We start from the raw sequence: 70271 nt of genomic DNA on the forward strand, positions 1-70271 counted from the left end.
ATAATAATTTATGAGATTTGTATAGCGTTTATAGCTCGTTCTTAATTGTAATATTTAAGCTATTTTGTGCTTCGAATTACTCTTATTTTTGTTGTGATTTTTGTAACAAGGAAAGTCGTCTCTTAGTGTCGTATCACCAACGAGATACAGAGAGTCTTCATCAAGACTTGGAGGTCTTGAGTTTAGAACATACTCTTGGTTGGGGTTGGATCGTAGGAAAGATTTTCTTAGGCGATTGGTAAGGTCAAACCAAGGTAGAGGTTCTGGGAATTCAAGAAGGTAGTGTTCAAGGTCTTGTAATTGGAAGTGTGTATGTAAGATACATTGGCTTCAATTTTTAGTGAAGTCCCAGATCGGAAGGGGGACTGGATGTAGCTTTGCAGTGGACCGTAAAACGAACTAGTATAAAAACTTTGTTGCAGGTTGTTTCTTATCTCTTTACTGTTTTAAGTTGTTTTTAATTGCCTATTGTAGCTGAAAATTTTTAATATAGTATCTCTGCCATATAAAGATCATTTATGTTCAAATATATCTGCTATATCATTTTTGTATAATCTATAAGTGACTGTGTAATTGAGCCATTCAGCAACTGTCTATTTAGTGCGATTTAATCGATTAAGGCAGTCCTTTAATCGATTAACTGGGTGATTTTATAGAATAGGACTTTGGTGCGAATAGCGGCAAATGGGAACTGCGACACCTATTCAACCTTCCCCCTCGTTCTAGGTGTATTCTATCACTAATACCTAACACATATCTCAACTATTCCATGAGGATAGACCTTGGTGACTATGAACGGACCTGACCATCTAGAACTTTAGAACCTACTAGGTATGACCTAAATTTTTCGAAGGCAAACACAACATCTAGTAGCTCCTTCTTTGTGGTGGCATAGTTGGCTTGAGCTCCATCAAGTGTTTTGCTTGCATAGTAGATGACATGCATCTTCTTGTCCTTCTTTTGGCCCAACACTGCTCACATTGTATAGTCACTAGCATCACACATCACTTCAAAGGGAAGATTCCAGTCTGGTGATTGCAATATTGGTGCAGTGACCAATGCCTCCTTTAACCTACAAAACGATTCTAGAAAAGCAGCACTAAAATCAAATGCAGTATCTTCCATTAAAAGGTTAGAAAGAGGTTTCGCAATTTTTGAAAAATATTTTATGAATTTGCAGTAAAATCCCTCATGTCCTAGGAAACTCCTAACACCTTTTATGTTAATTGGTGGTGGCATATTTTGATTACTACAATTTTTGCTATGTCCACCTCTTTCCATTTTCCTGAAATTAAATGTCGAAACAAAATATTCTCGCGCATCATCAAGTTACATTTTCCCAATTTAATACAAGATTCACTTCCTCACATCTATGCAATATTTTTGTCAAATTTGCTAAACAGTCATCAAATGAAAGTCTATAAACAGAAAAATCATCCATAAAACTTTCATTATGTTTTCTATAAAATCAGAAAATATTGCAGTCATGCATCTTTGAAAAGTGGTTGTGGCATTACATAGCCCAACAGGCATTCTCCTATAGGTAAAGGTGTCATAAGGACATATGAAAGTAGTTTTCTGTTGGTCTTCAAGGTGAATGGGGATTTGATGAAATCTCGAGTACCCATCTAAATAGCAAAAATATTCATGTGTAGTAAGCCTTTTAAACATTTGATCAATGAATGGGGGAGGGAAGTGATCTTTCCTAGTGATTGTGTTTAATTTTCTATAATCAATTCACATTCTCCAACTTGTGATTGTTCTAGTTGGTATTAATTCATTTTTCAGAACAGTCAATCCTCCCTTTTTAGGAACCACATAAACTGGGCTCACCCATTCACTATCAGATATAAGATATATTACTCTAACATCTAAAAGTTTCTGCACTTCTTTCCTAACCACTTCTTTCATATTAGGATTTAGTCTCCTCTGGTTTTCAATTGAAGTTTTATGGTTAGGTTCCATGAAAATTCTATGCATGCAAAAGAATTTTATGCCCTTTATATCATCAAATAAGAAATGATGACTAGGACAAAGAAGACTTGGAGGATTGTAGATTCAACAAGTGAAGACAAAGGGAAGATCAATGTGACATGCAAGATATAACCCGTTTTCAAGATCCTGTTTGTAAAGGGATGATTAAAACTGTTGTTAAGAAAATGTATGAAATTCACGCCAAGAAAGTGAATACTATGACCAGGAGCAACCAAGGAAGCTTCAACAATGTAAAACCATGGAAATATGGTCAAGATTTCTGACCAGAAAAATAATCAAGTGATTGAGAAAATCCAATCAGATCAGGGTCGAGATTCTGAACCATCACATTGTTATCAAATCAAATTATCCAGCTTAAGGGGAACTATTGGAAAACAAAGCTACCATGGAAATAAGACAACAACAATAATAGTTAATCGATTAAATGTATAATTAATTGATTAACTTGTTAAGTGTTAATCGATTAACACTATAGTTAATCTATTAACTAGTTAAAAAATCAAGTGAGTCATTGGCTGAACAATTCTGTAATTGGCAGGTTTTACACATTTAACACATGTTGAAATTGTTTTATAACATATATTTATTAGTTAGTTAGTTAGTCTTTTTCATGTCTTGATCAATAATAAGAAATATCCATGATATTCATCTTTAACCTTTTACAATACTAACATTTCGGCCATGTTTCAACTGTTGTAGATATGTTGCGCCTCATCTGATGTTTTTAAACAAACAGGATCCCACTTTTTTGCCCCCTCGCATTACAGTGCTGGAAAACTCGATAGAGGGATCGAGCTGAAGAACATTGAAAGTTTTAGAATAGCAATAAAATAATTTACTGAGCCACTTTTGTTAAGTAAAACTAACATTTCCGAAGTTTTTTTCTCAACCAGAAATTTTTTAACTCAGTCGTTACACATACATAACTTAAAGTAATAAATATGAAACATAATACCTCACAGAAGTGTCCATCCTCTCTCCCATAAACGGAATGAAGACTTTGTGATGGATTCTTCAAATCTGAACCATGCATCGTCCCATTTTGATGGCTGAGAAATGGAAGATCAATGAGACTGATTCCATGCTGCAGATGAGTGATATCAGTTATAAAGTCAGCGTGTGCACCTATCAAATTTACAATGCAATCAAGCTACCAGTATCTCAAAACAATGTTAAACATGCAATTCTCTAATGTCAACATCCAACAGGAATGCATGGACAAATAATAACACAATGTATTAATCAAGAAATACTAATTAGCATATGTCAGATTAATTACCCTAGAAGAATCAGACTCAACTCTAGTATGTAGAAGTGCTGTAAAAGAACAAAGAAAAAGTTTTAAACAATGACACTTATATCCTTTTATTTATAGTAATAAGATATTTTTACCCTTAAAACTATAAGAAAAAACAACACTTTCATCTCCCATGCTAGAAGTACTCTAGAGGATTCTGACCCAATTAAGATCAAGCATTAAAAGACTGAGTTTCCAATACAAATATGTGGAACATAAATACTATAAAGTCAATTATCCCCACATACCAACCCTACTCAATAATTGTTTGGCAAATCTTTGGGGTACCACAACCTCGAAAAAAATAATGAGGGTACCATAACTTTTTGAAAGCTTAATTCAAAACTCTCAACACACAAAATGGAACATGCAGAATGATGAAAAAAAGACCAAATCTCAAAGCCCATACTTAATCTTTGAAACTATGCAACAATGAAATAAGCATAATAAAAGATAAAAACATCAACAACATATATTACTATATAAATTTCCAATGGTGGACCTACAACATGAGGAATTATTGTAAGGTCTTGGACCAATCCCAACACATTTACCTGGTTGGTTTATAATTATATATATTAGCATATTAACGATAATAATTTATGGTAGGTTATAGAATGTGAGTCACTATCTTATTAATAGATTATGATAAGGGTCTATTGTAAAAACTTAAAAGATAAAGTATTAAAAAAATTCTATAGGTAATGTAATTTGGTTTAAAGATGACAAAATGGGAATTGAGAAAAAAAATATATACACCGATATAATATGAGTTTTATATAGTATTATTTCAATATTCATGTTTACTCATCACTGATTCTTCAAAAAAAGTAATATAAATAAATAGTGTATGATATACTAAGTTTGTATAAATATTATACTCGTATGAAAATTACATTTGTTTAGTTAAATATATGTGTCTTAATCATATTTTGAATTTATATTTTAGTATAGATAAACTCAATTAAAATATAATAATGAATGATGTGGATATGTTGGGACTTAGTAATAAACCACTTAATAACTCTCTTACAACTCATTAAATTGGTGAATGAAAACATAAATTTCAACTAAAGACATTAAATTCAAGAACAGCAACAAACACATATAAAGTGAATTATTATAAAAGATAAAATATAAAATCAATGATGATAGCTGGCAATGGCGGCGGTGGAGGTGAGTGGTGAGAGTTGTCAGGAAAGTTTATTTTCAGCGGCGCGTGTGAAACATTAAGGAATGAATAGGTGAGATTCAACTATTTCTATGGTCAACTTATATCATTAGTTATACTAATATTAATATCATCATATTATTCTATCCTTATTAATAATTTATATTTGTATTTAAATTCTTAACATTACTATTTTTTTATTTCAATTTATTTTTGTAAAATTAAATTTATCATTATTAATATGTTTTATTAAAATAAAAGCATTGAATGTTGTATTTATTTTTTATTTTTATAAATATGAGTAGTAATAATTTATGAAAATATCATCATAAATTAATTTAAAATAATTTGACCATTAACATACAAACATTATATAGTTTCAAAGATGGTTTCATTATTTTTAGCCTATACAATGAATTTTGAATAAAAACATTGATAGGTGTTAAAACACAACCACCCTTTAATATTCGAGTTAGGATCCTCTTCAGAGAGGCAGATGCTACACAATAACACACAAAATGTCACATGTAATAATACTTTTATCTCTTTGTTTATTATAAAATTGCATTTTTATCATTGAAAATATGAGTAAAAATAATCATTTGTCTCTTCATTAATAGAGATAATTCTTGTTCTTAATATTGATATTTAAAGCTGAAAAATAGTTTCAAAATTAAACACATCAAAATTGGTTTAAGGTATTTTTTTTTAAACATTTAACTATTTAAGTGAAAGAAATAAGAACATGTCAAATTTTATAAGTACCTTTGCGATATCTTATTGGTTGAGATTCTATCATATTCTATATGTACTCACCATAAGTATTAAATAAATTCAAAATTCAATTAAACTATAGTTAGTAAACTAAATAATGTGTTATGTGATATTATTATTTTTAAATATATAGCAATACTTTATATAAGCAAAAAATATTAAATAAATCATAGATCTTTAAAAAAACTCATACATTGCATTGACTACGAACTAGATTGTACCCACAAAAAAAGTACCAACTAGATTGTTACAATTTCCTCACTTAAAAGAACAAGTCAACATCGAATATCAATAAATGGTTATGCTTTCCTCATTTTCCATATTTTTTTTCTTGGTGATTTCTTTGGTTTCCATCTAGATGGAATAATGTATGCATCTTTTTTGTATAATCAATGATATTTATTCATTCTATAACTAAAGAATTAATCCATTTTAAAATATGCGATTATATATCACAATAAGTATCGTTTTTAAGAAATCAAATATTTGACATTTGACATATTTGGAAATCCGGTGGAACCTTATATCACCTCACCAATTTATCCAATTTCTTAAATCAATCCAATTTGGTTTTATATTTTTACTATTAGTTCACTTTATCTCAAATTTAATTCAATTTAAATAACAACTGTTAAAGATAATTAATTAATCGAAGTCAATAAATATTTAAGTTTTATTACTTGATAATTGGACAATACACTTGCAATTTTAGAATATCAAATTGTTTGATGTTTCGTGTAGATTTACTGAAAATAAAACGAAAATATTTAACCAATTGAGACGAGTCCATATCACATTGAAAATAAGTTACAACATGGCAATTTGAAAGCATATCTTGGACAAGACTAAATTGATCTCAGAATAATACTATGATGTACGACACTGTGAAAGTAAAATAAAGAGTGGGCTCGTTGAAAATTAGACATGGACAAAAATTAGAGGAAGATATTTTAATAATATTTGCAAATAGATAAGACTAAATTTGACGAGGATGGGGTGATATAAAGATAATCTAATTGGATTTAATCTCATTGGATAAGATAAGTCATGTTTCTTTTTATTTTATATTTACTTTTTTCTACCTTCTCATTGGATAAGATAAGTCATGTTTCTTTTTTTTACCCTCTCAAGTTTTTGTGAAGGATCACCGTGCCCTAATTCAGGAAGATCTATTCCATCAGCATCGACATTTTCTGATTTAACTCAAATTCAGTCTCAATTTTAATCTCTGCGACCTGATTATGGTTTTGCTGCTTCAAATGGTGGTTATCGTGGCCATCGTGGTGGTCGTATACGCGGAGGAAAGGGATCTCACCGTGGTTCGTCGTTATACTGTGATTTCTGTAACGCTTTGGTCATGACGTGGCAATATGCTATTATGCGCCCTATGGTTACAGTTCACTAACCTACGCTCCTCGAAATGTTGGACCTGCTCCACGTTCATCAACCTTCACACAAACTGGGTCGGGCCATCACTCATCATTTAATTTTTCTCATGGACCTTCTCAGGCCCACTTTCCTTCATACACTGATCACTTCTATTTTCCTCCTTCGCATTGACCTCCAACTGCAGCACACTACACTCTTGGGCCTCACACATCTCAGTTTGGGCCTCTTTCCTATCAATCTCTTCTTGGACCAGGTCCTCATTCATCCGTTCCATATGATGTTAATGCTTCTCGAGGACTTCAATACTCTTCTCCTTCCTACACACCTCATACCATGACAGCAAATGTTGAAGCTCCCAAACCCTCTACCTGGTATTCAGATTCGGGAGCTACGAATCATCTCACTTCAAATGCGGGTCTAATTCATACTTCTACTGAACGCTTTGGTCCAGATCACATATTCATGAGTAATGGTCATGGTATACCGATTCACTCCACATGGACTTCACAATTTACTTCCCCTACTTCTTCTGTCTCTTTTTCTTTACATAATCTCTTACATGTTCCTCAAATTACAAAAAACTTTCTTAGTGTGTCGCAATTTACCAAAGATAATCACTGTTATTTTGAGTTTCATGCTGACAAGTGTGTTGTGAAATCTCAGGTTTCTAATGAGCTTCTTCTTCAAGGTTCTATAACCAAAGATTGCTTGTATGTGTTTCATGGTTTTGTTCCCAGCTATGTCTTTCATTCTAGTTGCTCTCTTGTTTTCGATTTAAATAAATCAGTTGATACCATGAATAAATCTGTTGATCATTGTAATAGGGCTCCTTCTATGTTTAGGTCTTTTCATTTTTGGCATTGTAGACTTGGTCATCCTCATGAGGTTATTGTCTATAATGTCTTGAAACATTGTAATATTCCCTATTGCAATAAAGATTTTACTGACTTTTGCAATGCATGTTGTATGGGCAAAGCTCACAAATTAAACGCTCCCTTGTCTTCCACTATTTACAATAAACCTTTTGAACTTGTGTTTGTTGACTTATGGGGACCTGCACCTCAGTACTCATATTCAGGTTTTAGGTACTACTTTACTATAGTTGATGCCCACTCTAGATTCACTTGGATGTTTCTTATGAAACAGAAGTCTGATACCTTGTCTCTATTTCGAATGTTTATGCAATTAGTCAAAACTCAATTTGGTACAACCATTAAGGCTATACAAAGTGACTTTGGTGGTGAATTTTGACCACTCACCACCTATCTTTAGTCCTTAGGTATACAACATAGATTGTCTTGTCCTCACACACATCATCAACATGATACTGTGGAAAGGAAGCATATGCATATAGTTGAGACAAGATTAACACTTTTATCTCATGCTAAACTTCCCATTGACTATTGGGAGTTTGCCTTCACTGTTGTTGTGTATTTGATTAATAGAAACCCTACACCCACTTTGCAACATTAATCTCCTTACCATAAACTGTTTGGCACTGTTCCTAATTACAAATTCCTTAAAATCTTTGGGTGCTCTTGTTTCCCTCTTCTTAGATCCTACAATAAACATAAACTTGAACCTAGGAGTACTGAGTGTGTTTTCTTGGGCTACTCTCCTAATCACAAGGGTTATAAATGTTTGTCCCAAGATGGTAGACTTTATATTTCAAAGGATGTTGTTTTTAATGAACATTCCTTTCCCTTTCATGGTAATTCTCTTTGTCCAAAATGGTCTTCCTGTTTTGTCTTCCTCCCTCAATTCCACCATTTCTTCTCCTCTTACATCAATTTTTTTTCCTCCTACCTCTGCTTCATCTACTGATATCCCTACAAATTCAATCCCATTGTCTACTTCAACGTCTTCTCCTTCGTTACCTAGTCTTGTAACCTATCCTATACTTGTGTTTGACTCCAGGCATACATCTTCTTCCACTGGTTTGTTACTTGATCACTTGCTATCTTCATCCACTCATCCCATGCAGATAAGGTCTAAGTCTGGAATTTTAAAAACCATTGTTCCCAGGGTTCTACTCACTCAATGTGAACCTGTTAGTGTCAAATCTGCTCTTGCCGACCCTATTTGGAAGCAAGCTATGCAAGAAGAGTACAATGCTCTTCTTTCTTTGGGAACTTGGTCTTTTGTCCCTTTACCTCATGACAAACATGTCATTGGCTGTAAATGGGTTTTTCGGATCAAAGAAAATCCCGATGGATCTATTTACAAGTACAAAGCAAGGTTAGATGCCAAGGGGTTTCATCCAAAATTTGGCATTGACTACATTGATACTTTCTCACATGTAGTCAAACCCATCACCATCCGTATCCTATTGACACTTGCTATTACTTATCAATGGCATATTGAGCAACTTGATATCAATAATGCCTTCTTAAATGGAGTACTCAATGAAGAGGTTTACATGCAACAACCTTCTGGTTTTCAACATAGTGACAAATCTTTAGTGTTCAAACTTCACAAAGCTATCTACGGTCTCAAGCAAGCTCCAAGACAATGGTTTGTGAAGCTCAAGTCTACTCTTCTCACTCTCGGGTTTGTGGTCAGCAAATGTGACAATTCTCTCTTTATGCATACCTCCTCTTCTACTCAACTTTGTGTTCTTGTGTATGTTGATGACATCATTGTCACTGACTCTTCTTCTTCTCAAGTTCACAAGGTCATCCAAGATCTTAGCTCTTCCTTTACTCTTAAACAACTTGGAAAACTAGACTACTTTCTTGGCATTAAGATCAAGCACCTCACTGATGGTTCTATTCTCATGTCTTAGTCAAAATACATCAGAGATCTCCTTGATAGAGCAAATATGGGTACTGTTAAACCTGTGATAGCCCATATGACAAACAATTGTAGACTTACTAAAGAAGGGAATGATTTCTATGTTGATCCCACTTTTTATAGGTCTATTGTTGGTGCTATTCAGTATGCAACAATCACTAGGCCGGATATCACTTATAGTGTTAATAAAGTTTGTCAATTTCTTAGCCAACCTCTCAAGTCTCATTGGGCTGCTGTGAAAAGAATCCTTACTGTCTCTTGTGGCCTCTTTCTTCAGAAGGCTGCTGTCTCAGCTCCCCTTTCTATCACAGCCTTTTATGATGCTGACTAGGCTTCTAATGTAGATGATAGGAAGTCAATTTCAGGAGTCTGCATCTATCTTGGTCCTAATCTGATTACCTGGTGGTCCAAAAAGCAGAACACAATCTCCAGGTCAAGCACAAAAGCTGAATATAGAAGTCTAGCCTTGGCTGCTCAAGAACTGATGTGGGTTGAGTCTCTTTTGCAAGAGATCAAATTTTCATACTCAACACCTACCATTCTATGTGACAATTTGAGTATTGTTGCTATGTCTCATAATCTTGTGCTTCATAGCAGAACCAAGCACATTGAGCTTAATCTATACTTTGTTTGTGACAAAATTCAAAACAAGACTTTGCTTGTTGCTCATGTGCCTTATGGTCTTCAAACTGCTGATGTTCTTACAAAGCCTCTTTCTACTGATAAATTCTCTAACTTCAGAAAGCAACTTCAAGTTAGAGATTACTCTAGTATAGTCAAGAATAACAAAAATCTGTTTTCATCTTCTTCCTCCTTCTCTCTATCTCTAAACCGTTTTCTTATAGCCTTTATTTGGAAAGATAGAGTTAGAGAAGAGAGAAAATAGGAAGATCGAAGTTCGAGAGAAATGAGAAATCTCTCTCATTTGATTGAGAGGGGAGAAATAAGAGAGAGGGGAAAAAATGGGTAGACTCACAAAAGTTCTTTATCTCCATTTATGAGGAAAAAGTGAGAAGAGAAAGAGAAACTTTACTCGAACAAGGATCTATTGTCTCAAATGATGTCCCAATGGGAGCATATTTGTTGTTAAACTTTTTGTACCACTATATGATAAGTGAAAAATTATTTAAGTTAAAATTGTAATTATTAATTATCTCTTTGTCAATCATGCCTCTTAACAGATAGAGTGACACAAAATAGTGGGATTGCAGATGTGGTCTCATCCCAAATCATATCAGTTGAAAATGTTAATTAAAATTTTAATAAAATTTAAAATTATAACATTTATTTTTAATTAATAATAAAACAACGTTTTTCTGTGTGTTTTCTTTATTTCAGAAACATTTTTGTAATTTGAACCACAACATCATTACTTTATTCTCATTTTTTCTATACAACCAAATAAAACAGAGAGAAAAAATTATTTATTTCTATTCATTTTCTCTCATCCTTCTACATTACAAAAATCTATCATGTGTCTTACTTTTTTCTTTCTCATATATTTCTCTTTTCTTAATGTGCCTCCCAAAAGCTTGTAGCAACTGGCTTTTCATGTGGGGATATTATTTGGAAGTCATATGGTACAAATAGCTTATAATAACAACTCTAACAGAACAAATCTAATTAAATGTGTTTATATATCACTTTCAAATTTGATTTTAGGATAATAACAGTCTAATAAATCTGTTTACATATGACATTCAGATTTGATTTTAGAATGATAACAACCTAATCAATATGTTCATATATCACATTTACATTTGATTTTAGGATAATAACAACCTAATCAAACTGTTTATATATCACCTTCAAATTTGAATTTATGATAATAATAACAAACTTTGTTAACACGGATTTGGTTTGTTATTACCACATTAAATAATATTAATATTAATGATAACGATCTTTAAAATAAATCACAAAAGTGGGGAAAATTACTTTTGAGTAATGATAAATATTTTTACTAATACAAATTACTATATATTCTAATTAATTTTCCACTCAATATCCTTTTCTCCCCTTTTAGTGATTAATATATGAGAATATGTTGATTATTTTATCACTTTTTCAAAATAATAATTATAAATAAGTGACAAAAAAACATGTATTACTGAGATGATAATAATTAAAATCATATTTACCACCTTTTGAGTTGAGTTGCAATATCATATGTAGGATGTACTTCCCTATCTTAAAATATACAGATAAGTAAATAATGAAAATAGTTGATAATCATTTAAACCTTATAACACAAGGCTCTAAGAATTGAAAAGTGGTTCCCATCATTATTGTGCATTCACCTTCCTTAAGTTGAAATGCAATAGACATAGGGTTTTAATTTAATCCCTTAAGGTGAGGATGATGGATTATGATTAATTATTGCTTATTTTTCCACAAATCTTAAAATAAAATAAATCAAACAAACAAAATATTTTCTACCTCAAACTGCGCAATTTTAATTATTTATTTCTTATGAAAACATGTGTTGCATCATATAATATTACCATACATAAAAATAAATAAATTATACTATTATTCGGTTTAACCGTATTTTCATTCTCCATATTTTTAAAGTTTTTTTACATCCATTTTTTCAAATATGTAATTTTTTGAATATTTAAATTTAAAATTAAGTTACTCTTAATGTTAATAATTTCTTAGAACTTAATTCTAGTTGTCTTTCCAATATTACACATGGTACCCGTTATTAGTAGAGAATTTAAATAATCTAAATCTAATATATTATTAAACCGGAACAATATATATAAACCCGCTTAAACCCTAAACCCTCCACAACCACTTCTTCTTCTTCAACCTTCGCACTTGCCGTCACCGTAGACCCAGAACTGAAGAACTGATTCTAATTGCCAACGAAACAATCACACTCTCAATCTTCTCAATTATATTTTTGTTTTTTCTCTTTTGTGTTTCGGTTTTTGTTGGTGCAGGTTGAAGCAGGGGAAATTTTATCTTTTACCTTCTAAATTAATTTTTGTTATTTCGTTTTCTTATATTATTATATATTACCCTTTTGAGTGTTCATTACAGTTTAGGGTTTCAGCTTCAAATGGCGATTGATGGTAGTTTCAGTGTTCAGTCTTCGCTTCGGAGATTCTTTGATCGATGTCCGAAGCTTCAATTTTGTCCAGAGTTTAGTTCGATCACCGAGACGGTATAGCTTTTACCTCCAATTGCAGTTTCTGAATGCAATAACTCACATGTTTCAAGTGACTAAAAGTTGTTCAATTGATTTTAATCAATTTTGTCCAAACAAAACATAAGGCTGCAATTGCAATTGATGGGTGCAATTTTAATCCTTTAATTGAAATTATGTTCAATTTTGAAAAATCTAAACAGAACCTAAAAGATAAGTGCTTATGCTGTTTACTATATCCTCTTAGTAAAAGAGTCTATTTTTTGAGTACATTTTATTTTTAAGTTAATTTAAATTTAATTTTTTGGTTTGTGCAGGAATACTTGCTTACTGAAGATGAAGTAGTTAATATGTTAGTGGGGGTGTTTCTGCACCCCAATTATACAATTCCATTGATGGGGTGTTTCCGTCCCATTGCTCAAAATTTTGTAGATAAAGCTATTGCGTTGCTTCGTCTTGTACCGAATTTGAGGTCTAATACTAAGGATGCCACTCTGGAAGATGATTTCGACAGAGTTTTGGAGGAAGTTGTGAATGTCATAGAGTTTTACAGTCGTCAGGGAAGGGGTCTAGATCTTCATGAGCTTGCTTGCCTGGCATTTTGTCGTGCTATTGACATGGCTCCTTTTCTGCTAAGGTTAGTGTCTTCCTTGTAAATTATAGAAGTAGGAGTCCATTTTTAAATTACTCTTTCTCCACCTTAGTATATTTGCCTTTTATTATTTCTTTCTTCATTTTCTTTCAAAAACATTAATTTCTTACGTTGTATGAATCACTGAGTTTTTCTTACAAAATATAGGTCGTTATGTGTGTGTTAGAGATATTATGTTTTGTTAGGTTGAAGGTTATGGGGAAAGGCATGTCCTGATAGCTTTTCGATTGATTTCTTTCAAATTTTTTGATATATGGTCCAGCCTGACCTCGTAGGGTGTTTGACAAATTTTTGATATATTTTGAGTTTCAACGAAATATACTTTTATATCGGTAGTCCCCCTTAAAGGATACGACAATTATGAGAACACTAAATCATTGAATAAAGCATAACTTAAATTGAATATAACCAAACTAAAAAGTATAGCTCGAAATAAATGATATCACTCAAATCTGATAACAATATAATTGAGATGGTGGCGACTAGGAGAATGGTGATTCATGTTGAGATGATGTCATGGTTGAAACTAAGATTAGACTGGGTTAAAGAAGAAGAATGACATGATAGGAAAGACTCATGGCTGAAGTCACTTGGAAAAACTTACTTGGAAGTCAAAAGCTCCAGCAAAGGTTAACATTTTTGCCTTTACCACTGTTGTTAACAGGGTTAACACCAATTACATGTTCTAGAAGCACAAACCTGTCTCAGCTTCGTCTCCTAATATGTGGTTCGGATACTGAAGGCAGGCCTCATCTTTTTACAGTGGTAGATGCAAAAATTACTTGGGAATAAATTGTTTGAGTTTTGAAGAGTCATGGGTCTGCCCTACGGGCTTGCATATTTATCTCCTTACTAAAATTTAGAGGTTTAGGCACATGAGAAGATGCCAAAATTAAATGGTAGTGCTCTGTTTTTGTTGTTCATTGGATTTTGGTTGGAAAGGAACTTTTAGAATATATGAAAGAGTCCCATAATATCTTAAATTATATTATAGAAAATATTTAGAGGGTACTTATCTTTTATGTTATAGAAAATTATATGGTAGTGCTCTGTTTTTATTGTTCATTGGAGTTTCATATTATAGAAAATATTTAGAAAGCATATCAGAAGATGTCTTAGGGTTGAAATTATGTTATATTATCTTTTATGATTTGTTTCCTTATTTAATCAGGAGTCTAATAATAGTATAAATAGGGGGTTAGTATTATATGTTTTGTATCACATTATTATCATTCACAATATTATCAATACATTTCACTATTTTGAACATTTGTTTTACTCCCTCCATATGTAAACCCTATAATTTTAACAGAAACAATAGAATTTGAATGACTCCTTTTCCTCTCTAGATTTCCCCCGGGATACTGTTACCCATCTGGTATCACTCTGGTGTTCTACCATATCTGGGTTATTCAGTGGTGTATCTTTGGTAGATATGCATAGGGATTGAAATGCTTTCTTGCATGGCTATGTCACTTAGTTTTTAGGTGTTTTTTTCTTTTTAACTCTGTGAGGATGTCTTGTCCTCTTGTTTACTCTACTTTCCTCTTATTTCAATGATATTTCTTTTACTGTAAAGTAACATATGTGTGTATAAAGGTAGTGTAAAGCTAGCCTCTGTGTTCATTTGTGTTAATTCTTCCATTCTGTTAAAAAATATAAAGTAAACTGTATCTTTTCTTTCATCATTTTCCCATTTTAGCATTATGAAGAGAACTTCTTGTTTAAAAGACAAATAAAGGGGGGAATAATCTTGTTATACCAATTTTTTGGCATAAGAAAAATATTGATTACTATCAGCAACTGAAATTTGGAAAATAACTTTCCTTGTATATTTGGATTCTCTGGATGTTCTTGATTTTTGAATAATTTCGAAGTTTTGAGGTATTTTGTTTTCATCTATCATTTGATCTATGATCCTTTTCATAATGAATGATGCTTGTTGCTAATTGGCAATTTGTAGCAATATGCCATTTTTTGTAGTTTTTGTTATAGCTATATTTGATTTTTATTTCCTATTTGGTGCAGTTCTGTATTGATCTATTTTGATTTTGCTCCTCCTCCATTTGAGAGATTTTCAACGAAACAAGTTGCGGTCAGTACAATTTTTTCATTGCTTTTTTTGGCACTAGTTTCTCCTTATCTCACCATAAACTAATTTTGAGGTAAGCTTTTGAATTTTACCAAGTAAAGACCTTTTTCTTTTTTCAGGTTGAGACCCGTGAACTGCTGGTTGCCCGAATATCATACCGGTTCCTTCTATTGGATGCTGAAGTTTTTTCCAAGCTTTGGGATTGGTCTTGTTTTCTTGACCTTGTAAAAGAGCCACTAAAACCAGACCTGATATGGTGTGGGGTACAGATAGTAAGAGTTGTGCTCAAATTAGGTTATAGAGCCACTGAAAGCTTGAATGTTGGGGCCGAGGAAGCATTTGCATGTCTATTGCAGTCAGTATTGTTTACTTATTTTCAGCTGCATCTTGTACTTGATAAATGTTTTTTATATTGTAAGAATTACTTAAAAACGTAGTTTTTGTTAAATTACAATCTTCAACTTGCTATATTCAGTTGGGAGGAGTTCTGTCGGGACACATCAGTAGAGAAAGCTGGTTGGTATATCGAGCCAATAGCAGGCAATGGGTCTGCTTCTCCAGATAGAAGCATAGATTTTGGTCCAGAAAACTGTTTGAAATCTTTTGGCTTTAGTAATCAGGGTGTGAGCTCACCAAGGCTTCATGAGTTACATTCACCTCATAGGAATCACCGGCCTGCCACAAGGTATATTTATTTTAATATGAGCTAAAATACTAGTGTTTTTTTCCTGCTATTTATTATATTGTTGTGTATGGCTTTTAATCTTGAATATTATTCACTTGCTTGCAATTTTAATACTTGAGCTTTCTCAAACACTCTTTTTATGCTTTCACTTGTAATCTTAGAATATTCAGAATTGCGTGAGAGAGTGCTCTCAGCCTATATGAATGTATACTATAAGATTTACAAGTGAAATCTGATTAAAATATCTAATTCCCAAGTTTTGGGGATAAGAAATTAGGATAATAGATAGCTCCCAAATTGTTGGAATACGAGACATTATCTATAACTAGTGTACTTACCCATGTTACACATGCCTCCATTATTTTCACATGTTTAAAAAGATTGTAAATAATCTGCTCAGCGTAGAAGTAAAAAAAAGGAGAGTGATGACAGAGAAAATTGAAATATAAATTGATAATCTGAGTTTTCCTTGTCACTTGTATATTCATACAATACTGTTGACAGTAGCTATAACAGCGGGCAGTGCTAATTCGTTAACCATCTGCTAACAACTTCATGGAGAAGTATTCTAAGCAAATTGAGAATCAGTCTAAGACCCCGAGTTTGTGTAAACAATGCCGAGACTATGGGTTTTGTGAGGTCAGCCACTTGGTCATGACCAGGAACATGGCACACTGAGAGAATTGTTTCCAACCCTTTCTCTAACAAAAAACAAATGTAGTTCATTATGCTTTGTTCTAGAGTGGAGATCTGCTTTGTGTGTGAGGCCACAATGGCTAATTTGTCACAGAACTGCACTCTGGATATGTAGTTGTGAGCAGCAACTGGATATTTTCTTTTGCTCAGCAGTAGCAATGTACACAGTTTCTGTACTAGAGCGTGCAAATAGCACAATATTAGTAACAAAAACATTTAATGGTTATATTTGAATGTGAAAACTTTGGCTAGAATTGGAAGCATGAAAATTTACCATGTTGTAAATCTGTGGATATATTTATTATAATATTGGATAACTAACACTTATGGTTTGTTTCTTTCTTGATGTTCTAGCAGGTAACTCTTACTGATGTCCATATTTCATTTGAATTACCACTTAATTTTTGGCATTTTCTGTAATTTCAGGGATAATATATCAATAGGTAATACGTTTGTATTGACCTCAGCTATGAAGCAAACTTACAAGAGAGTTCTGCTGGCAGTTAGTCACAAGTGGCCTGTTCTTTTGTATGGCCCATCTGGTTCTGGAAAATCAGCTCTCATTGCCAAGCTGGCCGAGGATAGTGGAAACAGAGGCATGTCTTAATATTTAGCCTCATCTTGTTGCATACTATTTTTTATATTTGCTCTCGTGTATAAATTGATTGAGCTTGTTGAGTTGCAAGATCACATCTGTCAGTTTTTTTTTTAGTGCAAGATTTTATTAAGATGTTTCATTGATGATGGTAAATCTCACTTTATCATTTATAGACATATTACGGCTTGATTGGTTCAAATGTGCTAACTTTTAAAATTCATATTCAAAATAAAATTCCATGAAAACTAAAAAACCGTTAATAGAAGAGAGCGTATGGAAGTAAGCATGTTTGATGCTTTCTTAGGCTTTGCTTCTTCTATGCACATAGATATATGCCTATTTGATTTACAAGTTTTTGAAATCTTCTTCTGTTTTTTAATTTAATATTTGTTGCATTTTTACTGAATTAATGCTCATATTATGACAAGAAAATTTCACATTAAGAATTTTTTATGCTCTCATTCCTTGTGCAGTGTTATCAATCCAGATGGATGATCAAATTGATGGTAGAACATTAGTTGGATCTTATGTCTGTACTGAGAGGCCTGGAGAGTTTAGATGGCAGCCTGGCTCACTTACCCAGGTTTGTTTTGATTGCTGATACCAAATTCAATCTACATGCAGATGCAAATGTTTTGATATCTGTGCCTGGATAACTTCCCAAGTAAGTCACTTATTTTTTTTACTATCATTATTACAGGCTGTCCAGAATGGTTTTTGGATTGTTTTTGAGGACATCGACAAAGCACCATCTGATGTACACTCAATTTTAGTGCCTTTATTGGAAGGGGCTGGTTCATTTGTGACAGGACACGGGGAGGTGAATTCTTCGCACTCTTTTGTTGAATTAAGAAATTGTACTAGTCTGCTGGGTTGTATTCTAAACATGTCCTCAAAAAGTTCATTTTGTTGTGCATTGCTCCTGTTACTCTTATTTTATTTATACCTATTCAATTAACCTAACTGATGGATGTTTGACTCATTTATTGCTTATGATCTGTGCTGTGGTAACAACTGTGTTTACTGACAACATCAATGCTTAGATCTTCTATTTACATTATTGTATCCTTTGTTAAAAGAATACATTAGTGGAAAATGAAGGAGAAGCATTAGACAAAGTGGGTAAAAATGTAAAAAAAAACAGCCCAATCTCTGTGTATTAGTTAAGAAATTCGCTTGAAACAACCATGTCTAGAGCTCCAAAGACAAGCAAAAATGTCAATCGTATCCCTTTACTAATCTGAGGCTAAAGTGAACTTTACATACTAGTGTGCCTCTGCAACCAAATATACTAAAGGATAAACCACACACTACCATAAAATGATTGCCTCCGTATTCCTACCAGACAGGTTCTTCTGTCTCTATCCTTATTTTCGATGGACTTCAAGATACAATTTAAACAGTTATGTAGTATCAACAGCACTTTGGGAATGTAGTAACCAGACTGATGTCCTCATGAAAAGTTTGAAAAAATTCCAAGCATGAAGGCATCCTTCAGCTTCTTTCTCTGTTCTTTATTGACATTGGGTTTGAGGGCGGCTTTGTCAAACATTTATAAGACTTAAAGTTAGAAATTTAGGTCTTTACCTTTATACATGGCAGTATGAGATCATATTGATGATGCTTGTACTCAATATATTTACTATGAATAACATTTCTCTGATTTGCATGTTTGCACCAGTCATTCTCCCGGTATTTGTTATATACAGCTAATGTTTGTAATTCATAGCTATGTGTTTGTAAATTATGTGATAGCAATTTTCTAATGGAATTATTTGTTTATAGTTCCTAAAAAACATTGGGTTTGTCGTTTCATGTTGGACTAGTTTCCCATGATACATCTCATAAGGCTTTCACAAGATAATGAGGCTAAACCTAAAGTAATTGGCTAGAGTGCCTGTATTTCAATTATGCTTCTTTGCCGTTATTTATGTATTATTTATGTAATTGTGGGCATATGATCATGTTTGTGACCTCTCAGTGGTGCTTTATTAATGGTTGTTTTCATGGAGTATCAATTTCCATTATGTGAAGAGATTTGATAGCATCATTGCATCGAGTCTGTTGGTTTCCATGTTTATTTTCGTATTTTTGTCTTGGAGATGTTTTGTCCTATCCTTCTAGCTGTATTTATCAATCAACTTCTATTTTTACTAAATTTACCTGGGGGACAAAAGACATTATTTGAAGATAAAGAAAGCAATTAGGTTACATATTTAAGCCTTAGACATCTTGCCCTAACTCTAAAGAAATAAATGTAAATAAATTGTGCCAATAGAGAAAGATGGATAATATCGTCGAGGTAAGGCATGTCGATTCCTCTACATTTTAGTTGATGGCATCCACTGGAAATAACTATTGTCCAGACAAGACACCAGAGGTCAAGAATATGAGCCAACCCACCAAATTGGGTAGACTAGGAAACTTCTAGCATGATGTTATGTTGATCTATTCCAACTGATGTATACATGGCACAAATTTTGATGAATGGTTTAATTCTTCCATTACTTAAATTTAAAAAAGCCAAAAAATCATAAGATTTATGCTCTCTAAGTCTGTCAAAGATCATAAGATTTACGTCTTCGGGAAAGTGGTGCATGCCTTAACACAGTGTTAGATGATTTCCTTTTATCAAAATTTCCCTGTTCCTCCGTACTTGGCTAATTCTTGGGGCTTTACATAATTTCCAGGTTATAAGGGTGGCAGAAAGTTTTAGAGTCTTCTCTACTATTTCTGTTTCTAAGTTTGACTCATCTCAGACGACAGGTTTTTACCTTGTACTCTTGTAATTTTTTATCAATTTTTTTGTTCTAATTGATATATTTTATGGACTTTTTGATAAGTAATAGTCATGATTTATGGTTCATGATGTTCAGAATAAAAATTCATTTTTCTTTTTTTCAAAGTATAAACTGGATGTTGACTTTTGTTGTACTGGAAGGTCGAGATTCACTTAGCGTCCTTTGGAGAAGAGTGAGGATTAGGCCTCCAGATGATGAAGACTTGCTAAATATACTAAAAGTTAGGTTTCCCAATCTGGAGGTTCTTGTTGACAACCTGAAAGGTATTAATTTAATATTTTCTTTTATTTTTTCTATTGATTTGATATTTTCTCTATTTTATGAGAGCATTATTGTGTGTTCGATCCATGTAGCCGACCTGTTCTAGTGAGACTAAAGCTTGGTTGTTGTCTCATATATTTTCTTAATATGTAGTTTCATGTGTAGAGAGGCATAATTTGTAACTCTTTTCTAATATTGAATATTGTGAATTCTCATCACACCATTAGAGAGCGAGAGACAAGTGTGTATGAGTTCTATACTTGTAGCTGTCAGTATAAGTGTACTACATTGAACTGCAAATGTACAGCTGAGCTGACACTTCTAACTAACTCTTGCTCTTATATAGTAAGCTGGCCTAGTTCTCTGATATCATGTGATATTTTGTTTGATACATAAGCATTCTTTAGGATTTATTCTTTTTCTATAAAATATTATATCTTTATTATTATTTGGCAGACACTTTTGTAAGTGTAAACTCTGTTTACACACTTCAAATTGTGGGTGTTCACTCTAGAAGTCCTGCTTCTGTTGAGTGTCTCAATAGGTTCTCATTAAGGTATGTAAAGTAATTATATTCGGCATGTGCTTGTTTTATCCCTTTTCTTTAATTGATGATGTTACTTTTTATTCTCCTTGGCAGGGATCTCCTTAAATGGTGTAATAGGATAACTGGTTTAGGGTTTTGTTTTAATGGTGGTATATCAGAATACCATCGTTATGTTATTAAAGAGGTCTGATTTTTTCTTTTTCTCTCTTTTTTTCAATTTGTCATCTATTTGGTAAAATTACTTACTATGTGAATTTTGTCTTTTATATCAGGCTATTGATATATTTGCAACCTTTTCAACTTCATTTGAAAACCGGTTGTCCATAATTGAACATATTGCAACATGGTGGCAAGTACCAGTTTCTGCTACTGAGAACTTGTATCCCCGTGACAAACCTATAATTCAGGTTTTATCTAGTGATTTTTGGTATGAACCTTTTTTTTATCATTTGGCAACACCAGCTTCTCATTTCTGGTGGTAAATTGCAGGATTCTGTCACAGATTTGAGAATAGGCCGAGTTTCACTGCCGTACACTAGAAAATCTGTTAGTGTAGTCCATTGACAATTTATACTTAATTCAATATGATACATTTTTTTGGAGAGGTCTTATGTTTCCTTTGCAACGTTTTTATGTTTCTTTTGCAGTCACATGAAAGTAGAAGACCTTTTGTTGAGATCCGTTGTTCTCTGCATGTATTGGAGCGCATAGCATGCTCTGTCAAGTATAATGAGCCTGTACTCTTGGTTGGAGAAACGGGTACTGGAAAAACAACACTTGTTCAAAATTTGGCTTTAAGACTTGGCCAGAAGCTTACTGTTTTGGTATGTTACATATTCATTCCTCGACCATCATGTTACTTGAAATTGTATTACATGAATCTACGAGTGACACATGATTGTGTTTTCTCCAGAACTTAAGTCAGCAAAGTGATGTTGCTGATTTACTTGGGGGGTATAAGCCTATGGACGCACAGTTTGTGTATTTCCCTCTTTATAAGGAATTTGAGGATCTCTTTTCCAAGACATATTCTAAAAAGGTATGTTGCTATTTTTATTTTTTTTTATTTTGTGTGCTTGCTGTTAATGGTTGTAACTGTTTGATGTTGTTCAGGGAAATGAAGTATTTCTTACACATCTGCAAAAGTTTTTAATCGACAAGAATTGGGAAATGCTACTTAGAGGTTTTCAGAAAGGAGTTGAGAAGTCACTTGAGCTTATAAGAACAGGACCTTCCAAAAAACGTAGAAAGCCACTAGAAGAAGAAAAAATTCAAGCTTGGGAGAGATTCTCTATAAAACTAGAAAGTGTATGTCAAAGTAATCCATCTTCTGGTATGATGTTTTCTTTTGTAGAAGGAAGTTTCGTAACTGCTCTCAGAAATGGTGAGTGGATTTTGCTTGATGAGGTCAACTTGGCTCCTCCGGAGACCTTGCAGAGAATTATTGGTGTTCTAGAAGGGGAAGATGGGGCCCTGTGTTTAGCTGAAAGAGGTGATATTGATTATATACGCCGTCATCCAAACTTCCGCATATTTGCTTGCATGAATCCGGCAACAGATGCCGGGAAGCGGGATTTGCCCTTTTCTTTGAGGAGTAGATTTACTGAGTATTATGTTGATGATGTTCTAGATGATGATGATTTAAGTCTGTTTATTAGCCAGTTCATTAATAATGGCCATAGGGATCAACAGTTGGTGAACAACATTGTGCGTTTCTATAAGGCATCCAAAAAGGAATCCGAGGAGAGGTTGCAGGATGGTGCTAATCAGAAACCTCAATATAGCTTAAGGTCCCTTTATCGTGCTCTAGAATACACAAGAAAAGCTGAGAGAAAATTTGGATTTAAAAAGGCATTATATGATGGTTTTAGTATGTTTTTCCTCACGTTGTTAGATGGACCCAGTACTAAAATAATGAAGCAAATGATACTGTCTTTCTTGTTAGGAGGTCATATGCCTCAGCATGAACCTTTTGATAGATATTTAACCTTCAAATCTGATGATAATTCAGGATGTTATGTACTAACTAGAAGTGTGAAGGAACAACTAGGGAATTTGGCTCGTGCCGTTCTAATAAAGAGATACCCTGTCCTCTTACAGGGACCCACATCCAGTGGGAAAACTAGCCTTGTTCAGTATCTTGCTGCAATAACTGGTCATGTGTTTGTAAGAATCAATAATCATGAACACACTGATTTGCAAGAGTATCTAGGTTCTTACACAACTGATGGTAGTGGAAAGCTTGTTTTTAATGAAGGTGTTTTGGTTAAAGCTGTAAGAAATGGTTACTGGATTGTACTGGATGAGCTTAACTTGGCCCCATCTGATGTTCTGGAGGCATTGAACAGATTACTTGATGATAACCGAGAGCTTTTTGTTCCTGAACTTCAAATAACTATTCAAGCACATCCAGACTTTATGCTTTTTGCTACTCAAAATCCACCTACTTTTTATGGTGGGCGTAAGATGTTGTCTAGGGCATTCCGCAATCGTTTTGTGGAGATTCATGTTGGTGAAATTCCCAATGATGAGCTGAGTGAGATATTGACGAATCGATGTGAAATCCCTGAAAGTTATGCTAAAAAAACGGTTGATGTCATGAAGGACCTTCAGCTGCACAGACAGAGTAGCAGAGCATTTGATGGTAAACATGGATTTATAACTCCTCGAGATTTGTTTCGTTGGGCTGATCGTTACAGGAGATTTGGGAAGTCATATGAAGATTTGGCCAAAGATGGCTACTATCTTTTGGCAGAAAGGCTAAGAGATGTGGATGAGAAGTCTGTAGTTCAAGAAGTACTGGAGAAACATCTTCGAGTCAAACTAAATGTAAAAGGATTGTATGATCAGGTATGGTCCTTTCTTTTCAATGTTTCCTGCTCGTATATAGTTAGCCAGTACATAGTGGTTTACTGTTGTGCTACACCCATATTTTCGTATTCTTTTATGGCTTTTGGAGTTTTTATCTGATCCTAAGTACAAAACTTGAATCTTAAAGAAAAATAGTGAATGTAATCAGGTCATTTTTGAATGCCTTGAACTGACACTGCCAACTTATTCTGAAAAACTTTTATTGGTATAAAATGATAATTAGTTGAAGCTGTTTCCAGCCAATTGCTGTGAAATTTCTGTAAAATATCCCCTTTGATTATTTCCTCTCTCTTTCTTTCCTTCCACCTAAGCAGATTCTCGTCTTGTTGACAATGAGTTGAAATTCTGAACTATTGTGCCCATTTATGATAATATCTGTTCTTTGAAAATGCTTCATTATTTGGGGTGATTTAGGTTGTTACTTGTAGAATACTTGAAAGAATTGAAGAAGGTTGAACATTGAATATATATTTTCATGATGAACTTTTAATCCTTTTTCAGATATTATTTGGAGGGAACAGTTCTTCCAATTTGACTGTTGGTTTAGGAGGTTCAAATAGTCGTCAGAGGTATGGGCTTATCATTGCTTTTTCCTCCACTTCGAAATCATAGGTTCACTATCTCCTACTGATGATTTTGTGATATGCAGCGTAATGCTGACAAAAAGTATGCAGAGGTTATTCTTCCTTCTGGAGCGCTGCTTTAAATTACGGGAGCCTGTACTGCTTGTTGGTGAAACTGGTGGAGGGAAGACTACTGTCTGTCAGTTATTAAGTGAATATTTGCAGTTGAAGTTACATATATTGAATTGTCACCAGTATACAGAAACATCTGATTTTATTGGGGTTGGTTATATTATGCTGTTTCTTTTAATTAGTCTTGAAAGTGCTGTTAAGATAAATTTATATCACCATTGTTGTCTGAAGTGTTAACTAGAAAACATGTTCCAGGGGTTTCGTCCTGTTCGAGAGAGATCTAGACTGATTTCTAGCTATAAAGAGATAATTGAGCAGTTGAAGCAACTAAAGGCTTTTACACACTTTCCTGAAGACTTTGTGAGTGCTATATTTCTTTTATTGTTCTTTTTGTATGATACTGAAATTTTTAAGCTAACAATTATGGAAATATTTAGAGACCTAATTATGCTCTATTCAGAGGATTCATCTTTCTAATCTGATGTTCTTCCCTTCTCTTCTTTGCCCTCATTCTGGAACCTTGTTATCCACATAACAAATACTGATTAGTCATTTTCTGCTACAGTCTGTTTCTTCAGACATAGATGAAGCTTCTTCAACTCTTGATCTGCTGAATGGGTTGTTAAGGAAATACAAAGGTCAAGTTTGTAGTGCTGATGTCAGCAAAGAAGATATTCATGCCTTTGAGATGTTGAAATCGAATCTTGATGACTTGCATCAGAAGTGGCAGAGCATATTTGTTTGGCAGGATGGTCCCCTAGTAAAAGCAATGACAGATGGTGATCTCTTTCTCGTTGATGAGATATCCTTAGCTGATGATAGTGTACTTGAGAGATTGAATAGTGTGTTGGAACCAGAAAGAAAGCTAGTAAGTTATCTTCTGTTAACATATTTATTATGAAGTACTGCCTAGGTCTGTTGTTGATTTTGCTTTATAAACCATTGTATGTCTGTCATGGATGAAGGGTGCACTTGGGTAAATAGCTTCATAAGTGCTTATTCAGTATGTTTTTTTGAAATAAGCTTTAAAATGCTTATTTTCATTACCTTCTGTGAGCAACTTTTTGAAATAAGCTAAAAAGAGCTGATAGGAAGGCTATGAGGCTATTATCACGATCTTATCTTCATAAGATGTTCTCGTAAACTCAAATAAGCTTTCAAATGCCCATAATTCCACCAAAATCATAAATATACTCTCCCAAAAGCTTAGACTGTTGCGTGAAGTCAAGTCAATGGTTTTAGTATATGTTAAAAATGCCCCTCAAGCAAGAGCCCTTTTGTAGATTCCATTTTATTGGTAAACATCATCCAATACTTCCTTAACCCTATTTTAATGGAATGGATTGGTGGATGAGTATTCATTTCATCTGTTAAAAATAATCCCTCCAAAGAAAAATTCCTTAGTGTTTGGCATTCTAGAATGTTGAGCAGCCAAGAAGTAAAATGTAAGAATTTAAAACTCCAAACTCAGGGAAAAAACAGCAGCCGAATGGAAATTATAACATGAAAATTTAAAAACACAAGAGAAAGCATATCATAAATTTGAATTTTTAAAACTGTTCTGCTGGATCTAATGGCGTTATATTGAGTTCTTAACGAGTTCACCGATATCAACCATATCGCTTGAGCTGCAGCACGAGAGAATAGTGCGGTTTGAGGGAATGCCAAGGAAACTGCTGTGCGTAAATGAGATAAATGAGAGTTTGGGAGGTGTTGTTGTGGCATATCTCAAGTGCGTAATTGCATCCTACGAAGCAACAACAATGATTTTTATAGCATTAGGCGAACCACTCACACTGTCACACAAGAACCCTTGGGCTTGAAGGGTAGACAACACACAAGCTCACCTTAGCATGTGCTGCTGTTGAACTTTTATTTAGAAGAATGGGGGTGACAAGGTTGGCTCTAGACCACTTGGTCATATACTCATAGTCTCATACGAACTTTGATATTAGTTAATGGAGGGTGGCAAGGTTCACTTATCAGTTTTTCTTCCTATCAGTTAATAATCATTATGTGTGTTTTTTTCCTTTTCCTTTTCCTTTTCATACAGTTCGAATATAATTAGTGTACCAGGAATAGATGTTGGCAGCTCCTTGTCATTGCCTGCCCAATTGAGGTATTGGTAGAATAAAAAAGGGCAAGCACAAGCCTTCCATCTTTGCGGGACATATTTATTGAGGGGTCAGGGTGCTATTTATTGAGCTGGGGTAAGATAAGATGTAGGAAGAGAGTTTATAGAAAATGTGAAGGATAAGATATCCCCCTTAAGTCACAGAAAAGAAACCCAAGATACAGTAGATGAAATAGAAAGTATTAAATAGAGAGGGTTTTCATTTTGCTTGCACATGCTCAAGTGAAAGTCCCATAAAAAACAATATGTTGAACTTGAAGAAAACAGTTGTCAACATGAGAAATAACACAAGTAATTGCTTATGTTTGTTGCATTTAGTTATTGCTGATGGCAGCTTAGGTAACTATATGCTGCATTATTGCAAGTCAGCATTTCCAATCACTATTTTCAATTTCTTGGTGTTTGTTTCTGTGATTGTAGTCTTTAGCTGAAAAAGGGGGGTCTGATCTCGAGACCATTACTGCACATTCAAATTTCTTTGTTCTTGCAACAATGAACCCTGGTGGAGATTATGGAAAGAAGGAGCTATCTCCAGCACTCCGCAATCGATTCACTGAGATATGGGTTCCCCCTGTTAGCGATCTAGATGAGCTTCAAGGCATTGCTCTGAAAAGGTACCTTTTAACTTCCACAATTAGAGGATATTCGAGTGGACACAATACATATGCTGCTACTGATTGTACAGTAGTTACAGTGATCCAATCTGGTATATGTATTTTGTCTACTCTAAAAAGGATACATGTTTGGATATATTTAATTTATGCTTTATTTAATATTTTGCTTCTTCAGAATTTCAGAGTTTAAAGTTGGAGAAAACTTAGACCCAACTTATCAAGAAAGGCTATCACTCGTCGTCAATGCTATGATAAGTTTTTGGGAGGTATGTTATCTGGAGACACACTATTAAATTCATTAATTGTAAACTTGTTGCATGTTGCATTTTCACAATTAAGCTATTACATATGGTGCCACATTTTACAATTACTTCATTTTTGGTATGGAATGCATCTGTCTTACATTGAGTAGTGGAGGACCCACAAATTTTAAGCTGTGGGGACAACAACACATAAATCTGTACCATATTAAGAATATAACATATAACATATTATTATTAGAATGTGTCAGTGAACCCATTTATACATCATAATTGTTGCTGAGAAGATGATGGCTCTTCAGTGGAGTAGTTGCTAAGATAAAGGAGTAGCAAATAGTGCTGATGTAGTGTGAATTTCAATAAAAGGGTTTGATATCTTGTTTTAATGTCGTGGGAGGATTTCTTGTCCTTCCATGTTCTTATCTTCTTTATCTTAATATTTGTATATAAAAGAAAATGTTTATGTAGTTTTAAAGTTCATGATTCACATTTTGGTAGCTTGTTATTATACTGCAATGCCTCTATTCAACTGTCATGCTATTAGACTCTGTGTTGATTAATTCTTCAGTTGGATTTATCTTACAATATTGTTAATTTTGTATTCATTATTCTTTGCTTTCCAGTGGTTCAACCAGTTACATCAAGGGAGAATGCTTACTGTAAGAGATCTCATTTCTTGGCTTGCATTTTTTGATGTGACGGCAGAAAGCTTAGGATCAGAATATGCACTTCTTCATGGAATATTTCTTGTTTTGCTTGACGGGTTAAGTCTAGGTACATTTTGTTATTGATTTTTCCTTTATTCAACGTTCTCTTTTATACTGAAGTTACTGATAAATATTTTATCCACATAAGATTTTTTTGCATCTCATATTAATCTCCTAATATTTATCTATCCATTTAATTCAAATTACTTCTGGTTGTTATAATGAGATATTGATGCTGATTTATGAATGGTGTTTATCAGGCTGCCTTTTTCAACATGTTGAAAAACTGTTTCTTTTAGTGTCTATTTTGCACGAAGTATAGTAGTGATTTTGAGCTCAATTCTTTTATGCATCTTTGGTTTCATGATGTACTTTTAAAAAAAAATAGTGTAATATTGTCATTAGGGTAGTGGAAGAGATGTCAGTGCCTCAGTGTTGGTTGTTAGGGTTGAACTTAGGTGGCCAGAGCTGTTATGTCCAATTTCGTAGGTTCATTTATTCACAACAACTTTAAATAACTTCTTCTAAACCGAAGTCGCTGGGGTACAAATGAATGAACAAGTGAGTAGCTGTTTCCAAGCTTTAATCTCATAATATCTGGAGAAAAATGTTATAGAAAAATAAAGTTTGACTAAAGAATAAACATCAGTATCATTGAGGAATAAAGTTTGCGTACTACTAACTGTTTAGATGCGCACACCCCACAAGTTGTGTAGACATGAATTAGATTTTATTATGCTTCAAAGTGTGTCGAATTGAGTGATTATGCTTTATTTTCCTCTTGTTTTCTCTCTTTAGTGACAATTGCTCAACTCTTGATAGGAACTGGAATATCCAAAAGGGAGGCTGAAGAGCTGAGGGAGAGATGCTTATCCTTTCTTCTTCAAAAGATGAGTGTATGTTTGACCCATTGTTATTAAACTCATGCGATATCTCTCCTGCATTTCCATGCATACTAGTTATTTCATTGTATCTGTGCTCTTAAAAGAGTTAGAAATATATGATCTAAGTGCTGTAGTAACAGATGATGTTTTCTTAATTTATCGTTATTTGAAAACAATTTATAATTATTCACGTTGATATATATATACACCTAATTGTTATTTTCTCTAGGAGTTCAAAATTCAAAATGCCTTCTCTCTTTCTACTTTGAGGATGACATTTTCTTTGTGTGTGTCGGCACATGTCTTATGAGTCTATTGTTTTTGTTGTTTCTCCTGTGGGACAATGATATGCCCACATCTTTAGTGCTGTTATAGGACAATGTTGTTTCTCTTGATCTTGTTCGATTCTTTTTAGAATCGAGTCTATTGTTTTTGTTGTTTCTCCTGTGGGACAATGATATGCCCACATCTTTAGTGCTATTATAGGACAATGTTGTTTCTCTTGATCTTGTTCGATTCTTTTTAGAATCGAGTCTGCATGTTTGTTATGTAGTGGAATTGGAGAGCTCATTTGCGTTTGTATAAAAAAGCAATGGGCAAGTTTTACTTCTGACCTTTTGTTCCATGTAGTTGGGGATCATCTTAATGTCTCTAATCATTTTAATTCCCTGAAATTAGTTGTTAATGTTGACTGGATTATTGCTACAGGTTGACGTATGTATTAGAGAATAGAGTTAGATAGTTTTCCTTTCTGCTATAGCAATTGACATATTTGTCACATGCAAATTGTTAATTGTCATATGCAGAAGAGGGTAGCTAGTTTGTTAAGATCAGTAATTGATTAATGAAGTTACTAGTTTGTTAAGATCATCTTAACTGATTAATGAAGAACAAGACCAGACTGTATTTGTTTGGATTCTCAACTCAATTTCTGATTTCTTACACACAAGAGTTATTGGTTGTACATCATCTTGCCAATTGTGGGCTGAACTTCACCCTTTTTGCAATGCCCACACCAAAGCTAGAAGCAAGCAGCGCCGAGCTTAACTTCGTACAATCTCATAAGGCAACAACAATATTTCAGAATATTTTTCAAAAATCAAAGCTATTACTAATTCACCTGTATCCATAGGAACCCCTATACCAATTGCTGAACACACAAACTACATTCTTGATGGATTAGGTGAAGAATTTCAATCTGTCATCACAACAATTGAAAGCCAAATTGACCCACCCTCTATCAATGAGCTTGAACAATTTCTATTGACCTTTGAATCAAGACTCATCAAGAACAAGCACAAAGTTGTCTCTGATGCTTTGTCAGCCAACATGGCCACCATTCCAAACTCACATCCATCTAGTGAATCTGTCCCTAATCCAAGAACTTTCAACCCCAATTATCCACCAACAACATCCCCTCCCACCCACAAATATGACTCACTTCTTCCTTCCTTTAATGATGGATCAAGAGGGGGGACGTTCCAATAGGAGAAATGACAGAATCAGTAGGGGTGGCAGACCTTCTAGTCCGTGGGGAAGCAACTTCTTCTGCACCCACTGCAACAGACCTGGCCATGATCTAGCATGGTGCTACTTTGCTCCATACAACATACCCAACCCTTATCTAGCTTACCCCTATCCATATCCTCCCTCCCATTTTAACAACTCACAACCCAACCCCAGTTGTTCTAGAGGATCAAGACCTGACCACAAATTTCCAAACCAAACAACTCATACACTGGCCAAAATTATTCCATTCCCTCTACATCATATTATCCCTACTATCCATCTTCTATGCCTAACCACATACCCCCTTTCCCACCTTATGCCTTTAATGGCCCTCAACATCAATATCCATCAGGCTACCCACCATATGCAGAATCAGATTCAAAGCACTCTCTATGGTTTCCAGACTCAGGTACTACCAACCATGTCACCTCTGATCCTACTCTAGTTCACTCCACTGCTGAACAGTTTGGTCCAGAACATCTATATATGGGTAATGGCACAAAAGAACCCTATATTGCAGTGGAACTATCACATTTTCTTCTCCCTTGAACCCTCACATCTCTCTATATGTACATAATCTTCTTCTTGTGCCCACTATTACTTTGAGTTTCACCCTAATGAGTGTTTTGTAAAACCTGAGGGTTCTAACACCATTTTTCTTAAAGGGTCAATCACATCAGAGGGTCTTTATGCTTTCCAGAGTCTCTTCCCACAAAAGTCAGCTTGCTATGCTTCTATTCCCAACTCAGATGGCTAGTTCAAATCAACAACCTTAGATAGTCTTACATCTAGAAATTTTTCTACTCAATTTTTGTGGCATTGTAGATTAGGACCCACCCACATAACTGCCGTAAACAATATCCTGTCTCTTTGTAAAATTTCTTACTCAAATATAAATGCTTGTTTTCTGTAATGCATGTTGTTATGGCAATTCGCATAGACTTCATTCTCCTAATTCCATTACTTTGTTATTATAATTCATTTGATTTGCTTTATCTAGATTTATGAGGACCTACACCCGTTCTTTATGAATATGGTTTTAAATACTATTTGTCTATAGTTGATCCCAAAACCAGTCTGAAACCCTAACTATTTTTAACACTTCACCAAACTGGTTCAAACTCAGTTTAACAAAACCATCAAAGTTGTTCAAACTGCTGGGGGTGAGTTTAGACCTTTTACATCCTACCTCTCTGCATTAGGCATTTCACACAGATTATCATGCCTCATACACATCATCAGCAAGGAACAATAGAGAGAAAGCATAGACTCAACGTTGAAACGAGGTTAACCCTATTGGCCCATGCTGGATTACCCCTAATCTTTTGGGAATATGCCTTCATTACAACTATGTTTCTTATTAATAGACTTCCCTCTGCCACCCTTAACAATAAATCTCCTTATTACCTCCTGTATGGAACAAACTCCAATTATACATCTCCAAGAGTCTTTGGACGTACCTGCTTTCCCCTACTAGGCCCTACAATACACACAAAATTGACTATAAGTCCACTGAATGCATCTTTTTAGGGTACTCATCTATGCATAAGGGGTATAAGTGCCTACCCAAGGATGACATGATATACATTTCTAAAGATATCAAATTAAATGAACGTGTCTCCCCTTTCAAAAACTCTACCAAATCATCCTCTCCTATTACCTCCGAAAACTATAATCTTGCATCATCTTCCCTGAACAAGTTACCTAACCACAACTACACCTCACATCAACCATGCACCTACAAACCCTTGTTCCGTAGAAACAACAACTTCGCACCATCACATAAATCTTGCTCAAAGTACAACTTCCCTTTCTTCTATTTATGACCCTGCAACCCTCATTAATGACCCTGCCACATCCCTTTCCTCTGATTCACCCACAACTACTATATCTCCTTTATCATCCATTGCACACAATCCTTCCTCCTCATCTACTTTAACCCTTGCACCCCTACCTTCCCATCCTATGACAACTAGGTCCAAAGCTTGCATAAATAAATCCATCTTATCCAGTTTTGCAAGCCTCTTTCTTGTTCATACTGAACCCTCTACTGCCAAAGAGGCTTTTCTTAGTCCAGTATGGAAAAGAGATATGCAAGAAGAGTATGATGCTATGCTAAAATTGGGAACTTGGTCCCTGGTTCCCTTTCCCCCATACAAGAAGGCTATTGGCTGCAAATGGGGATTCAGGATTAAGGAAAATCATGATGGGTCAATCAAGAAGTATAAAGCCAGGCTTGTTGCCAAAGGCTTCCATCAGCAACCAGGAATTGATTATAATGAGACTTTCTCACCTGTAGTCAAACTTGTTACTATTAGAATACTTCTCACCCTAGCTGTTACTTATGGTTGGACAATTCAGCAGCTTGATATAAATGGAGTTTTGCATGAAGAGGTTTACATGACTCAGCCTATTGGTTTTCAAAGTGGTGATAAAACCAATGTCTGCAAGTTAAACAAGGCTTTATATGGTCTCAAATAAATTCCTAGACAATGGTTTGAGAAATTTAAAAGTACACTACTTTAGTTAGGTTTTCAGAACAACAAATGTGATAATTCACTTTTCATTTCTCTCACTAGTACCTATCAACTGTTTGTTTTAGTTTATGTGGATGACATAATCGTAACTGGGTCATCAAATTCTTAAATTTCTGCTCTTGTTAACAAACTGAGCATTGCCTTTGCTCTTGAAGATCTATGAAATCTAGACTATTTTCTGGGAATTGAGGTTAAGCATCTTCAAGATGACTCTGTTTCTCACTCAAACCAAGTACATCAAAGATCTTCTCAGGAAAGCTAATATGGATTCTGCAAAATCTAGCATCACTCCTATGGCAACCACTTGCAGGCTGTCCAAGACTGAGTTAAAACTCTTTGACAATCCTACTCTGTACAGATCAGTAGTCAGAGCACTTCAATATGTTACAATCACTAGACCTGACTTAGCTTATAGTGTCAACAAGATGTGTCAGTTTATGAGTAATCCTCTTGATCAATACTGAGTTGCTGTCAAAAGGATCTTAAGATATCTACTAGGAACTCTCCATCTTAGCATATATCTCAAAGTTGTTGTTTCTGCTCCCTCTCTTCCTATCACTCTAACAGCTCTATGTGATGCAGATTGGGCCATTGATCTTAATGACAGAAAGTTTATATTAGAGGCTTCCTTATTTGTCGGGCCTAATCTAGTCACTTGGTGGCCAAAGAAGCAGTAAACAATATCTAGATCCAGCACTGAGGCTGAATACAGAAGCCTTGCTCTTGCTGCTCAAGAAATGATCTGGGTTGAGTCTTTACTTTCAAAACTCAAGATCCTACATCAAATTCCTCTTATTCTAAGTACCGTGTCTATGTCTCACAATCTTGTTCACAATAGAACAAAACACATAGAACTTGATCTCTTTTTTGTAAGAGATAGAATTCAAGCCAAGACTCTTCAAGTGAAACACATCCTTTCTGAATTTCAGACAGCTGATGTGCTTACCAAGCCTTTGGCTAATGCTAGGTTTCTAACTCTAAGAAAGCAACTTAAAGTAGTTGACTTAGCTTCCTTAGTCAACTACCCTCAGTTTCAGGGGGTATATTAGAGAATAGTTAGATAGTTTTCCTTTCTGCTATAGCAATTGACGTATTTGTCCCATGCAAATTGTTAATTGTCACATGCAGAAAAGGGTAGTTAGTTTGTTAAGATCAGTATCTGATTAATGCAGTTACTGGTTTGTTAGTTTGTTTGTTTTCTAGAGTTCTTTCTATTTGCTTTCCCTCTATTTAAAGGAATAAGCTTGTTTATTGTAAAGAGTGGTTTTCAATTCAATAAAATCAAAAACACATTTCATTTCTAGTTTTCTATTTCACTTCTGCCCTTTTGTGCCATGTAGTTAGGGATCATCTTAATGTCTCTAATCATTTTAATTCCTTGAAATTAGTTGTTTATGTTGACTGGATTATTGCTACAGGTTGACATATGTAATGTGTCATATTCAAAACTTTCAAGAATGGGGAACTACGGCTGGGGTGAATTTGGCACAACTGTGGATGAGTCACATATTGCTGATTCACAATGCAGTGATTTATTTGGCATCAATCCATTCTATATCCAGAAAGGTAATAGTGTGATGTAGCTTTTAGAATATCTACAACATATTTAGAGGGAGGGAATGATGCATAATAGATTATCCTATGTTATTTATATTTATTTCACACTTAGGTATAATAGACCAACGAGAGAACCTTATCTTATCCAGTTGGCTCATTAAAATTTGGACTTCAACATGAAGGGACTTACTCTACTGTCCTGTCACTCTTATCCTGTAGACAGGATGAGCTTTATTTAGTTATTTGTTCCCTTGTTTAATTACCATTAGGAGTTTAATATTTGACTCCCAGTTCCAGTAGGGTTAGTGTTTTGTCTTCTATATATCAAATCAATATTCTTATAAGCTTATAAACTCTTTGTAGGTTTTAGTTGTTCTTGTAGTTGGACTGTTTGAGAGGAATTCTTTTCTTCCTATCATTTTTTTGTTATAATATTTATTCCTATGAAATAATGGCAGGTAAATTGTCTTCTTTGGATTGTTATGCCTGAATGTTTTTTATGCCTATAGGTTTTGATTGTTGTGAGGATAACGGGTTCGAATTCAAGGCACCAACTACCCGCAGAAATGCCTTGAGAGTTTTGCGGGCTATGCAGCTTTCCAAACCTGGTATGTATCTTCATTTGCATTAGATTTTCCTTCAATTCTTTCTTTAACTTACTGTTTAATTATTATCTTTTAATTGACTGCTTGTTTGCAGTTTTACTGGAAGGTAGTCCGGGTGTAGGGAAAACAAGTTTAATTGTCGCCTTGGGAAAATATTCTGGGCATAGAGTGGTGCGGATAAACTTATCTGAGCAGGTCAGTAATTTGTTGCCTTGTAGTGCTTAATTGTAATTACTTCAATAACTTTGCAACTCTGTTTTTGTCATGGTTAGGTTTGTACTGTGTATCTGTATTCTTATATATGCCTTTTTTGTGCAGACTGATATGATGGATCTGTTGGGGTCTGATTTACCAGTGGAAGGTGATGAGGGAATGAATTTTTCTTGGTCGGATGGCATACTATTGCAGGTTGAATTGTCTTACAATGAAACTTATCAGATTGATCTCAGTTTTTGATATGTATTTAACTTCAAACTTTTTTGATTCTGAAGGCCTTGAGAGAAGGCAGTTGGGTTTTATTGGATGAGCTTAATCTTGCTCCACAATCTGTTCTTGAGGTATTTCCCTGATCCATTTATTCTATTTAATCCTCCTAAATTTCTTTTCCTCAACTCATTTTTTATGAGCTGTGATGCATTCTTTCTACCTTTATTATTGGTTCTTTCTATGCTTCTTTGTTGAAAAAATGGTGAGGTGCTTTGCCATTGTACAGTATGAGTTGTAATACAGTTCTTTTAATCAGGGTTTAAATGCAATTTTGGACCACCGAGCTGAGGTGTTTATACCAGAGCTGGGGAATACTTATAAATGTCCACCATCATTTAGAGTTTTTGCCTGTCAGAATCCGTCATGTCAAGGTGGTGGTAGGAAAGGCCTTCCAAGATCGTTCCTTAATCGGTTTACCAAGGTATGCCAGCTGTATGTTGGTTTTGTATTTACTCTTTAGCCTCTAAGAAGTTGAAAGTGATCTTTTTTTAACAAGCAATGCAGAAAAATCGGAAGTCCAAATTCTCTGGTGGGTTACTAGAGTGTAATTAAAAAGGTTTTGAGTAAAAAAACAACTCTAATTAAGTTTCTCCTTCCAGATTGTATTGTTAGCCTTGAAATGAACTTCTTTTCAGTCATTATGTCGTGATTTCAAGTACTTTTATGCTCCCCCACCCTAAATTTTATTCACTAGTCAATGTTTTATTTTGCTCTGAATATGCTAATGTGTTTTTCACTTGTTGATTACAGGTATATGTGGATGAGTTAGTTCAGGAAGATTATCTCTCCATTTGTGAATCAAAATTTTCATCCATCCCAAGGCCTTTACTCTCAAAGTTAATTTTATTCAATACACGAATGCATGAAGATACCATGTTGAATCATAAGTTTGCTAAGGATGGCTTTCCTTGGGAGTTCAATCTGCGTGATATATTTCGGTCTTGTGAGATAATTGAAGGTGCTACTATTTCCTATTCCTTTCACTGCCAGTTTGTTGCTTCTGGTGTTCCTTGTTTTTCTTGTTGTATTTCTGATACATTCTTTCCCTAGTCCTGATATTGCATTATATTTAATTTAGGTTCACCCAAGAACTTGGGTTCATGTTCCTTCTTGAACTTTGTCTACATTCAAAGAATGCGTACAGCTTCTGACCGCAAGGAAGTCTTACGGCTCTTCAAGGAGATATTTGAGGTGGTGCCATTTATAAATCCTTATCCTCGTGTTCAGCTCAACTCACATAATTTGGTTGTGGGGAATGTTACTATTAAGAGAAATTGTGTCCAATTATCTACTGCTCCTAGCCGTGAGCTCCTGATACTGCCTGAAATTTGTCAAAGTTTGGAAGCTGCTGCTCAGTGTGTAGAACGTCAATGGTTATGCATCTTGGTTGGCCCGTCCTGCTCTGGAAAAACTTCACTGATAAGATTACTTGCCAACCTCACGGGCAACATACTAAATGAAATAAATCTTTCATCTGCGAGCGATATTTCGGAATTACTTGGATGTTTTGAACAATATGATGCCCTACGACATTTACGCTCTGTTATTGCTCAGCTTGAGCGCTACATTAATGAGTACTGCAGTTTACAACTGGAGGCTTCAAATGAAGCAATTATTTGGGAAAGAGATTTATATACAAGATGGATTGCTCTCTTGTCTGCCATGAAGTTTGACAGCTTGGCAGCATCTGCTTCAAATTATTTTGAAAACTGGAAGAACGTTGTTTGTTCTCTTAGTTTGTTAGTTGATGTCATTGAACAGTTGAAGTTGAGTATAGAAAGGAGTTCTTGTCCCATATCTTATTCTGTGCACGAACTTGATTTAGCCCTGAAGACAGTTTTGAAGTTGAAGGCAGATGATCCAAAAAATATGGTTTCAAAAAAATTTGAATGGGTTACAGGACTGCTGATAAAGGCTATAGAGCAAGGGGAATGGATTGTCTTGGAGAATGCAAATCTCTGTAACCCCACGGTATGTCAGAACTATTCCAATAGTATGTGATGCTTATATTAGATAATATATAGGTATTTCATTCTTCTAAAGCTTACCTTGCCTGAGAACAATCATATTTGTTGTCATTGCTTCAATTTGAATTTATCTTCAGTGTAAAAACTGATTACTCTCTCAACGTATGTGTATATTGGAATTTTGTTTTTTGCTCATTATCTTTGACATCAATCCAGCATTTTTTTCCAAAATTTATATGTTCTAAAAATTCATATAAATATTACCCCCTAAGAAGCTAAATTATAAACCATTTAATCAATTTGTATCTTTTTCACTTTTTTGCTTGTTTTATCTGTAGGTTCTTGATAGAATTAACTCCTTGGTGGAACCTCATGGATCAATTACGGTTAATGAACGTGGAATTGTTGATGGACACCCATTGGTTCTTCATCCACACCGTAATTTCCGCATGTTTCTCACAGTTAATCCACACCATGGTGAAGTTTCTCGAGCAATGCGTAATAGGGGAGTTGAAATATTTATGATGTCACCATGTTGGGCATTAGATGACATAGATGGATACAATTGTGAGGATGCTGAACTGAAAGATGTGAAGAGATTTCTTGTTTTATCTGGTATACCGGTTGCTCAATTGGTTGACTCAATGGCCATAGCCCATATCTATGCTAAGAAAAAAGGTTCGGAGCTTAATGCTCACATTACGTATCTAGACCTTTCACATTGGGTTCAGCTATTTGTGCAGCTTCTAATGAAGGGTTGTCGTCCTATTTGGAGTCTACACATGAGCTGGGAGCATGTATATCTCTCCTCATTGGGTGAGGTTGAAGGAGAAAATATAATTAGTTTTGCTAAAGCTAAATATTTATCAATAACCGACTTGTGTGGATATGATTCTTTGGTGGTGCGACCTTTGAGCTTGCCGGGTGGATGGCCAATGCCACTGAAATTGAGGGAACATATACACCACTCGACTGAAGCTTCTGTAAAACGAAATTGCATGTATCTGAAGTTCTTAGGAACACAGTTTGCTTCACATCAATATAGATTTGCAAGGAACAGATATTCTAAAGCTCGTTTGCAAACTTCTGGCGATCATGCGAGGATATATTTGATGGATATGAAGACTTTACATGAAATTATGTTTCCCAAGGCATCAAATGCGATAATTACTGACTTTGAAAGCAAATGTGAATTTGACTCTGAATCCACGATTAAGATGTTATTCTTTGCAGCGAATTGGGCCATTGAACAAGCACTGGAAAGTGATTTGAAGTTCTATCTTATTTGGTTTAGATGGTTTAGTTCTCAGTTGCAGCCCTTCTGTCAGTTCTTTTGTAACTTTGTCACGCTGACTGAACAGATGGTGAAGCATCCTATTTGGGAATATATTTCATGCCATAGGAAGCTAAATTTTGATTTGCAGTTAATACCGCCTTTATCACTCGATTTTGTTCATTTGGCCTCATCAAATGAAAAAATTAAACATCTCTATAATGCCATTTGTTGCATTGATCCACTAAGGTTAACATACCAGCAACGGGAGACTGAGAGCCAGCATAATTTTAATGATGAAGCCCGCTGCTTTATTCCACTTTTGAAGTCTCTTCATGTTTTGGAAGATGAATTCCTTAATAAACTTGTTGCTTCAACTCCTAAGCTTATTGAGGATCAATCATTTGATTTTAAAATACAGCTATACTCTGACCTTATTGCGGATCATGCACTATTCTGGCATTACTTCATTTCTTCAAAGTTTGATGAGATGATAATTTCTTGGCATTCTTTGGTGAAAGATGCTGGAAAGTTTATTGATATCTGTCCACAAGCTGTAGATGATTTTCTGGTAAGTTAAGCATAATATTATTTTTTCTTATTATTTTCAGAATGTTAATATTTTTCCCCTTAAACAGATGGAGAGCAAAAATTTGAAGAGGTTTTCTCTCTCGGAAAAGTCCTTACTGTGGATTCATGGTGGTCACCCATTTTTGTCCCCTTCTTCTGATATACATGACAAGCAGGATCAGCTGTTAAGATTTGTTGAAATGCTTTGGCCAAGAAAGACTGCATCTAGTAATCAAGGTTTACTATTTCATATTTCTTTCTGTTCTTTATTTCTGGAAAAGTTACAAAAAAAGAATACTCTGTACCAGTATTTCCAATTTTGGAACATTTAGTCACTCATGTGGTTAATTAGTTTGTTAATTGGTAGTAAATGACCACTCTCTGGACATTATTATCCTGTTAAGTTGTCATTTGCTCTTAAGCTGGAAATATTTTAGGTTTTGGTGAGTTGGTCATTTTTTATTCATTTTAAATTTTATTTTGAAAAAAATTCAGGATTGTTGAGCAGTCATCATGCCGACGTTGCTTTATTTGATAGTAATCTCCGCTTCCTTGTGATGCAAGGTATATTGTTCCCATACCCTTTTCTCTGATAACAGTTTCTGTGACTACCCGATTTAGGATACATGATTCACATTATGAGTTTTAATCTTTGAGAGATCCGATGGCCACTGAGTAATTTCCTTTGGCCTATTCACGCACTTTGTTTAAAGATGATACAATGATATTCTTCAGTCAACATTTTGTTGTGCTGTATATTTATATGTTTGTATCATGAGTGTTTATCGTTTTTTCTTTTTCATTTTTGTGAATTCTGAGAATATTCAAATAAATTTTTGGTTCATGTGGGATGCCCATAGGAGGCTCTGCATGGGGAGGGAGGGGAGGGGGGGATGGAAATGGGAAAGGGGAAACAGTTTGGTTCTTTTTTTGAACCTGCACATTTATTTTATTCTTCATTCTAGGTTAGACATTATTTTCATTTACTCTTTTCTCCGCATAAAAAGGGAGAAGTTGGTATATTTTTTTATTATTTTCCCTTGTATATGCTTCACCATTACAATTTTGCTGAATATATAATCTGGAATGTATATATTGAAATACATTGTAAGAATGTTTTTTGGTTTTACCCTTTCCTGGTGTACAAATATCAGGTTTATTTTAACTGGATTATTGCTCATATGATTTATTTGTGAATGCATAATTGATTCTATAATGATATAGGTGTTTCAATGTCATCATTTACAATGGAGAAATGGGGTAATGAGTATGATGATGTTCATATTGTTAAGCAGTTGGAGGAGATGTATCAGGTTTGTGTCTTTCATGTTGCAATTGAAATCTATATGAATGTGCATTCCTCATTGAACTGTTAGTCATGTTGCTCAACAGACGCTTTTAAGATGCTTTGAAGAAGAAAAGAACAAGTTGATGATGAATACAGGATCCGAAGACCTATCAGCTTTTCGCGAAAGTTCATCTTGTTGTTTGTTTACATGTGAAATGTTATGCCAGAAATCTGTATTTGAAGGCTGGCAGGACACTCTTCCTCCAGTTGATAATACTAGTTTATTCTGGGACATGGAGTTACTACAGGAGCTCACAACTATTCCTTTGGACAATCCTATAGAGTTACACCATGTAATGTTAACAACAATTTGCTATTATTTATTATTACTTTTATTAATATTACCATTAACAGATTCTCTGTTTGACTGCTTAGTTGATTGGCTATGCATGTTTTGCTGCTGCTTGTTATAATTATGCTTTCCTCATAAAGAAATTAATTTTATTTTATTAGTTATATATACTCCGAAGAGAGCTGTACTTGACCTTGTACAAAATGTGAATTGTTTAGAACACTGTGTATTATGATGCAAATGGTGTGTGTACTTAACGGATGTTTTAAACATAATTTACCATCCTTCATTGAATATAGGCTGTGGAACACCTTTCCAACCTTTTGGACTCTGCTTTGAAATTTTCATTGAGTTTCTCCTCAAGAACTCCACAAATGTTTTCCCCACATCAAAAGATCTTGTGGACCCTGAATGCATGGACTACGGTGGATGCAGGTTGGTGTAAGATCTCCTTGTGTGGCACACACTTGCGTTTGCTTTGTGAGTTGACTTGTACAAGGGTTCTAACGTTTTCTTTTGCCTTTGGTTTTGGGGATCACTGTAGTGAATTTGAAAATTTCAAGCTTTATTCTTGAGATGTGGTTTATATGGCATCAATCTTTGTGGGAATCTTTCCCCAGATTTAATATGGTATGTGTGAGTGTACATTTGCTTTCATCTTGAGTTCTAGATTATATGCCTTTTGACCCATTCATGACCTTTTCTGTTACACAGGATTTCTCAAAGATGGAGGGTTTTGATATTGTCAGTGTTGCACTACCCCAAATGCTCACTCAGCCAGTCTGTGCATCAACTGTCTTGCAGAATACGTTAGTTCATTTTATTTATCGTGGAGATATTTTATTATTTGTTCCTATCTTCTGTGCTATTTGCCCCTTGTCAGTGGCGGAACCAGGGGGTGTCTCACTGGCGCCACAGTCACCCCCAGTTTTTAATGGCTTTTTTTCTATTAAAAATGGCAAAACCTTTATGCTTTCTTTGATTTTTTCATCTTAGTAATTACTTATTATCATCTAGAATAGTTTATAGTATAGGGAAAATTAGTAATTTATCTTTTCCAAAACTCTCTTTATAACAACCTCTCTATTATTACATAAATTCAATGTGAGACTTAATAAATTATATGGGTCCATTCACTGTTTAGTGATTGCACATGAAACTCATTCAAAAATAGACTGCATTGAAGAGTGTGACTAGCGTTGCTCTATATTAGCTATATATAAAATATGTGATTGTAAAACCTTTTTATAATGGCAGTACATTATTCATTATTTATGTGTTAAATATTATCGACTTTCAAATAAAAGTCACATAGCATTAAACTATAATATGTCTGTTTGCCTTGGTACCCATTGCACCAAAATCCTGGCTCTGCCCGTTTTTTCTTTCAATTTTCGAAGGTTTGTCTTGTTTACGCGGAAGCTAATAATACTCCCCGGTCTATTGTGATTTACCTTTTAATTTTGGACTATCTGAAAATGTGTCATTATGAAAGATGTGTTACACTTGATAATAAAATGTGAATCTTCTTAAATTTTTGAGAAGTCATATATATATGAGACACACCAAATAGGATGAAGGAGTAGCTTACAAAATGTGATCCTTGCTCATAAAATATTTTGATGTGGTTTTTAGTCATTGTAGCTTCAAATGAAATCAAGTCATTACTCATTTTCTTAATTAGCTGACCCCGCCTAGTGGGATTAAGGTTAGGTTGTATTTGTACTCATTTTATTAATTCAAGATTTGGTGTTTCTGTATCAAGATGTCCGAGTCATATGTTCATTAATTTATCTCTGGGGTTAGAACCGATGCAGCCCTTTTACTTCCTTTCAGTTTGATTAAATGCTGGTCAATGTGCTTCTTGGCAGCATTATATTGATTTATTGTATGGTTATTCGTTATATGTAATTAGTAGACATAGAGAATTTTACTTATGTTATTGGGGAAGTTCATTCACTAATACTTGACTCATGAGATTGGCACATGAAGCTTTACATATAGGTAAGCCTCATTCTTCTTTTGATTATTTGTTCAGGAAAAGCACACATGCTATAAAGGAGTTTTGGGTGCAAGGTCTCAAGTTTAGAGCTACCTTGTCCAATTTGTGGCAAAGCTCTCGTCGTGGAGTGCAACTGCCTAGTTTCCTTTTATCTACTGCTCGTTCTCTTTTCCAGCAGGTAATACTGTTGCTTTCTTTTGATTCCTCAGTGATTCACACCTCATAATTAGTTCTTAAGTTATAATGTTGATTCAAGCTATGGTGCTTCATAATTGCAGATTGTTTTTGCACACAGAAAATCTTTTGATGCTGCTCAATTCACTACAATTAAGTTGACCTTTTCTTCTTTTGAGAAGAACATAGTTACAGTATGTGCTCTTCCTCAAACTTTTTTGAATACATTCCGAGGCTTTACAATGTTTGTCATAAAATGCTCAGAATGATGTACTGATTGACTTCATGTACAAAACATTGGAAACTTAAACCAGTCTGTGAAACTAGCTATATATTGCTATGAAAGTTTTTGAAAGAATTGAGCATTGTATAATATGTTATCATTAATGCACATGGCACATTGTGCGAGAAAGGTCATATTTGAATAAATTGCAATAGGTAACTGTATTGAGCCATGGACTCTTTACATTGTGTGAGAAAGGTCATATTTGAAGAAACAAATATATTCTTCCCTAGTTATTAAAAAAGATGGGAAAAATGGATTGGGATGGCATTTGACGCTGAAAAGTATTCATGAGCTAATGTTTTGTATTGAATATTTCGGCCTCATAACATCTTGGAGTTGGTTGTTTATGTAATAAGCGCATAAGAGTAGTTTTTATACTATGGGACTGAGGAGGAATCTCCTGTCGTTGGGATGAGGGACTGATCACCTTCAGGCTTCAGGTCTCTATGGCTGCTGTGACTGAGGAGGTATCCCCCTCCATTTGGACAAGGGACTGATACCCTTCAGGTCTTTGCAGCTGCCCCTCCCAGCAAGTATCTCTCTCTGTGATTGAACCTCAGCCTTCGGCCTTGTACAATACCTGGATGTTTTAATGCTTTACATTCCACTTTATATTATTTATTTAACGCTTTACATTATTCTTATTTCCTTTTTACCTGTATTTAGGAGCAAAACATCCATTTGATGAGCACCCTTATTTCATCATCAAGTCACCACAGATTGAAAAACTCAATCAATGAGTTCATAATTCCGCTGCTTAAAGAACTGTATCATCTGTCTTCTACCGCGGGTAATCATGTGCTTCTTATTCTTCTCCTCTTTTAATAAACCTATATAATCTCACTATGTTTTTTATCCACGACCAAGAAAAGTTACCATAGAAAGGTATAAAATTTCTGGTGTAGAATTAGAATATAGTATAATCTTGTTGCATTATAATTTTATCACAATTTAAATTCTGCCTAGCTGCATTAAATTATAATATCTATTAGCAGATATTTTTATTCTCCTGGTTCTGAATCTTTTTCTCTTAGATTTCAATTATGTTATTGGACGTGCATGGGTACATATTGGACAACTTCGCATTCATCTCTTGCTTAGCTGCAATGACATTGATCCTGCCATGAAGTACCATTGCAAGTACTCCCAACTTGTTGAAACAATATCATCTCTTGAACTTGAAATTCAGGTACTCTAAAAGTAGTTGACTGTTGCCTTTATCTTTTTAAGTTTAATGGGTGTGCATTGACTGTGTACATTGCAGTGCACCATCCACCATTTATATGTATGACTTTTATTTAAAAGTCAATGATGTTTAACACATAAGATACTACTTTTTTTAAAAAGTCAACAATCTTTAACACAAATGACATGGACTTTTGTTTAAAAGACAACAATTTTTAACTCATTAATAATGTTAACTTTTATTTAAAACTGATACTATTGATACTATTCTAATGGTAAATTGTATTGATACTATTGTGAATGAATGTGATACAAGACATAACACTAGATTCCTAAGATATTATGAGATATTTTTATGTATTCTAATAAATATTACTACTACTATTGTTATCACTTATTTTAATTCCTAAATGAAACACTGTTGCTTATCTTAAGGTTGAAATAGTTTCCACTAAGTCAGCTATGGTGAGGTGATGGCTAAACCTACATACTAAACATAGGCATATTTCTAACAGTTAATTTACTAAATTTTTTCCAGGTGCGAAAAGAATGTGGTTATTTAGCAGGACAATTTTTTATTGGAGAAGCTGACAATAGAAAGGCAGAAAGGCTTGAAAAGCTTCAAGCAGAGCGTAGAAAACTGCAAAAGAAGGTTTATATTCGTTACATTTTCCAATTATTTATACTTTTTGGATAATGCATTTGTAACTAGTGACCCCCATCATGGTCAATTTTAATGTTGATTTGAAACTTGTTATGGAAATATTGGAATAACTTTTTGTCTCTGTCTGGAGTGCTTTGGGTTTTAAACAAGGATAATATAGGCCTCCTATTTGGTTATGAAGCAAAATGTAATTTAGGCATCCAAAACAAAATTTGCATGTCTTAAATATGAAAGTAGTCTCACTAATTGTACCTTTTCCTCCCCTGTTATTAAATAACAAAAGTACATCTGGCAATTTGTTATAATTGACGACTTTTGTAGTTGAACAATGGTCTGTGTTTTATTTCTGTTTTTGGCACTTTACATTTATGGCTAAAACATTATAGCTTGCATATTTGGTTAATCCTTTGTCTCCGGTCCATTTTTATGGGGGCATTACACTGATGTCTGTGCTATTTATGTATGCATTACCATCTCTATGTGCATGTTGCATTATTTTCGAGTGTATATTATATTTCCCCCCTTCTGCGTATGAAGTGGTCTCATGTGTGGAGCCTTTGCTTCTTGTCTCTGTGCATCATTTTTCTTTGTCATCTATTTCAATTGTGAGGGTAAAGCTGTGTACGTCTATCCTTCCTAGGCCCTATTAGTGGTAGCCTCATGTATTGGGCTGCCCCATATTATCTATTTCAATTGAGCATTGGATGTTGTTTTGTACTTAGATTGTGTTTCGCTCGGAGCCATGGAAATTCAAGAGGTTAATGAATGAATGCAATGAGTTTCTCAAACATGTTGCTGCTTTGGAAGTTCTGATAAGTAGTATTGAAGCTGAGGAATTTCAACTGGTTCTTAACAAGGCCTGCAGCTGGCAGGTATATATAGTGATGAACTGATTTGGATTGCTAATTTGCATTGTTATTATATAATATTTTTTAATGTAAATATCATTATGCATGCAATATTTAGCTTCTTCAGTAAAATGCAGTATTTTAAAATATTCTAAAAGAAGTTATAATCCTAAAAAATCACAATTTTGTCAAACAAGATTTAAGATGATAAAACCTAGGTAGTCAATCGCGGATAGCAGCCAACCTCAAAATACTAAAATACATCATATCAAAGACATAATCCTAATTAATAATCAAGATAAGAGTATTACAAATTCTAGAGCGGATCGAAGTTGGGGCCATAGCAGAGTTGTGTCTCATGAAATAGAACCACATGAACATGATGTCAAAGTTGAGTTCAATTAGTTTACTAAGAGAATCAATAAAGAGACCATGGGGCAAACAATTAGGGGCCAAAGAAAAGTCCTCCTGAGAAAAGACAAGTTATGTTAAGCAACTGGACATGTATACTGGAATTATGATGATGAAAGAGAGCCGAGTATAAATCACATGGCATAGCAAAATCAACGTAGAAGGGAAAGAAGATGAATGTTAAATTACGTAAAATCAATGTGTTAATTAGGGTTCCACTCGCAGCAAAATATGTAGCGGGCCATGACCCGCTACTTGACTTGCCATTTGGCCACTATTTGACCTGCTACAGGTGCTACCTACGACCATCTGCATGGCTATCCACTATGGTGTCCCAGGAAACACCCGAAACTTTGCTACACTCTGCGATTGCAGTGCTGTACCGCACAATTGACTGCCTAGTATAAAACTCTATTAAAAATGCTGGATTTTAATGAAAATAGAAAGGAAAATACTAGAAAGGTATAAAGTTGTGCCATTTTTCTGAATGTTCCCACAATTTATAGTTATTCAATGACCCATCTTGAAACTTGGAAATTTCGCAGAATAATTCTTAGTGTGTAGCATTTTTCAAATAGAAATCCTCAACCAATTATATTTTGATTTGAGAAATCAAAATGGTTCAAGGAAGAAAAATTATTAGATCAAAAGAACTATAAGGACAGGGATTAGATACCCTAATAGAAACATAAGACATAAGGCATAAGCAAAGCTCACTAATCTCCTTATTTTTTCCGACAAACAATCCCCTCTGGAATTACTTTTATACCATGAAGGAAGCTAACAAAAGTACTTTTATACCATGACAAAGGCTTTTGGGCAACATAAAAAATTGTCCCTGCTAGTTCTAATATTTGATTCTGTTTAAGAAATTGGGTGAGAGCGGGAAGAGAGAGAAAGGAGAGAAGAAACTGAATTTGAAAATATTGTCTATTGACATTAAAGTGGTGTTTACACTAGGGTGCAGGGTTTAGGTTCCATATCTGACTAGATTTGCAACTGCCTAACTGAATGTGTAACTCGCCTAACCACCTATTGTTGACTCGGCAAGGGGTGCTGTACTGAACTCTAAAGTATACAGGGTGTTGACATCAGTATTTATTTTTATTTCTTATTTTGATTTGCAGGAAACAGCAACCTGTTTTATTGATGGATTGACGGCTGAATTCACTGCATATAATGACATTATTCAACCGATTCAAGTTGCTGTATACGAGATGAAATTAGGATTGTCATTGGTTCTGTCAAGCAAATTGGAAAAAGAATATCTGAATAAAATTGGGCAAGAAAACATCAGCCTGGTTATGGTATCTTATTTCATGAATTGTGGTGTTTTTGAATTTATTTACTTTTTTCCATTTGTCAACTCACAAGATGAGCTTTCCAGGAAATGTTACACACACTTATGCGTTTTCCGCGAGCTGCTTCAAGCAAGTTCATTTCTGTTAAGTATGACATCGGATTACACATGCGTCCTTCGTATGAACTAGATTCTGATACTGGCTTTTATTTGGTGGACATGGGTTTGATGCAAAGGCTTATTAATCTTTCAACTGGCATTGCTGCTGATAAGAAGGTATATTCTTAATTGGATTAAATTCCAACCCTAATAATCTGCATTTATAGTGCATAAGATCTATTTGTATTGTGCATAACTTCAACAGAACAATGAAAAACAGGTATCTGTGATGCAATATAAAGCTGCTATCTATCGAAACATTCTTGTTCAGATTGCACATTCTATAGCCAATGCAAAACTAATTGATAATGAATCGTATAAGGTAAATTTCCTTACTTTTGTTATTCACTGTCAACCAATTAATTTGTGCTGACTGTGGCAAACATTTCCTTACAACATTCATTCTATTCTGGATCAGCTCTTGCACACAATATTTGACGAGTTTGCCAACCTATGGATGAGTATGAAAGTTTATGCAAAGTCAAAAAGTGAATATGATGCTCAGCAGTACAAGTTTAAACCTCGAGCATTTCAAGTTGAGAGTGTTATTGATGTTGAGATTGAAACTCTTGCAAATTCAAGTGCAACTGAAACATTTTCTGAGTGGAAAGAATTTTCCTCTGAAGAAAAGTCTGCTGACAAAGTAAACTTAAATATGAATTTGTAGGCTAATTATCTATTCTTGATTGCATTCTGAGCCCATTAGTTGTCTGAAACGAAATATGTTTGTTCTATCAGATAGAATCCTCGGAGGAATGTGAAAATCTGGATGAAGAATGGAAGCAGCTGGAAGAGTCTATTCTCAGCAATGTGGTTTTTGTTCACAATCAGTTATTTGGATCTGGTGATCTTGTCCAAATTGTGAGTCTGTTTAACCTTGTCCTCTTCATATATTTATGCTAGAATATGCTTTCAAATTTGCAGTTAAACATTTTTATTACCTAGTTTCTCAGTTGTTTATAAATTGAACTATTCTCCTAAATTTTGTTGAGTCTTGAAAGGGAAAACTGAACTGTTTGACTAAGGTATTTTTATATTATTCTGCTCAATTTGGAACATCTCTGTGGGCAGTCCCTTAGTTAACACATCTGCCAACTAGAATCCTGAAGGAACATATGTCGTGGTTATCGTGCTATTACTCAATTTCTTGTAGATGGAATTCTGGTCCATATCAATGTGTTTTGTTCTTTTTTGATTAACCAGATCAGTAACAATGCTGAATCGCATATTTATTGTAAAATCATAGCTTCATAGAAGCTTGATACTTTATTTTAAGATTATTCAATAAAATCTTTATTCATATTAACTCACAAAGTCCTTGCTCCATAGTTCAAAATTTTTACACCTAAAACATGCATTAACTAGAGGTTGACAATGTGTTAATGATTGACTCTTCATAATAAATATATTTATATACTTCCATGCATAGTAGTGGAACCGAATTCAGATAGCAAGAATCAGCAGAAATAACACAAAGTCAATTCATTAAACTCATCATAATAGCAAGAAGAAATAATGATACCCGGTTTTAATATTATCTAATAGGTCAGTCAACCCATATTGAATCGTCATACATATTGTACGATTCATATTCTACCAACTACCATACGTCCATGGATAGATTCCCAACCCTTCTGAATAGTCATACTGGGCGGTATATCAATTTCCTACTTAACTTTGGTATTGATCTCTATCGTCCTTGGATCTCGCTCCATCACTTACCATTCTATGATTCTGCTCAATGTGTTTACCGGAAGCTTTCTTATTATTCATCTATTCCCATGTGTATATCTGTCTTTGTCTCTGTTTGGATTGCATAATTTATCACTCATACAGTTATGATACCTTTTTGTTGTATGTCCAGCCTGGAACATTCCAAGTTTCTGATGCAGATCGGATGCTTTCCTTCATTGACACATATACATTGGGTACCGATTTAATCAAAGGTAGCTGTAGTACAGATTTGCTCTTTGAAAAGTATTTTGGACTTGTTTGTCATTGCTAATGATTTTATGTTTCATTTTCGATCCTGACATTTCCTTCCTCTGTTAGGTGTCCACACTTCAATGTTGCCCAAATTAGATGCTAAACTCATGCCAGAGCACTTATTTTATCTCTGTTTGGACTATAAAAGGAAGTTTCTTTCATCTCATAAAACTGTTACCAGATACAATTTTTACAAGGTGTGCCAAGCTCCGTTGTTTTTATATTTTGGAATCTTTGTTGTTCCCCTTTGCTGTTGTTGTATTCACGTCATGGCCTGTGTAACCTTTTGTTCTTTCTGGGGTCAAGGATTCAAATGCTCCTGAGATGGCAAACATGTTGAATGTACTTACACCTATCCAAAAGGAGATTCTCCCCCTTCTAAATGAGTGGGCAGATCATAATGATCTTCAGAAAATTTTGGATATAATTGACATGCTCTTGAGTCTTCCATCGGGTATCCCTTTAGCCAAGGTATGAGTAACTAACCAGACTCCTATTTCCTATACATATTGGTTATTTTCGAATGTACAGAATGTGAATATAACAAGGAGAAATTTCTTTACAAATACTAGGGTTTGGTCTGTCGAAAAGGACTGAATTAGTATTGTTTTGGTTATTTGAAAAGGACTAATTATTTATCTGAATCTTAGTATTGTGCAGTAAGTCATTTTGTATTTATAATGAGAATTCCTTGACTTTATTGAAACAAAATCATAAGAAATAATTTCAAGATATGTTTCTCAAACCATATAAACAAATGTAGTGAAATATAATAAATACAACAACATCTAATTGATCTCATGAATCTCAACACTCTTCAAGTTGGTGTATATGTGTTGAATGCATCCAACTACTTTACATATACATGGTATTCCTGGATCTCTAAGAGATTTAGTGAAGCCAATTAACCTTTTGACTGGCATGATGACAATCAACCTCAATTATCTTCACTAAATCATGTTCATGAGAATTGCCTCACCCCAAAATTTTAAAGGTGTGTGACACTCAGTAGAAGAATAATTTCAGTTTCAATGGTGTGACAGAGTTTACATTCAATAATAACATTTTGTTGAGATTTGTCGGGCAAGTAGATTTATGGGTCATGCCACTAGAAGTCATAAAATTATTGAAATGAGCAGAAAAACAACTTTACTGTGTATTGCCCATCTGTTCTTTCCTTTGTAGGCCTTTTCAGGGTTGCAGTTTTTATTGCACAAAGCACAAATTATGCAAGAAAGTGGTTCAAAGTTTTCCCTCTCAAGTAAGATTTTTTTTTTCACTAGGCAACTGAATACTTTGTATGTTACTAATTTTTTTAAATGGCTTGTAGATCAATTCAAATCTGTTTTTGATCTGTTGTCGTCATGGCAAAAGATGGAAATTGGGTCTTGGCCCACTCTGCTTGATGAGGTCTTGGATCAGTTTGAGAACAATGCTGCAAAAGTGAGACCATGCATTTCTTATTTATTATTATTGCATTTTTATTTATGACTTATCGAATTATTGTAGTTCCAGAAGACCCGATTGTATGCAACTGACTATACAAATTACTAATATTTCCATATTATTGCAACTTCTTCACCCATTTCACAGGAGGAACTGATGAGCTTTGCTTGTTTAATGTGCTTCCGAGCTTTGCTTGTTTAATGTGCTTCCTTGTTTGTTCGTCATCTGTTTAATATTTTCTTATTTCTTTGATGTATTTGACTATAGTGAAATTTTCACTTTTGTTTTTAAGAAATAATTTAACCGTACAATTTTACATTTACATATATTAGCTTATGCCTAGCTAACTACACTATCCTAATAGGTAAAAGATGTTTTTTCACAAAAAATGAGATGTGTGGTTATTTTTGGGAAAACTGATTTTAGAAGATAATCTTTACATTTGGAAAAGCTTTTTCATTTTTTATAGAAACATATTTTTACAGTGATATCTATTAAATCCTAACCAAATAAATTATCTTAAAATGGTTTGGAGCTAATAAATCCAAACTTAAAACTAATTTAATCATGATTAATTATAAAGGAAATCATTGTATGAGTAATAGATTATAGAAATATATTTTTACATCTAATTATGACATGCTTTAATATTACATTTTTTTCTTTTTAAGCATATTCTGATATATTATGTTGGAAATAGCTTATTTTTTCCTCATTTGCTTTTGATGCAGTTGTGGTTTCCTCTGTATTCTGTTCTTCAACCCAGTGAATCTTCTGTTCAATCAATTGTCCAAAGGCATGTTTTTAGATTTGAAGTTACATCTTTTTAGATTTTTTGGACCTGTTAGATTGAATTACCTTTATTTTGCTTGTGAATTTTGCAGCTTGGAGGACTTCATTCACACATCCAGCGTTGGTGAATTCAGGAAACGTCTTCAGCTTATATTTGCTTTCCTTGGTCAAAACCATATCAGTACATGCCTCAAAATTAATTCCAGGTATGATTTGTAGTTCTAGCAGTTAAACTTTTTTCATCCAAAAAACTATTAGAGCTAGCCAATCGACAGTTTTTTAATTTGATCCTCTTGCAAAAGGATATTCAACAATTTTTTTTTCAGGCTGCTAATCATATTTTGATGTGAATATTTACCAATAAATATTGAATAGTTGTCATGTTAGCTTATTTGAAATGTAAGCTAAGGTTTTTCTTCCTTACTGAGCATTGCAGTCCTTGTTGGATGGAACAGTCGACATTCTTGTACAATATATTTGGATTTTATGTGCAGTTTTTACCATTGTGAGTTCCTTTCTCTTATTGTTGCTCCAGATCCTTGTTTTGCCCGTCTATATTACATGTCTGTGATTGACTAATCATGCGACCGAATGCAGTGTATTGAAGTACATTGATGATAGTAGGAAAGAAATTGACACTGAACTTAAAGCACTAGTAAAACTTTGTCGATGGGAGCATGGTAAGAGTTACTTATCTCTTGACAACTTGAAAAAGAGCAGGCAGAAGTTGAAGAAGCTTATACAGAAGTTTACTGTAAGTGTCTAACTATCTATTTGCCTCTATAAAACATATATGACAATGAGAATCAGTGTTTTTTTTGTGTTGTCACTGTTCACTCCAGTGATTAATTTTACACATGAACTGTATCAGCAACTGCCAATCAAACAATTAATCGAGTCAAGCTAGCTTCTTCTCTAATGTCAATATGTACCAGGAATCTTGCATTTGTTTACATTACATGACTTGTTACAATATTCAATTATTTTAATGCTTTGTATTAATTTTTTAATATAATTTTTGCCGGCAAACATTTTTTTCACATGTTATACTGATTTGTGGTAATGCATTGGCTCCTCCGCTTCCCCCTGTTGCATGAACAGCATTGTTATTCCTGAATCGTAACATTTCAAATAGTGTTGTTTTCCTTATAATTTGAGCATGTGTGGTATATTTGGAATAATCTCTTCTCGTTTTCATTTGCTATCATTTACCCATATACCTTAGTTATTTTCTACTTTCTTTTCATAGGAGTAGTATGTAAAGCTATGTGGAATTTCTACTTTGTGTTGTAAATAAAATGATTGGTGTGCTTGTTTGAGTGGGGAGCAGGTCTTATGCTGTAGCAAATCCTTACAATTTGAAAATTGAAACTGAGATGATTTAATTCTTTGCTTGTTTGTTTGTACTCTCATATATGGGCAAGTCTTATTTTTTTCCAAATGTTCTCTTTCTGCACAACAGACTTGTAGCATGATTTTTATACGTTTCTCTTTTATCTTATTTGTGAAGGATATTCTGGAAGAACCCGTGTTGATCTTCCTTAAGCAAGAAGCTGCACATAATGGAGCAAAATCTCAATTGTTTCATGGTCATAAGCTCAGTTATAATGTTCTAAATAAGGGCTCAGTCAATGGTGCTTTTGATTTGATGCTTTTCAGTGAGGAAAACAGGTTATCCCATTGCTCATGGACATACTATATACTGTAGTTGTTGTAATTGTAAGTTGGTTGACATGCCTTCTATTGTGTAGGTCGGCATGGTTTGAGAACTGCAGCAAAAAACTAGAGTGTGCTTTGCACAAGTTTTTTAATGTTCTGTCTTCACATGGGGATAATGTTAAAGGTTTTTCCCTGTTGTTTTCCTATCCTCTCTTTCTCAGGTTTCTAGTTTATTTTCTCTGGCTGGTTTTTTATTCAGTAATATGGAGAACATGATAATTTGTGCAGATGTTCTAGGCATATCTATACCTTGTGGTGATTCCGTGCATGAACTTAACGTGAAGGGATGGGAAGCTGTGTGGCATATGATTGAACAAATTTATTTTACAGCGGTTGACTGTGGTGATTTATGGAAGGAAGAAAAAAAGAGTAGAGGGAAGAGAAGAGCTTTAGCTGAGCTTCTTAAGCTTTTAGAAAGCAGTGGGTTGTCTCGCCACAAATCTACATATAAGGAGGTGTGAAACTTCACTGTTTTTGTTAATTAATGCCTAGGTGTGAAACTTTTTTAGAAAGCTTTTCTATTAATTTTTTTCTAACTTTCTCTTAATTAAGAACATACAGGAACAGATTAAAACATGGTGGTTCCTTCAGCTTTCTGAGAACATGGAGCATTTACTTCCAAGCAGTAATAAATTAGCATGTGTAACCTCAGAAATTGATGCTGTAGTTGAACATAAGGATGACCCTGAAGAAAACTTATTAGTAGAGTGGAAAACAGGCACTGAACATTATTTCAAGAGTGTTGTGTCTGTGCGCCATCTGCAGGACATATGCGACAATCCTCATAAAGATATAACTCTTGAGCAGGTAAATTATCTTCTTTTTTTAAAATATTGCTGCCTTGAGGATGACTAAATTTAAAACAAAAAATATTCAGGATAAGTTACTCATCCGAGTACTTGCTCTTACAGAAATGTTTATACTACAATCAGTTCCTTCATAAAAACCATTTTTTCAAAATCTTGTGCTTTATGAATGTTTCTCCTTTTTACATAATCTTTTTCTTTGTTTGCTCATTGTTTTTTCTGTTACTTTTTTCTTCAATTCACCCTTTTCTCATTTTATGGTATTTCATTTTTCTTCGCATTGATAAAGGCTGTTTGTTAAGTGGATTATACATGTCTAGTTGTCTACTGCATGACCTTGTGTCATATTTATGTGGTAAGAAGTGAAGTATTTGATATGTAAACTTTGTTTATACAGGTTGACAGGTCTAGATCTTTCATAAATCAGCTAGTCGAGATACAACAGAAGCAACTTGCTGCTGCCAGTGTTTTTGACAAACAATTGAAATGCTTAAGAAACTGTGTGTCCACTCTGGGAAAGTGCTCGTCTGCTGATGATAATACTATTTATTCGTGCTCTATTATTCCTAAACAGCTTTCCACTTATAAATGCATGTGGCAACAAAAGGTAGGTGTTATCATTACAATTTTATTTAATATTAGTTTCTTCTATTGAGGATGAATCCAAGCGCCACGGTAAGGTTGCTTACCTTGTGACCTGGAGGTTATGGGTTCAAATCCTGGAAACAGCCTCTTCGCTTGCGAGTGTAAGGTTGCGTTCATCTACCCTCCCCAAACTCCACTAGGTGGGAGGCCTTATGCATTGGGCCACCCCTTATTAGTTACTTCTATTATGTTCTATGTTTCTTATATTAGTTTTCTTTCTTGATAACGCAGCAATTGTTTGATAATTTGTGTGCTATATCACATGAGGAATTGCTTTTACTAAGGACGTTAGAAAATAGCCATTTAAACACATGTCAAAAAACAAGACCTTCAGTCAGTGAAATGATTGCTTCCATTGAAGAATTTTTACCAGTGTTTTGCAAATCCAAGGTATGTTTATTGTTTATTATTGTGGATTGTTTTAAATTTACAGATATACCAATTGCTTTCTGTTTATGGAAACATAATTACAGGAGTCACTGGATCAATACCTAGTTGGGAGGACAAAAGCTGTCACTGCTGTGGGTTCTTCCTCACAACTCTGTTTTGTTACTCAAGAAATGGAGCAGCTGGTGTGTGAAAACTTCAAGGCAATAAAAGATTTTAAGGAGCATTTTCTTGCACAATGGGAGAGAGATCAAGCTAGAAGCACAGCTAAAGAAGTTTTGATTCTTCATTTTGAAGAAATAATTGAGACGGTATTTATTCAATCTTTTGACATAACCCTTCAAAGCCTAGTTATTTTAGTTTGGACCATTGTTTGAAAAACATTTACTCTTCAGGCAAAATTAATCGAGAAAGAGTTTACCACGTCAAATTCCAATTCAGTAGATTCATATGGCGAGGATAGATTTTGTACACAGAACCTTGCTGAGCTTAATGCAGGGTTCGATGAAGCTCTTACGTCTACGTATCAGCATATTTCAACTGTGTTGCAGAATTTAATTTTGTCAAGCAACATCCCTATGGTTGAAGACTCTGTGGTTAATATTGCTTCATGGGAATTTATATTTGACTCAATTGTTACAATTGTCAGTGTGGACAAACTATGTGAGAATGTTTACAAAACTATCGCTTCTGGGGTAAGTTTTGTTCCATTTCAGGTTATTTTAGTTTTGATACTCTTTTTGCTATATTACTAAATTAGTGTTACATTCGTTGTGTAGGAGAAACTGGCGAATCATTGTGGTACTGAAATCAACAGTTACTCTTTGAAAGTAGGAGCCTGTTTTAGAGACCTGCATATGTTCATGGATCTATTTCTGAATTTCGGTGATGAGCTCATGAAAAGTTTCTTGACCATGCACAGATCAGTAAGGCTAATACTGACTTACCTCATTCTGTAGAAGCATAACTTTTTTTTCCTTTTCAATTTTTATGATGTATTTGGTGTATCCTACATTCAGATAATACTTACTCATTTTGTGAAGTTTTGCAAATTATTATTCTCATTGGTTTGTATTTGCATGATCTAATTCTGTATGTCAATTTTCAGGTATCGTTGACAACTCATGTTATTGCAAATATTTTAGCTTCGTTATTTTCCAAAGGCTTTGGAATTTCAAATGAAAACGAGGAAAATGATGGGACCGTTGATACATCTGAAGATGCAAATGGAACAGGCATGGGGGAGGGTGTTGGATTAAAAGATGTCAGTGATCAGATTACTGATGAAGATCAGCTACTGGGAACACGTGATCAGGTTTGCAGTGGCATATTTAATTTACAGCATTTGGCAAGATTCTTCTGTTGTATAGTTTGAAAACTATGTAAAATGTTCTTCTCGTCTATCCTGCAGCCAAATGATAAAGAAGACGACTCTAAGGAAGTCCCGAGTAGCAACACTACAGGCATTGAGATGGAGCAGGATTTTGCAGCTGATGCTGTAAGCCTTAGTGAGGACTCTGGAGAAGATGAAGATGAAGACGTTGATGGTGAGAATAATGAACTTGATTCTGAAATGGGCCCCACTGGACCAGACAGTGAAGCAGTTGACGAGAAGGTCTGGGATAAGAATGAAGATGAAACCCCTAATAATGATACAAAAGAAAACTCTGAACCTGGACCTTCGGTTAAGGATAAAGATGGAAGCAAAAAAGAGCTAAGAGCCAAGGATGATTCTGCCACAGATGAGCCGGGGGGTGATAATGGTGATGAAGGCGATGCTCAGAATGATGACATTGAAACCCAGGATGACATTGGTGATGAAGAGAATGAAACTGAGTTAAATATGGATAAAGAGGCAGATCATTCTGATCCTAATGGGTTGAATCCTGATGAGCTGGAACAAAAGTCTGAAGTGGAAGATCCCATGGAAGTGGAAGACATGGATCCTGTGGAAGATCCGGAAGAGCAAGGTGATCCAGCAGAGAATGGAAATGATAACCAGGATGAAGAGACATACCCAACCGATGAAAATATGGAAGAAGCACATACTGAACTTGATCAGACCTCAGAAAAGGACGAGCAATGTCCGGACCAGCAAGACAATGCTGACATGAATTCCACAGAACCAAAGAAAGATACATCTGAACCTTCTAACTTGGTTAATGAACAAGTTTCCTCTGCTGAGTTAGCATCACAGTCCAAGGTTGATCAACAAACATCTGGTCCCGAAAATATGGCATCAGAATCAAATTGGTCCAATAATGATCATGACATTGACAATCCTTCTCTCCTGGGAGGCTTTCCTTCCACTGGTATGTCTGATATGGATGTTAAGATGTCAGATTCATCAAACACTGGGGGGTTCGAGGAAAGCCTACCTAAATCTCATCCTCCACAGGATGAGCATTCTTCTTTCCAGGAAAACAAACCAAATCCTTATCGAAGCCTAGGTGATGCACTTGAGTACTGGAAAGAAAAAATTAGAGTATCTGGTGATATTGAAGGAGATGATATAGACGAGAAGGACAAAATGGAAGATGATAATGCTGATGAGTATGGCTATGTTTCTGAGTTTGAAAAGGGGACAGATCAGGCATTGGGGCCTGCTTCATCAGAACAGGTCGACAAAAATATTGATGCTGATAAGCTTGATAAAGATAGTCATGCTGGAGAAAAAGATGTACAGTTGCAGTTTGAAAAGAAAAAACCTGAAGTAGATTCTGTAAACAGTTCATCATTAATCCCCAAAAATGAAAAAAAGGATCAATTGAATGCATCAGCCATAGAAAAATCCCAAGACGAAGAGTCAGTGAAACCTATCACTATGGAGAATAACGATCCTGAAAATCAGCCTAAAGATTTGATTTCGTTCAGGAGATCATACATTAGTGAGAACATAGATAGACTGAATGAACTTTCAGTTGAAGACAATGATTTGGGTAAAAGCCATGATCCAAGTGATGATCCTAATCATATGAAAGATAATGCCACTGCTCTGTGGAGAAAATATGAACTTAGCACAACAAAATTGTCTTTGGAGTTGGCTGAACAATTGCGCCTTGTAATGCAGCCCACTGTGGCAAGCAAACTTCAAGGAGATTATAGAACTGGCAAAAGGATAAATATGAAGAAGGTAGATGATTATATTCTTATACATAGATTTAGACTTTACACCTTATATTAACGTACAATTGTTGGGGATATATTAGTACTTAACCTCTTTCCAATTTAAAACAAAAAATTCTCAGGTAATTGCATACATTGCAAGTCACTATCGTAAAGATAAAATATGGCTCAGACGGACCAGGCCCAATAAACGTGATTACCAAGTGGTGATTGCCATTGATGATTCACATAGTATGTCAGAGAGTTGCTGTGGTGACGTCGCTGTTGAAGCTATGATTACAGTATGTCGTGCTATTTCTCAGCTGGAAATGGGGAGCTTGGCTGTTGCGAGCTTTGGAACAAAAGGAAACATAAAGTTACTGCATGATTTTGATAGGCCATTTACTGGAGAGGCTGGGGTTAAGGTTAGTGGGATGAATATAGAAATGGGTTGTCTTTTGATTCACATTGTTATGCGTATTTGTGTTGTATATGCATGTGGAAGGCACTGACTATTAAATTTTGACTTTGATGAGCAGATGATCTCAAATTTGACATTTAAGCAAGAGAATACCATTGCCGATGAGCCAGTTGTTGATCTGTTAAAGTTCTTGACTAACAAGCTGGATTCTGCAGTTGTAAAAGCACGACTTCCGTCTGGTCGTAGCCCCCTGCAGCAACTTGTTTTAATAATTGCAGATGGTCGGTTTCACGAAAAGGTACCTGATTAAAATCTTCCTGTATTCATTCTATTTATCTTTATAAATACCGACTTCTTTGATTACCGTTCTTCGATTTTGATTTTTCTAGGAAAACTTGAAGCGGTATGTTAGAGATGTATCAACCGGTAATCGAATGGTTGCTTTCTTGCTTCTGGACAATTCTCAGGAGTCCATTATGGATCTCATGGTAAATTTTCATTGCTCAATTGATTTCTTAGTATAAATTTTCCTTTTTCCTCATACATTTTTGGACTGCAGGAAGCATCTTTTGAGGGTGGAAATATGAAATTTTCTAAATACATGGATTCCTTTCCATTTCCTTATTACATCATTCTGAGGAACATTGAAGCACTGCCAAGGACTCTAGCAAACCTACTTAGACAGGTAACATGACAAACTTCTCTAATGATTAAAAATAATAATGCAGTGGATGGAAGTAAAATAAAGATATTTTGTTTGTCAATAAAGTGATTCTGTTATGTACATTTTCTTCATTTAACCGTTATCATTCTTTTTGACTGATTTCAGTGGATGGAGCTTATGCAAAATTCAATGGACTATTGATTAATTGAAGTACAGTGCTTCCTTTTTGGAGTGGAAGACATGGAAATTTTGATCTAAACTTTGAAACATGTTATGTGATTCTCATTTTGTACATATAGTATTCCAAATGTACAGATGATTGTTTCATTGATTATCTAAATTTTCTTAGTTCCATTCAAAAAATTAGATCACAAATGTCTTCAAGTCAATCGTGTATCTAAATGAGGTGAGTAGAGGTTATTATAATTAGTATTCTCATAAAAAAACTTAAAAGATGTTTTAATAAAGAGGTTAAAAATGTGATATAAGTTTTAACTTAAACTAATACAAAAAGAAGTGTTGTAAATGAAGTGTTGTTTTAATCTTCGTGTCTTGGGCTATTTATAGATGTTCAATAAATGTATTAGCTGTAAGTGTTTTAGGTCTTCTCCTTACTTTGAATAACCATTAATGCTTTAGGTAGTTGTGCGCAACATTTAATGTTTCAACAAATTGAATAGAGATTTCATCCTTTTGCTTTTACTTCAATAAAAGTTTTGAATGTAGCAAAGTTCTTTTATTCATTGGAGGAAAATATTTGAACCCTCGAGTTATGGACTTGGTGTTTTCTTCTTTAATAATGTGATTTGCCTAACTTACAATTAGTAGTGAGAATAAAATTAAAGGTTTAGTTTGCAAGTCTTATGTCTAAGAAGTTAGCCTTGTCTCAAAGTATATGAATAAAATTAAAGGTTTATTTTGCAAGTCTTTCAAGTCCTTTATGCAACATTTAGTAGGATAAAAAAAGAGGAGAAAGAGGAGGAAAGAGAGATTGAAGAGATATAAACTCTTTCCATCCTTTGGTTTAGAGAAAAAAAGTAAGATTTATACTTTTTCTTTCTCCTCAAATTTGGAGAAGAAATGGAAGAAAAATCTATTGTGCTAAACCATATCTCAAATTTTGTTTTGTGCCAATGATAATGAAATAAAAATAGAAAGAGTAAATTACACTAACACCTCCTGAGTTTTAGTGAAATTACACAAACCACTCTCACTTTTCTACACCTACACAAACCTCCTTTATTTTTTAACTTTCATTACATTGACCACCCCGGCATAAGAAATAAGTGTAATCTTTTAAACAAAAAATGTGATAAATGCAATTAAGCTAAACAAAACATGATATATTGTGGAGACACGTGCAAATAATATATGAGTCAATATTTCTTTATTTTTTTGGTTTGTTACACTATATTATAAGAGTGATTTAAACAATATTTCTTTAGAATTGTTGATGCATTTTGTAACAAAAAATAATAAAGATACATTGATTTGTATATTATTTAGACTTGTCTACACAATATATCATGTTTTGTTTAACTTAATTGCATTTATCACATTTTTTGTTTAAAAAATTACACTTCTTTCTTATGCAGGGGTGGTCAATGTAATAAAAGTTTAAAAACATGGGAGGTTTGTGGAGGTGTAGAAAAGTGAGGGGTGGTTTGTGTAATTTTACTAAAACTCAGGGGGTGTTAGTGTAATTTACTCAAATAGAAATAATTCATTTTTAATTGACATAACATGTTTTCATTGTTTGAGATAATAGATTTCTATTCAAAAGACTATATATAGGTATTTCTCTTCTCTTTTCTTTTTATCTAAAATCAAACCACGCAAAAATCTACTTTATTTTTCTATTTTTAGTTTTTTTCTCACATATTTTTCTCTTCGTATTTTCTCTTGTACAACTAAATGAAGTTTTAGTAGAATATAATTTTAGGGCTATACCTTGTTCCTAAAAATGGATTCATTTTTTGTGTTAGAAAAAAATAAAATCACATTCATTTCTCCGCCTTGTTGACGTCTATAAAAAAGATAATAACTAAGAAAGAAAGATCTTCATAATTCATTAAAATAGAGTTAAATCACAAGATACCAAATATTTGATAATGACGCCATTGACTTTGTATATTGTTGGACTCTTGCAAAAGAAAGGAACCTAGGATCTAAAACCTATGGTCTAAAAAGTTTTGCAACATTTTTTTGATGTTTTAGCTTGTTGTGCTTAACATTTGGTTTTGAAAAACAGTTCGCAATTTTCTATTCAATAGTTGCATCCTATATTTGAATGGCAGTTTTCGATTCAGCCCTCTACATTTGCATTACTTAATTGATCCAAATATTGGGACAAGTTTGTATTTTCTTGGGTTTTCCAACTTTTTTTTATCAGATCTACATTTTTTTATTTGAGCTAAGAATTTTGTGTATTTTTTATTTAATTTGAGCATTTATTTGCATAATATAAAGTACTTATTTTGTTTACCAAAATATTTGACTTAATGAGATAAAGACTTCGTTATTTGTTTTCTAAGATTGTCCAATAGCAATCATCTCACCATCCTGTTTTTGAGGTTAGGGATTGACTATTTAGCCAATAATATTATATAAAGTTATAAACCCACTCTTTAACTGCATAAAATCATAAAAGCAATTGCCTAATTAACTGCGCTTATTCCTATCACACAATGAGTGTGCAAATTAAGAGACTAATAAAAGATTGGAGCTTTATTTTGGCCTACATGTTTTCTCTTCTTAGTTAGCATTTTATTTGCTGATTTTTTTTGTGGAATTACCATTGCCTTGATAATTCTTTTATGTATCTTTTTAACATAGTGACTCAATACATATGCTCTCATCTAGTGGGATTTGGAGAAGGCAAAAATGTAGTCTTAACTCACAAGTTGGCATACTATTTCTAGGATTTGAAATCATGATCCCCTATTAACTAAGCAACAACCTTTTCGATGCACAACAACTAAAATTTATCACCTAATGACCTAAATTATAAATAAGTGAAATTTAGTAAGTATGAAATTTTTTTCTTGCATGACCTAAGGGGACCACCTAAATGCAACATTGTATATTTGATTGATATAAGAAGGAATATATCAATGTAACCACGAAGCAAAAGTGCTACTGCCTATGTAAATAAATGGCTTCAAACATAAAATTGAGTTTTGGAAAACAGACTTTGTAAAGTAAGTAATCAGCATCCAACTTGAAGGTGAGATCTAATTCAAAAGCAATATAAATAGCAATGTAACCTTTTCTCCACAAACCCTATAAGGCATGCATGCAAATTTAAAATAATTAAAATCCCTGTAATTATAAGCTGGACCTTAAAAATCCTAAACATCTCAATATGCCAGATATTTACCTACCTTATGATAGATAAACCAGCTGCTACAATAGCTACTAATGATAAAACTTAAAACTGAGGCACTGAATGCTCAGAAATGTATGTTTTGTTGATTGAACATTTACTCTCAGTCTTCAATTTCAGTTCCTAAATCCTTACATCATCCAACTTGTTTCCAGATCCTAGCTCTTCTGTTTTGGATGCCTGGTTCTCAATATTGTTATCCTGCAAAATCTAATGACATTAAAGCATATCAGTACACGTGTCACAATTTCGGAACCAAACAGACTGCTCAAGGGTAACATAAATTTCTGTGAATAATAACTAAAAATCAAAGCTTTGTTTTTACCTGCAACAGCTCAGTCATTTTTCCAGTCCTAGCATAGTCTGAAAATGTGGGAACAGATGCGGTGTTTTCGTGAGGATGAGATTGTACTGCTTGCAGAGGGTTAATTGGGGCGGGTTGATCCATGTCATTAGTTTTGTCTTCCTTCCTAATGCTGGGATCCTGTAACGGAATCTTGTCCCCTGAATTGATGTTGTCAGTCTCAGTATCCATGGCATCTGATCGAGGTTGGACCCTATTAACAACTTCTGTCACCAGATGCTCAAAAGGCAGAGAAGGCGGTCTCACTGAATTGGCCCCATCTCCATTCAGCACATTAGATGAAGGTTGATAGTGTGGAACACCTTCACTTGGCATACTGCTTGGCAACATATTCTGGCTAGTTTGAGTATGAGAAGTGATTGTTTGGTTTCCACCGACTGGAATTACTTTGCTGACAATTTCTCCACTTCCTAGAGAAATGTGGGCCATGACTTGTGATGGTTGATTAGAAATCGGCACCCCGCTTGAAAAATTATCAGGTTGAAGCAAGACAGGGACCATGTTACCGCTAGGTAGTTGAGGAGTGGTTTGGACTGCAGAAGAAGGTGCATTATTTCCTGAGGATGCAACCATGTTAATAGGACTAACTGCTCCACGAGGTACCTGAGGGACTATCGGTGACCCATTCATTGTGAGAGATTCATTTCTATGAACATTCACATGCTGCTGATTCCTTTCCTTTACGAGAGGATTCTGAACCTGGCTAGTTGTTCCTGAAGGGAAGGGTACCTCGTTTCTTCGGATCATTGGAACACCTGGGGCCACATCATTTTCAGGTGAAATAGGAACATAACGTCCTGGCTTAAAGACTAGCCCCCTCAAAGTGGTATCAGAATCACCAACTCTAACGTTGAGCAAATATCCAGCATCAAATACTGCCTCAATTAAACCAGAAACTGTCTGACCCACCATGGCGTCATTTGAACCATTTTCTTGGTCCCTTTGAAGTTGTTGATTTCCATTGAACCCTTCATATCCAGGAGGTAGTGCAGTCTGCTCACCACTACCAGGATTTAGCTTTTTGTTTTGTCCAAATAGCACATAGGAACTCTCCTCAGAATCTGGCCTTGGGTATTTCCGAGGACGACCACGTTTGCGCTTCAAAGGCACATCTCCTGAACCATCTAGAGCGTCATTTGGGTTTTGTTGGTCCATCTTGATATTTCATCTACTCAAGTGCCTACGGTAAAAATAAAAAACTGTCTATAAGTTGCTTAAAGCATTTCAAAAAGCTCAACATGGTACTACTATAATTTTGTCAAAAATTTAAAGAACAACTATGAAGTTTGAACCTTGATAATGACTAACCTGCCTCCCCAAAACACAACATCAATAGTCATCTGCCTATTACTATTCAAATGATCAAACTATATTGACAGACTATATCATGCCGGAAATAATATGGGTGCTTGAGATAGTGTAAATCGCAATACAGGGACATTACAGCTCAATTTAGCTCAGCACAACAGGTTACAACGTCAAGTGGTTTATCATTTTCCATAATTATACGAACTAGAATCAATTGGTCATTAAATAACAGAGAAAAACAGTACACAACAAAGAAAAGGAAACTGAAATGTATTCTTTAACGACTGAAAGAAAGATAAAAGCCACAGAACTAGTCCCGCTACCCATGGAGCTGGGCTCCTTATAGAGAATGAGGTATTCTGTTTCCTTTCACTTTTCAATCATTACAAAAGATCTCCCTACTCTCTCACTCACTCCTATATAACCATAAGGTCACTCCCAACATTCTAATCACCTTTCTGCAAAGGAATCTATTCTCTCTTCCAAGTCAGCATAGACATCATATCCCCTTCTGCCCCTTCTGGAATACAGCTTCCAAATATGGGCTCATGGCTCAACTGGTCAATGAGTTTACCTCTTTCCACAGCTATGGCTCTATAACATAACATAATAATAAACCACCTAACTTTTGGTAACCTGAGGTGCATTATAGAATTTTCCAAGATTGTCTTTGTTTTGTGTAAGGATGCTTCAGCAAAAAAGTGGCAATACTTTGACAATCTATCCACCACAACCAAGATCGCCTCAAATCCTTTGGACTTAGGAAATCCTCTGATAAAATTCATGGAGACTTCCTCCTATATCTGTTCTTTTGTTTCCATATTCCTGGTTTATCCATTTGGGTCAATCTGGTTAGTTCTTTGCACCTAGTTTTTGCATAGCAGCCATATTTCGATTATCCCCTTTTTCCAAGGGTTTCATAATTGGACATTGAACCCATTTCATATGATGGTAGTTGCTGGTGCATTGGGTGCTGCCCTACTGTGCACGTGCTACCGTGGAAAATACGTGAAGGCTTCACGACATAACAACAGTCTGTCACACCTCTTAACAACCTCAACAAAAAAAGTAAGGGTTTGATTGATGTGTCCTGTGTATTTCAAGATTCTTCAATGTTAGGCACTGTGATAGATAGTTGGGTTAGAACTGGACCTCCAACCCTAATCCATGGGACGAAGAGGAAGAGGAGAAAGGGGAAGTAATGGAAAATAAGGAAGGAGAGAAAAAGGGTTGAGGAAGATGGAGTTGACGCTGAGGCTGTTGAGAAGAGGAGATGACGTGAATGTGCCAAATGTTGGACTCATTGAGGAATCAAGAATGTATTGGATATAATATTCATGATGGATGAACCTTAATTTTTCGTTTTTTAGTATAGCGTGCGGCCTGCAAGCCCGTCATTCCAATGGAATGGAAACCTTATTTATTGGTCAGCTCTGTTAATGGCCTAACAATCATGCCATAGAAGGTTTTCATCATGCCCGTTTTTAAGGCGGCATGGTATTTCCTGCCTTCTTTTTACAAAAGGGGATGTTCGTGCCTCACCTAGTTTAGGCAGTAATTGCATGGGCACAACGGCCCAAATTGCTAATGCTACTCTCAATCAAGAATTTCTTGCCTAAATCTGAGTGTCAACATGGGAGCACCAACCATAGCCTTCTTGAGTCTCTCAAAAGCTTCTTGGGCCTTGTCATTCCATTGGAATGGAAACCTTCTTTATTGGTCAGCTCTATTAATGGCCTAGCAATCATGCCATAGTCTTTGATGAATTTCCTATAGTACACCGTAAGACATAGGAAACCTCTTACCACTTTTACTGACTTCAGAATTGGCCAATGCAACACACTCCATGTTATTAGGTCCACTGTTACCCTTCCTTTGAAACTGTGTCCCAAGTACTAAGTTTCATCCTGAGCAAACTGATACATTTTCTTGTTTGCCACTAGTTGATGTTGTTGTAGATTTCCCAATACCATATTTAAATGCCGCAAAGTTCATCCCAGCTTGAACTGTACACAAGGTCACAAGGATGTCATCAAAGAACATTAAAACCCACTTCTCAACATTTCTCTAAATACATCATTCATCAATGTCTGAAATGTGATGGAACATTCTTCAATCCGAATGCCATGACCAAGTATTCATAGTGTCATTCATGAGTTCTAAAAGAACTCTTATGCAAATCCTCTTCCTTCATCCTTACTTGGTGGTACCCTGACTTGAGATCGAATCTGGAGAAAAGGCTCGCCCCATGTACTTCATCTAGCAGTTCATCAATAATTGGGAATGGAAATTTATCAGGCACAACAGCTTGGTTCAAAGCTCGGTAATCTACAGACATACACCATGTAGCATCTTTCTTTGTGACTAATGTAATTGAACTTGAGAAGACCCTCTGACCTGGTTCACGACTCCTGTTTCCAACGCCTCTATCACCAGTTTTTCAATCTCATCTTTAGGATGAGGATAATCCATATGCCCACACATTCATTTATTCCTTGTTTCCCATACGAACCTCCTCCCAAAACTACTAAAAACGGAGAACAAAAAAACAAGCTTCATGGAATAAAGTAGAAAGCAGCCAATTGCTACATAACTGAGTCTGTACTCTGTAGAGAGAAAGAGCTTTGGGGCCAACCATACAGAAAATAACATGGAACTTTATAGTACAAACCAAACTATTACAATAATAACAACGCGGTAAAAGGGCTTTAAAGCTTAGTATAAAACAGCTACTTAATTAGGTAAACAAAGGAAGAAAAATAAGTTAACATGGTCACATAAAAGCCACACAACAACACACAAATGTTAACCATTTACATAAGGAAATAAAACAGATAAGGAAAAGAGTTTCTAGACATTTTACCTCTTTTATTGTTTTAACCTTGGCAGCATAAAGAGCACCTGCAACAATTACCAAAAATAACAAATAACAAATTCAGTAATAATGATATTAATAGAATAAAAAAACTTGAATTCCATATATTCAAGAACCACAAGTCAATTTAACACATACTCATAGGAAAAAAAAATCCCAACAATACAACTGAAGAATTAAATATTCCTATTCATAATCCGTACACCAAATCCAAGGGTTTAAGTTTAACTTAAAAAACAAAACAAAATCGAATATATCCTTTTTCTATTTCAGTTTTTTTTCCTTTGTGAAACAAATGAAAAAGTTCACCATAGAAAAAACCCAGATATTGATTTGGTTGAAAAAATGAAATAGAAATATATAGATATTAATGAATAATACGTACACCAAATTAAAGGGTTTAGCTCCATTTTTTCGAATAAATAAATAATTAAAAAAATAAGTTCCAGGAAAATCCAAGATATGAGTTTAATTGGAAGAAAAAAAAGATGAGATGGTAGAAGAGCAAAAAAAGTGGTTTTGAGAGGGTTAGAGAAAGATTACAGAGAGAGATAGAAGATGAAGTTTATGTTGAGATTCAGATATTGAGAGATTCGATTTTGAAGTGAGTGATGAACAAAATAAGAAAATAAGAAAAGAAGAAAAGGAAGGGTCCCTATGCCTGTGTTGAGGGAGGGATGCGGTGCATCGTCTGAGAGACTTACGGACTTAAGGCATCACATCCTATTTTATATCTTCTATTATATATATTTAGAATTATTTATGTATTTTTTTAAATATTTATACAAACTTAATACATTATTTATCATTTATTTCAATAATTTTATATTATGTTTTCTCATATATTTAGGTCATCAATTTTAAGGTATTGATTTAGTAGTATAATGTTTTACTTTAAATCCTCATGATAACCAAAAGATAAAGGTTGAGTGTTCAACTTTCGGGATCGACGGATTAATATCGCCAAGGTCAACCTTTAAACTCGAACACGATCGTAGACCGATTAATATAATGCATACTCATTTTAGATAATGTCTTATCAATATTATATTATGAATATGTAATTTTACATATAAAATTATATATATATATATATAAATAAATATATATTATTAATCATGTATATATGATGAAAAATTAAAGAATCAATGATACTTTCGACAAAACATGTGACATTACTATGTACACATTTGAATAGAGACACACAAAAACATAATGAGTGAGTGACCATGGGACGAGCCGAGACGGGTCATGCTTGGCCCCTAACCAACCTGAAATATAGATCAGGTCTAATCTTTGAACTCGAATTTGGCCTTAGACCGATGAGACTCAACCTATTTGGGTCCGATCATAGTCAAATCATTCTGAGTGAGCGGATAGGGTCGTGTCTTATTCAGTCCTAAATATGATATAAGGGATTCTCAGAGCAAATTTGAGTGTTTGGTATGGTGTTTGGTAAAAATATTGAAAAAGTTAATTCAAAGTTGAAAAGTCATGGTCGAAAGGTGAAGGAGGATAAACAAACACACTTGATAGAATTAGCTGATAAAATGATTGAAATAATAAAATAATGTAAAAGAACTTATGAGATAGCGATTATAACGTCATGATATAGATTATATTTTCAACTTCAGTTTATAAATTGCGAGATTATAAACTGTGAGATTATAATATGTTTATATTTGAGTAATTTAGCTGAAAATTGAATATAAACTAATCTGTTTTGTTTAGGTAAGGTAGAAAGATTGTTTTTTGTTAGGTATCAGTAGTTACCATACACCTAGAAGGGGGTTGAATAGGTGTAGCGGTTAAAATATCCGCTTTTCGAAACTCAACACTTAATGCTGAATCACCCCAATTTAATCAATTAAAAGAATGAGGATAATCGATTAACGCACTTGACTTAATCGATTAAAACAGAAACAATAAGCTTAGGCAGATTCGATTACTTGCACGACAATTAACCGATAATGAAATGAACACACAGAGCTTACAATATTATCAGAGTATTAACAGTATAGCACAGATACAGAATATAGCAATTAATTCTACTATACAAGTTAACCGATTAAATGCAATAAAGAGAGAGAGAAAGAAAAATCCTGCAACACGATTTTTATCCTGG

The 70271-nt window shown here is 34.5% G+C and overlaps 2 protein-coding genes across 7 annotated transcripts; one reads left to right on the plus strand and one right to left on the minus strand.

Moving 5' to 3' along the window:
* Positions 12239-60585, plus strand: LOC109334220 (midasin). 3 transcript variants are annotated; one of them, XM_019569858.1, is made up of 77 exons: positions 12239-12591; positions 12891-13210; positions 15254-15320; positions 15437-15672; positions 15793-16002; positions 17125-17294; positions 17770-17879; positions 17997-18116; positions 19987-20062; positions 20238-20360; positions 20815-20914; positions 20999-21089; positions 21178-21312; positions 21395-21451; positions 21553-21729; positions 21819-21944; positions 22019-23755; positions 24278-24345; positions 24426-24621; positions 24727-24831; positions 25037-25339; positions 27026-27219; positions 27395-27485; positions 28103-28253; positions 29009-29082; positions 34535-34682; positions 35183-35281; positions 35373-35473; positions 35597-35686; positions 35770-35835; positions 36021-36185; positions 36515-36722; positions 36843-37735; positions 38070-39575; positions 39643-39811; positions 40070-40138; positions 40799-40887; positions 40967-41215; positions 41514-41649; positions 41759-41844; positions 41929-42023; positions 43253-43394; positions 43495-43584; positions 44343-44466; positions 44711-44865; positions 45400-45513; positions 46248-46397; positions 47912-48091; positions 48172-48360; positions 48449-48565; positions 48662-48886; positions 48982-49104; positions 50108-50189; positions 50296-50426; positions 50536-50700; positions 51415-51490; positions 51560-51672; positions 52407-52471; positions 52560-52673; positions 52904-52972; positions 53065-53221; positions 53978-54138; positions 54219-54310; positions 54415-54641; positions 54739-54993; positions 55390-55599; positions 55869-56027; positions 56111-56335; positions 56420-56719; positions 56804-56950; positions 57133-57339; positions 57436-59157; positions 59273-59554; positions 59669-59848; positions 59940-60038; positions 60110-60235; positions 60380-60585. In XM_019569858.1, exons 1-77 carry the CDS (start codon positions 12487-12489, stop codon positions 60413-60415), a joined length of 16320 nt encoding a protein of 5439 aa, XP_019425403.1. In that variant the 5' UTR covers positions 12239-12486; the 3' UTR covers positions 60416-60585. The 3 variants fall into 3 exon arrangements, with proteins under 3 accessions (XP_019425403.1, XP_019425404.1, XP_019425405.1); XM_019569859.1 differs by having other exon boundaries at positions 48464-48565; XM_019569860.1 differs by having other exon boundaries at positions 12240-12591; positions 48464-48565; positions 54748-54993.
* Positions 63387-68846, minus strand: LOC109334694. 4 transcript variants are annotated; one of them, XM_019570596.1, is made up of 4 exons: positions 68690-68784; positions 68135-68172; positions 63925-65143; positions 63387-63800 (listed from the first exon to the last, which is right to left on the minus strand). In XM_019570596.1, exons 3-4 carry the CDS (start codon positions 65116-65118, stop codon positions 63723-63725), a joined length of 1272 nt encoding a protein of 423 aa, XP_019426141.1. In that variant the 5' UTR covers positions 65119-65143; positions 68135-68172; positions 68690-68784; the 3' UTR covers positions 63387-63722. The 4 variants fall into 4 exon arrangements, with proteins under 4 accessions (XP_019426141.1, XP_019426140.1, XP_019426138.1 ...); XM_019570595.1 differs by having other exon boundaries at positions 63387-63809; positions 68690-68780; XM_019570593.1 differs by lacking the exon at positions 68690-68784 and adding an exon at positions 68808-68846 and having other exon boundaries at positions 63572-63809.

This window comes from Lupinus angustifolius, chromosome LG19 (assembly GCF_001865875.1).
Source record: "Lupinus angustifolius cultivar Tanjil chromosome LG19, LupAngTanjil_v1.0, whole genome shotgun sequence".
Lineage (NCBI taxonomy): Eukaryota > Viridiplantae > Streptophyta > Magnoliopsida > Fabales > Fabaceae > Lupinus > Lupinus angustifolius.

Excerpts from the sequence above, each read along its gene's own strand:
- LOC109334220 (XM_019569858.1), top strand. The coding sequence starts at position 12,487 with ATGGCGATTGATGGTAGTTTCAGTGTTCAGTCTTCGCTTCGGAGATTC. Across the intron at positions 52,973-53,064 it reads TATGTGCAGTTTTTACCATT|TGTATTGAAGTACATTGATG; the intron begins GTGAGTTCCTTT and ends GACCGAATGCAG. Across the intron at positions 54,139-54,218 it reads CTTTTCAGTGAGGAAAACAG|GTCGGCATGGTTTGAGAACT; the intron begins GTTATCCCATTG and ends TCTATTGTGTAG.
- LOC109334694 (XM_019570595.1), bottom strand. The coding sequence starts at position 65,118 with ATGGACCAACAAAACCCAAATGACGCTCTAGATGGTTCAGGAGATGTG. Across the intron at positions 63,810-63,924 it reads AAATGACTGAGCTGTTGCAG|ATTTTGCAGGATAACAATAT; the intron begins GTAAAAACAAAG and ends TAATGTCATTAG.